Here is a 72,089-nt window from a genome sequence, read left to right as displayed (position 1 = left end):
TGGCAGGGCGACCGGCAGCATTCAACCAGGTAAGGTTGGGCAGGCTCGGTGCTCAAGAGCTCCAGTGCGCCTGCACGGTCCGGTAAATCCAGTGCCACCTCCACGCATCAGCCCTCCGGTGGCAGCCCCCCACACCAGGCTTCTTGTGTGTGTCCAGAGCCCAGTACTTCCTGTTCCTCCTCCCCGCACTCGCCCTGACGTGCGTGTCCTCGGCCCAGTACCACCAGCGCCGGCACCACGCACCAGGCCTACAGCGCGCCTCGTCTGTCCAGAGCTGCTAGAGTCTCCCGCCTGTCCAGAGCTGCTAGAGTCTCCCGCCTGTCCAGAGCTGCTAGAGTCTCCCGCCTGTCCAGAGCTGCTAGAGTCTCCCGCCTGTCCAGTCTGCAAGGAGCCGCCATTCAGCCAGGATCCGCCAGAGCCGCCATTCAGCCAGGATCCGCCAGAGCCGCCATTCAGCCAGGATCCACCAGAGCCGCCATTCAGCCAGAAGCTGCCAGAGCCGTCAACCAGCCTGAGCTACCTCAGTCCGGAGCTGCCCCTCAGTCCAGTGGGGCCATTTAGTAGGGTTGCCAATCCTAGGTCGGCGGCAAGGGCCGTTCCTAGGATGCTACAAAAACGGACTAAGACTATGGTGGAGTGGGGTCCCCTATGGGTTTAGGTGTGCGGCCGGGAGTCCACACCTTTGGGGGGGGGGGGTACTGTCACGCCCTGGCCTTAGTTATCTTTGTTTTCTTTATTATTTTGGTTAGGCCAGGGTGAGACATGGGTGATTTATGTGTTTTGTCATTTCTAGGGTTTTTTATAGATTTATGGGGTTGTGTTTTTTAGGTGTCTAGGTAAGTCTATGGTTGCCTGGATTGGTTCTCAATCAGAGGCAGGTGTCTATCATTGTCTCTGATTGGGAGCCATATTTAGGCAGCCATATTCTTTGGGTATTTTGTGGGTGATTGTTTCCTGTCTTTGTGTTTTATGCACCAGTTAGGACTGTTTCGGTTTTCACGTTTATTGTTTTGTAATGTGTTCATGTTAAGTGTCTCTTATTAAAGATCCATGAACTTCACCACGCTACGTTTTTTTCCGCCTCTCCTTCACATGAAGAAAGCCGAGACATGCAGTGTTGACCCTTCTTTTTCAAGACCTCTGCAATCTGTCCTGGCATGCTGTCAATTAACTTCTAGGACACATCCTGACTGATGGCAGCCCATTTTTACATAATCAATGCTTGGAGCTTGTTAGAATTTGTGGGTTTTTGTTTGTCCACCCGCCTCTTGAGGATTGACCACAAGTTCTCAATGGGATTAAGGTCTGGGGAGTTTCCTGACCATGGACCCAAAATATCAATGTTTTGTTCCCCAAGACACTTGGATATCACTTTTGCCTTATGGCAAGGTGCTCCATCATGCTGGAAAAGGCATTTTTCATCACCAAACTGTTCCTGGATGGTTGGGAGAAGTTGCTCTCGGGGGATGTGTTGTTACCATTCTTTATTCATGGCTGTGTTCTTAGGCAAAATTGTGAGTGAGCCCACTCCCTTGGCTGAGAAGCAACCCAACACATGAATGGTCTCAGGATGCTTTATTGTTGGCATGACACATGACTGATGGTAGCGCTCACCTTGTCTTCTCCGAACAAGCTTTTTTCCGGATGCCCCAAACAATCGGAAAGGGGATTCATCAGAGAAAATGAGTTTACCCCAGTCCTCAGCAGTCCAATCCCTGTACCTTTTGCAGAATATCAGTATGTCCCTGATGTTTTTCCTGGAGAGAAGTGGCTTCTTTGCTTCCCTTCTTGACACTGGGCCATCCTCCAAATGTCTTCGCCTCACTGTGCGTACAGATGCACTCACACCTGCCTGCTGCCATTCCTGAGCAAGCTCTGTACTGGTGGTGCTTCGATCCTGCAGCTGAATCAACTTTAGGAGACGGTCCTGGCGCTTGCTGGACTTTCTTGTGCGCCCTGAATCCTTCTTCACAACAATTTAACCGCTCTCCTTGAAGTTCTTGATGATCCGATAAATGGCTGATTTAGGTGCAATCTTACTGGCAGCAATATCCTTACCTGTGAAGCCGTTTTTGTGCCTTGACCTCGTCAACACTCACACCTGTGTTAACGAGAAAATCACTGACATGATGTCAGCTGGTCCTTTTGTAGCAGGGCTGAAATGCTGTGGAAATGTTTTTGGGGGATTCAGTTCATTTGAATGGCAAAGAGAGACTTTGCAATTAATTGCAGTTCATCTGATTACTCTTCATAACATTCTGGAGTATATGCAAATTGCCATCATACAAACTGAGGGAGCAGACTTTGTGAAAATTAATATTTGTGTCATTCTCAGAACTTTTGGCCACAGCTATACAGTACCAGTCAACAGTTTGGACCTATTCACACCAAGATTTCTTCTTTATTTGGACTATTTTCTAAATTGTAGAATGATAGTGAAGACATCAAAACTATGAAATAACACATCTGGAATCATGTAGTTAGCTAAATATATTTTAGATTCTTCAAAGTAGCCACCCATTGCCTTGATGACAGCGTTGCGCAAAGTGTCAGAGTATCACAGAAGAGATAATCCTTCCTGAAACCTCATCAGGACTCTGACCAGGAGGTTGATATACGTCAAATGTTCCCCCTCCATGGTTAAATTGGTCCCCTTTGACACTCTACTTCCCCCTGTGAACAATGTTCAGTTTCAAAGAGACAAAATTAATTAACACCGCAGCACAAATGGCACCCTATTCCCCACATAATGCATTACTTATGCCTAGGGCACATTAGGGTGCCATTAGGGGTGCATACTGGGACTACCGGTAGAGGAAGTCCTTATTTTAGCCCAAAGCCGCTTCTTATGGGTGGAAGTGCACCTCTCATGATCAGAGGTACTGGAGAAGGTTAAGTGGTTGGTTGGCTCATACGACAACCATTACTGTGGCTTTGGTCAGGATTATGGTCATATAAAAAATCACAATCCAGCCACCAGACAAAGCTTTTTAGACTTTCGGAGTGGATTTGGTGCAGGTTTAATGTCTTAGGCCAAACCATCAACAAAATATTACACTTCTCCACCTGTTTTACCCAGCATACAGCTATTTCTAATGAGGCTGCTTTCCTTTACAATGTGCAGTATGTATGATGATATCAAATGAGGATCTCCTGTCAATCTGTCTTCCTATGATTATTATTATGATAACCTTTTACACAAGCTATTAGCTCATCCACAGCCTAAATTGCTAATTTAATAACGCTTAATAAAGCAATGTGTTCTTGTGTGCTATTGTAAATGAGGAAATAAGACACACAAAAACAGTGAAGCCATCAGGCTAATGTAGGGAATTATCTGTAATGTGTGTTGGTAGACCCCTACTTTTCTTAGATCCGTAATTAAGTCTTTGTTATGTTTTAATTTATTGCTGCAAATTGGGAATGTTAAAGTAATTTCCCCTGTGTTTGGTTTCGATTCCTAACATATTTATTTTTGTTCAAGTCCACCATTTTAAAATAACACCAGTAAGACCATCACCTAAGATGGATGTGCCATCTACAAAGCATATCCAGAGGTTTTATAAACAGATAACAAATCATGAAAAGGTCATTCACAGATCATGAGTTAACTTTTATTTAAGCAATGAATAACATCATATATCTTGCTAAAGAGTGAGAATGATAAATGACTGCTGTCCATGTGAAAATGTCACACATTATATTACTCAGACAGTCCTTTATGGAAAAAAACATACCAAAAAATGATCAAATCTGAGTTATTAACAGTCGTTATTACACCTTTGATAGCAAAGCCAGTAATGCATTGATGAGACCATAGGACAATTATTTCACTTCCTGTGTCCTCCTCTGTGATGCCAGTGGCCCGGTCCTGTGATTATCAAAGGTCGAAGGTCACAATGAAGGCCAGAATGGTCATCAAAGAAAACCCTATATTTTTTTGGTCTAAACATAGCAATAACCCACTCAATGACACCACAAGTTATGTTACCTGGCCATTTTCAATTTCTCTTTCTGTCTATTTTACTAATATAACCATGCAAGGTGTATTAGGTATTAGGTATGAACCAACACAGCCATTAAGCTGATGATAACACAGGCAGTGTGAGCGTAAATAAAACCATAGGCAGTGGCGGTTGGTGCCGTTTAAGATGAGGGAGGACGAACATTTTTCTTTGTGCATGACCTTATTTCTATTACAGCATATTGGATGACTTTCGTTCATATTCCATTCACCCAGTTCAATGTAAGATCGATAAATTTAGGCTACTACATGATACTCGAATTTCCCTATACTCATCATGAGGTTGAGAAGTCGAGAGAATTTTTTGTAATCAAGGTGACAGATAGTAACACATTCAATACCGCCTTGCACACTCTTGCCTGCATCTAGCTGATCTAGGGTGTAATCATTAGTCCAACAGTTGCAAACAAGAGTTTCTATTGGACAAATTCAGGTATGTTTATACCCGTTTTGCTCCGCTTGCTTCTGATTAGAAAAGTTAACAGAATTGGCGGAATAAATACACCCATAATCAAGCTCAAACACAGTTCACTTTCATAGCAGCCACATACTGTACAAACAGCATGGTCACTTTGCTCATTGTAATTCCTTCTCACATCTACACACTCTCCTCCTCGCTCACCTTTTACCTTCGATTGTGGACTTTAGTGCACAACACATCAGCTATCTGTGACCAGGCGATAAAACCTTTCCAAGCCAAACCTTCATATCATAATCGCTAACCGTTACACACAGCCTACATCATTGTCACCATATTATGTAACGTCATCGTCAACACAGCTAATAGAACTAACGCATTTGTAAACCTGCTACAATCATGCAGTACAGTGTACAGTCAACAAGGACTTGAGAGGTTACATCGGCCTCCAATGAATGTATATCTTGGCTTGGAAGAGTTCCAGTGTTGGATAGCCATAGCCAGCTAGCTAACATAGCATCCCTCTCTGTTTGAGCTGGGTGTTTGAGTTGGCTAAACTAGTTAGCTAGCTAGTCAACTAAATAAGTGAAAGTGAAAAAATACTACGATATATACAGTGGCTTGCGAAAGTATTCACCCCCTTGGCATCTTTCCTATTTAGTTGCCTTACAACCTGGAATTAAAATAGATTTTGGGGGGGGGTTGTATCATTTGATTTTCACAACATGCTTTGAAGATGCCACTGGGATTTTTTGCCCATTCTTCAAGGCAAAACTGCTCCAGCTCCTTCAAGTTGGATGGGTTCCACTGGCGTACAGAAATTTCTAAGTCATAATACAGATTCTCAAGTTGATTGAGGTCTGGGCTTTGACTAGTCCATTCCAAGACATTTAAATGTTTCCCTTTAAACCACTCGAGTGTTGCTTTAGCAGTATGCTTAGGGTCATTGTCCTGCTGGAACGTGAACCTCCGTCCCAGTATCAAATCTCTGGAAGACTGAAACAGGTTTCCCTCAAGGATTTCTTTGTATTTAGCGCCATCCATCATTCCTTCAATTTTGACCAGTTTCTCAGTCCCTGCAGATAAAAAACATTCCCACAGCTTGGGATGGTGTTCTCGGGGTGATGAGAGGTCTTGGGTTTGAGCCATACATAGCGTTTTCTTTGATGGTCAAAAAGCTCCATTTTAGTCTCATCTGACCAGAGCACCTTCTTCTATATGTTTGGAGAGTCTCCCACATGCCTTTTGGCGAACTCCAAACATGTTTGCTCATTTTCTTCTTTAAGCAATCGCTTTTTTTCTGGCCACTCTTCCGGTAAGCCCAGCTCTGTGGAGTATACGTGTTATGAATCCCTTTGGCCCGGCAGTCAAGGGGGAATGGTATCGAGACATGTAACATAACTCATGCAAAGTGTAATAGTGACAAAGTAATGATGAGAATGAAATAACCACAGACAACGAATATCTACCGTCAAACACTCAAGGTGTATTTGCAAACACATGGTAAAGGGGGGGGGGGGGGGGCAGGAAAAGGGGCTGAGCTGGACTCAAGGAAAGAAACAACATTTACATTTACATTTAAGTCATTTGGCAGACGCTCTTATCCAGAGCGACTTACAAATTGGTGAATTCACCTTATGACATCCAGTGGAACAGCCACTTTACAATAGTGCATCTAAATAATTTAAGGGGGGGCGGTGAGAAGGATTACTTTATCCTATCCTAGGTATTCCTTAAAGAGGTGGGGTTTCAGGTGTCTCCGGAAGGTGGTGATTGACTCCGCTGTCCTGGCGTCGTGAGGGAGTTTGTTCCACCATTGGGGGGCCAGAGCAGCAGTTTTGACTGGGCTGAGCGGGAACTGTACTTCCTCAGTGGTAGGGAGGCGAGCAGGCCAGAGGTGGATGAACGCAGTGCCCTTGTTTGGGTGTAGGGCCTGGTCAGAGCCTGGAGGTACTGCGGTGCCGTTCCCCTCACAGCTCCGTAGGCAAGCACCATGGTCTTGTAGCGGATGCGAGCTTCAACTGGAAGCCAGTGGAGAGAGCGGAGGAGCGGGGTGACGTGAGAGAACTTGGGAAGGTTGAACACCAGACGGGCTGCGGCGTTCTGGATGAGTTGTAGGGGTTTAATGGCACAGGCAGGGAGCCCAGCCAACAGCGAGTTGCAGTAATCCAGACGGGAGATGACAAGTGCCTGGATTAGGACCTGCGCCGCTTCCTGTGTGAGGCAGGGTCGTACTCTGCGGATGTTGTAGAGCATGAACCTACAGGAACGGGCCACCGCCTTGATGTTAGTTGAGAACGACAGGGTGTTGTCCAGGATCACGCCAAGGTTCTTAGCGCTCTGGGAGGAGGACACAATGGAGTTGTCAACCGTGATGGCGTGATCATGGAACGGGCAGTCCTTCCCCGGGAGGAAGAGCAGCTCCGTCTTGCCGAGGTTCAGCTTGATGTGGTGATCCGTCATCCACACTGATATGTCTGCCAGACATGCAGAGATGCGATTCGCCACCTGGTCATCAGAAGGGGGAAAGGAGAAGATTAATTGTGTGTCGTCTGCATAGCAATGATAGGAGAGACCATGTGAGGTTATGACAGAGCCAAGTGACTTGGTGTATAGTGAGAATAGGAGAGGGCCTAGAACAGAGCCCTGGGGGACACCAGTGGTGAGAGCGCGTGGTGAGGAGACAGATTCTCGCCACGCCACCTGGTAGGAGCGACCTGTCAGGTAGGACGCAATCCAAGCGTGGGCCGCGCCGGAGATGCACAACTCGGACAGGGTGGAGAGGAGGATCTGATGGTTCACAGTATAGAAGGCAGCCAATAGGTCTAGAAGGATGAGAGCAGAGGAGAGAGAGTTAGCTTTAGCAGTGCGGAGCGCCTCCGTGATACAGAGAAGAGCAGTCTCAGTTGAATGACTAGTCTTGAAACCTGACTGATTTGGATCAAGAAGGTCATTCTGAGAGAGATAGCGGGAGAGCTGGCCAAGGACGGCACGTTCAAGAGTTTTGGAGAGAAAAGAAAGAAGGGATACTGGTCTGTAGTTGTTGACATCGGAGGGATCGAGTGTAGTTTTTTTCAGAAGGGGTGCAACTCTCACTCTCTTGAAGACGGAAGGGACGTAGCCAGCGGTCAGGGATGAGTTGATGAGCGAGGTGAGGTAAGGGAGAAGGTCTCCGGAAATGGTCTGGAGAAGAGAGGAGGGGATAGGGTCGAGCGGGCAGGTTGTTGGGCGGCCGGCCGTCACAAGAAGCGAGATTTTATCTGGAGAGAGAGGGGAGAAAGAGGTCAGAGCACAGGGTAGGGCAGTGTGAGCAGAACCAGCGGTGTCGTTTGACTTAGCAAACGAGGATCGGATGTCGTCGACCTTCTTTTCAAAATGGTTGACGAAGTCATCTGCAGAGAGGGAGGAGGGGGGGGAGGAGGATTCAGGAGGGAGGAGAAGGTGGCAAAGAGCTTCCTAGGGTTAGAGGCAGATGCTTGGAATTTAGAGTGGTAGAAAGTGGCTTTAGCAGCAGAGACAGAGGAGGAAAATGTAGAGAGGAGGGAGTGAAAGGATGCCAGGTCCGCAGGGAGGCGAGTTTTCCTCCATTTCCGCTCGGCTGACCGGAGCCCTGTTCTATAAATAAACAAATATCCAAAAACACCCCTAAGCTAGCCTACTATACAGCTAACTAACCAAAAATACAGTGGGTGGTCCTCCCAGGTCTAACTAGTGTTTTTATACAAAGTATTCCTCCGGGTAGTGTATGCCCATGGGCAACTTGTCTTGGTTCCCCCTTTTCCCACCGTCAAACAAACACCATAACAAAACCAATACACAGATGGGGACAAAGTGACATGTAGTTTCAAAAACAAACAAGAGATCTGCAGACAGATGGCATTGACAGAGAGATTGAGCTCCTGAGAAAACAACTGACAGGGTTTTTAAACCAAGGGAAAGGGAATGTGATTGGGTAATGGCAACAGGAGGTGTGTCTTCTGATTGATGACTGCATGGTGACTGATTGGGGAATGATGATTGCCACCTGTGAGGAGGGGAGAAGGAGAGAAAAGAAATACACACACAGGATACACACACAGGATACCTGTATCCGTAACAGTATGGCTTAAAGTGGTCCTATGGACAGATACTCCAATCTCCGCTGTGGAGCTTTTCAATGCCTTCAGAGTTATCTTTGGTCTCTTTGTTGCCTCTCATTAATGCCCTCCTTGCCTGGTCCGTGTGTTTTGGTGGGCGGCCCTCTCTTGGCAGGTTTGTTGTGGTGTCATATTATTTCAATTTTTTAATAATGGATTTAATGGTGCTCTGTGGGATGTTCAACGTTTCTGCTATTTTTATAACCCAACCCTGATCTGTACTTCTCCACAACTTTGTCCCTGACCTGTTTGGAGAGCTCCTTGGTCTTCATGGTGCCGCTTGGTTGGTGGTGCCCCTTGCTTAGTGGTGTTGCAGACTCTGGGGCCTTTCAGAACAGGTGTATATATACTGAGATCATGTGACACTTCGATTGCACACAGGTGGACTTTATTTAACTAATTATGTGACTTTTGAAGGTAATTGGTTGTACCAGATCTTATTTAGGGGCTTCATAGCAAAGGGGGTGAATACATATGCACACACCACTTTTCTGTTTTTAATTTTTTATAATTTTTTGAAACAAGTACTTTTTTTCATTCCGCTTCACCAATTTGGACTATTTTGTGTACGTCCATTACATGAAATACAAATAAAATCTATTTAAATTACAGGTTGTAATGCAACAAAATACAAAAAACGCCAAGGGGGATGAATACTTTTGCAAGGCACTGTAGCTCTCTTCCTTCTCCTTCATTTTGGGGACATTTATTTGTTAAAAACTGTTCTACTATTGTCTTTCTCTCTCTTTGAGTCAATTACTCACCACATTTTATGCACTGCAGTGCTAGCTAGCTGTAGCTTATGCTTTCACTACTTGCTTCATTCTCTGATCCTTTGATTGGGTGGACAAAATATCAGTTCATGCTACAAGAGCTCTGATAGGGTAGAGGACGTCTTCTGGAAGTTCTCATAATTAGTGCGTAAGTCCACGGAAGGGGGTGAGAACCGTGAGCCTCCTAGGTTTTGTATTGAAGTAGATGTACCCAGAGGAGGTGTCATGCTCTGAGATCCTTATTATTCTCTATGTTTGGTTAGGTCAGGGTGTGACTTGGGTGGGAAGTTCTATGTCTTCTCTTTCTTTGTTTTTGGCCGAGTGTGGTTCCCAATCAGAGGCAGCTGTCTATCGTTGTCTCTGATTAGGGATCATACTTAGGCAGCCCTTTTTCCCACCACAGTGTTTTTAAAAATAAAAGAATCATGAACACTTTCCACGCTGTGCTTTGGTCTACTCTTCCTACCACCTACGAGAACCGTTACAGAAGATCCCACCAAAAACGGACCAAGCAGCGTGGCCAGGAAGAGTGGACATGGGAGGACATCCTGAATGGAGAAGGACCCTGGATGCGGGCCGGAGAGTATCGCCATCCAAGGGATCAGATGGAGGCAGCGAGAGCGGAATGGCGACGATACGAGGAGGAAGCCCGAGAGGCAGCAGGTGGGGGCACATTTTGGTGGGGGCACACAGGGAGATTGGTGGAGTCAGTGTTTAGACCTGAGCCAACTCCCTGTGCTTACCGTGGGGAGAGTGTAATTGGTCAGGCACCGTGTTGTGGGGTGATACACACTGTGTCTCCAGTGCACATTCACAGCTCTGTGCCAGCTCCTGGCATTTGCTGTGCTAAAGTGGGCATCCAGCCAGGACGGATTGTGCCGGCTCAGCGGTCTTGGTCTCCAGTGTGTCTCCTTGGTCCAGGATATCCTGCGCCAGCACTACGCACGGTATCCCCAGTTCGCCAGCACAACCCAGTGCGGCCTGTTACAGCTCCCCGCAATTGTCGTGCTACAGGGGGTATTCAGCCAGGACGCGTTCTGCGAGCTCTATGCTCCAGACCTCCAGTGCGCCTCCACAGTCCAGTATATCCTGTGCCGGCTCTACGCACTATGCCTCCAGTGCGCCTTCATAGCCCAGTGGTCCTGTGCCAGCTCTCCACATTCACTGAGCTAAAGTGGGTATCCAGCCAGGACGTGTTGTGGCAGCTCCTCGCACCAGGCTTCTAGTCCGTCTCCTCAGTCCGGTGAGACCTGTTCCGGCTCCACGTACGAAGCCTCCAGTGATGATCCATGGCTCGAAGCCAACGTTTCAGGTAGCCTTCCACAAGCTTCACACAATAAGTTGGGTGAATTTTGGCCCATTCCTCCTCACAGAGCTGGTGTAACCGAGTCAGGGTTGTAGGCCTCCTTGCTCGCACACGCTTTTCAGTGCTGCCCACACATTTTCTATGGGATTGAGGTCAGGGCTTTGTGATGGCAGCTCCAATACCTTGACTTTGTTGTCCTTAAGCCATTTTGCCACAACTTTGGAAGTATGTTTGGGGTCATTGTCCATTTGGAAGACCCATGTGCGACCAAGCTTTAACTTCCTGACTGATATCTTGAAATGTTGCTTCAATATATCCACATCATTTTCCTCCCTCATGAAGCCATCTATTTTGTGAAGTGCACCAGTCCCTCTTGCAGCAAAGCACCCCACAACATGAACATGATGCTGCCACCCACTTGCTTCAAGGTGGGGATGGTATTCTTCAGCTTGCAAGCCTCCCCCTTTTTCCTCCAAACATAACGATGGTCATTATGGCGAAACAGTTCTATTTTTGTTTCATCAGACCAGAGGGCATTTTTCCAAAAAGTACGATCTTTGTTCCCATGTGCAGTTACAAACCGTAGGCTGGCTTTTTCATGGCGGTTTTGGAGCAATGGCTTCTTCCTTGCTGAGCGACCTTTCAGGTTATGTCGATATAGGACTCGTTTTACTATGGATATAGATCATTTGCAAGGTCCTTTGCCGTACTTCTGGGATTGATTTGTACTTTTCGCACAAAAGTAGCTTCTAAAGCCTTGACATAATTTTTTTGAATTTTCCAAACTGTTTAAAGGCAGTGTCAACTAAGTGTATGTAAACTTCTGACCCACAGGAATTGTGATACAGGGAATTTTAAATTAAATAATAAGTCTGTAAACAATTGTTTGTGTCATGCACAAAGTAGATGTCCTAACCGACTTGCCAGAACTGTAGTTTGCTAACAAGAAATTTGTGGAGTGGTTGAAAAATGAGTTTTAATGACTCCAAGTGTATGTAAACTTCAGACTTCAACTGTAATCCCTTCAAATGGCAAGGAGATGAAAGCCACAGTGTTATACGTTGACAGGGCCGCTCTGTGTGTGTGTGTGTGTGTGTGTGTGTGTGTGTGTGTGTGTGTGTGTGTGTGTGTGTGTGTGTGTGTGTGTGTGTGTGTGTGTAGGTGGTCAGGACAGCTCTCTTCTCCACCTTATCGGAGTGAAGCAGCAAAGGCTCAGTTTTGCTAAGCCAGCCGAGAAGAGACGTCACATGAACCTGTATGTGTTTGAAGACAGGTGTAGTGTAGGTGATTACAAACCTGCTTTGTGTAGCCCTGTAAACCAGCTTGAACCAGGTTTTACTGTACCTAGCTAGGTTCTGAAACATGGGTGTTTTACATGAAGCCTCATTCTGGTTGCAAATGTAGCCTCGTACCAATGATTTTCCTGGCATGGTCAGACAGACTTACCCAATGCTAAATACTACAGTTTGTGAGTGGGTTTTATATTAATCTGGAATCAATAAACATTTAGCTGGGAGTTCCTGGGATTCTTGATAACTTTAATCATATCAAACCAGACCCCTGAAACTCCAAATTCATACCACGATCCAGTTCTCGGGTCAGGCACCCCTATACACAGAAATAATCCTTACAGGAGCAGTTAAAATGACAGTCATGTATGCGTAGCAACATATTCCCTCTCCACAGGACTGGATATACACAATAGTATATGCTTCTTTGTCCACCGCTATAGAAATATCACAAAGGCCCAGACTCTCTTTTCTGCTTAAATACCAGACTACTTTTGAAGAGTTTTTTTGTTGTTGTCTTCTCTCACACCATGATCCTTCCTTCCTTCCTTCCTTCCTTCCTTCCTTCCTTCCTTCCTTCCTTCCTTCCTTCCTTCCTTCCAGTTATTGTAACTCTGTCACTTACCCTAAAATCCCCAGCTCACCACAAATGTTGCAAATTGCATAAATCTCTTGCAGGCTACTTGTAAGGTGAAGGCATTGCCTGCTTTTCAGGGAGTACATCTTTTAATCTTTCTTATGGTTCACCAAAAATAAAAATACATATTTTAAATCTTACTAACTGTACATTACTGTATCACAGCTGACCTGGAAGAACCTCAGAATGGCACGCCTGTGCAGGGATGCTGTTTTTAGTCTTCTCTCACACCATGTTCCCTCCCTCCCTCCCTCCCTCCTGGTTTCTTTCACCCTCCCATGTTCATCTTCACAACCTCTCCCCAAGGCTCTGGAGGAAATCAAAGGTGTGAAACCTCATTACAATAATCAGCTCAATTTAGCATGACGGAGACGGTACTCTCAAGGTGGTGCTGTGCTATAGGAGAAAGCAAACATGAGAAAGCGAATGACCATTCACAACCATATGATGGTCCTTGCTGTATGTAGAGATACTGACAACTATAAGGTAAGTGATTTATATGGAAAAGAGATGTGTATGGTGAATTTGGCAAAGAGGAGAGTCTAAGGTAAGTTTTGGAGTTCCTCAAAGGCTCTGTTTTCAGACGACTGTTCTGATGATATACACTGATTATACCAAACATCAGGAACACTTTCCTAATATTGAGTTGCACACCCCTTTTTTCCCTCAGAACAGCCTCAATTCATTAGGGAATGGACTCTACAAGGTTTCGATAGTGTTCCACTGTCAGGGTTTACCAGAATTGGACCCAGAAGCAGACCAGGACAAGGACAGAAACACAGGCAAACATAGACTCAGGAAGCGGGATTCGTGACAGTACCCCCCCCCCTCCGACGAACGCCACCGGGCGGACTACCTGGAGCACCAGGGTGGAGGCGGTAGAAGTCACGAAGCAGGTCGTCATCAAGGATCTGACGCCGAGGAATCCAACTCCTCTCCTCTGGACCATATCCTTCCCAATCCACGAGATATTGGAAACCTCGACCCCGCCGTCTGGAATCCATTATGCGGCGCACCGTGTAGGCAGGACCACCTCCGATCATCCGAGGAGGAGGGGGCAACAGAGGACTGAGGAGAACCGGCTTGAGGCAGGAGACATGAAAGGTGGGGTGTACTCGAAGCGTTGCCGGCAATTTGAGTTGGACCACAACAGGGTTAATGATTCTCTCCACCACAAACGGACCAATGAACCTTGGTGACAGTTTCCTCGACTCAGTCCATAGAGGAAGATCCCGTGTAGCCAACCAAACCTTATCTCCGATGGTATAAGCGGGAGCAGGAATACGGCGACGATTCGCCTGGATCTGATACCGGTCAGAAACTCTAAGGAGGACCTTCCTGGCCCGATGCCAGGTCCAGTGGCAACGACGAATGTGGGCCTGGACAGAAGGAACCGAAAGATCCCTCTCCTGAGAAGGAAACAAGGGAGGTTGGTATCCGTACAGGCATTGGAAGGGGGACATCCCAGTGGCAGATGAAGGAAGGGTATTATGGGCATACTCGACCCAGGGTAATTGAGATGACCAAGAGGTGGGATCAGAGGAGACAAGACAACGCAGCGTGGACTCCATCTTCTGGTTGGCTCTCTCCGCCTGACCATTACATTGTGGGTGAAATCCAGAAGTGAGACTGACTGTAGCTCCAATGGCCAAACAGAAGGATCTCCAGACAGCAGAGGTAAACCGAGCACCACGGTCAGAAACAATGTCACTGGGCAATCCGTGGACCCTGAAAACCTCCCTAACCAGGATCTCGGACGTCTCCGTGGCAGATGGAAGCTTGGAGAGAGGGACAAAATGAGCAAACTTGCTGAATCTGTCCACAATGGTCAGAATGACCGTGTTCCCAACAGAAGGGGGCAATCCCGTGACAAAATCCAGGGCCAGATGCGACCAAGGTCGCCGAGGAATAGGTAGGGGGTGAAGAAGCCCAGAGCTGGGCTGATTGGTACTTTTGTTCTGAGCACAAACAGGACATGCGGCAACAAACCTCCGGGTATCTTCTCCCATGGCAGGCCACCAAAATCGTCTGCGCAGTTGCGCCATAGTCCGAGCAACGCCAGGGTGACAAGCTATCTTGCTGGCGTGGGACCACTGAAGAACAGCAGAACGGACCGACTCAGGCACGAACAACCGACCGGGTGGACCGTTACCGGGGCCGGGCTGCGTCCGAAGGGCCGCCATCACCTCCTCCTCAATCCTCCATGTAACGGCTCCCACGACAAGGTTCTGGGGAAGAATCGTCTCAGTCTTGGCCCCACTCTCATCCGTCTTGGAGAACATCCGGGACAAGGCGTCCGCTTTGCCGTTTTTCGACCCAGGTCGGAACGTCTGGGAAAAATTGAAGCGTCCAAAAAACAAATCCCACCTGGCCTGACGGGAGTTGAGACGTTTAGCCGATTGCACGTAAGCCAGATTCTTGTGGTCAGTCCAGACCACAAACGGTTGCTCCGCTCCCTCCAACCAGTGACGCCACTCCTCCAAGGCAAGCTTCACAGCGAGAAGCTCCCGTTTACCCACATCGTAGTTTCTCTCAGCTGGTGAAAGACGACAAGAGTAGAAGGCGCAGGGATGGAGTTTACCGTCAGTGGAGCTACGCTGGGATAGGATGGCGCCCACCCCCACATCAGACGCGTCCACCTCAACAACAAACTGACGGGAAGTGTCAGGTTGAGAGAGAATCGGCGTGTTGGTGAATCGGCTATTCAAGTTCAGAAATGCTCGGTCTGCCTCAGGAGTCCAACAGAAAATTCTGGTGCAAGACGTCAGAGCAGTTAAAGGGGCGGCCACCCGGCTGTAATCACGGATAAACCTCCGATAGAAGTTCACAAATCCCAGGAATCTCTGGAGCTGCAATCTCGTACCGGGCCGGGCCCAATCCCGAACCGCCCGAGCCTTGTCTTGGTCCATCTTGATCTCACCCCTGGAGATGATGTACCCGAGGAAGGATGTAGTGTGGGCGTGAAAATCACACTTCTCTGCCTTCACAGACAGACGGTTCTCCAATAACCGCTGCAGGACCTGCTTAACATGCTGGATGTGGCTGGAAAGCTCCTTGGAGAAAATCAGGATGTCATCCAGGTAAACGAACACAAACAGACCGATCATATCCCTCAGCACGTCATTCACCAAACTTTGGAACACTGCTGGAGCTTTGGAAAGTCCAAACGGCATCACCTGGTACTCGAAATGTCCCATAGGTGTATTGAATCCAGTCAACCACTCATCCCCCTCTTTGATCCGAACCAGATGATACGCATTGCGTAGATCAAGCTTCGTAAACACAGTAGCACCCTGTAAAGAATCGAAAGCGGAGCTCATCAAGGGCAAGGGGTACTTGTTCTTGACCGTAATATCATTCAACCCCCGATAATCAATACACGGTCGAAGAGAGCCATCCTTCTTACTCACAAAAAAAAATCCAGCTCCCAGGGGTGATGACGAGGGATGAATGAGACCTGCAGCAAGAGACTCCTTTATGTAGGTCTGCGGGGCTTCCCGCTCAGGTCGAGAAATACTGTATAACCGTCCCTTGGGAAAGGCAGCTCCAGGGAACAGCTTAATTGTACAATCATAAGGCCGGTGGGGAGGAAGTGACTGAGCTTTCTGCTTACTGAACACCTCACCCAACTCGTGATATGTTTCAGGAACCAGGGACAAATCAGGAGGAGCAGACTCACTGACCCGACTGGGGACAGCATGAGAACAGGCAGTCCTGAGGCAGTTAGCATGGCACTCAATGCTCCAACTAGTTACCTTACCAGTCACCCAATAGAACGAAGGATTGTGTTCTCTTAGCCAGGGGTATCCAAGAACCAGAGGAACATGGGGGGAAGGCAAAATGAAAAAAGAAATAACCTCTGAATGATTCCCCGGCAACAACATCTTAAACGGTTCAGTCCTCATAGTGATCCGTGCCAGACTACTGCCGTTCAGAGTGGTTGCTTCAATGGCTTCCGGTAATTGCTCCTTGGAAAGCCCCAGCTGTTCCACTAAGTCGGCATCAATGAAGCTGTCATCGGCACCTGAATCGATGAAAGCGTTAATCGCTAAACTCTGATTCTTATTTATGAGGGTAGCAGGAAAATGAGGTCTGACAGGGATCTTGAGAGGTTGAAACAAACCTCCCAAACTTAACGAGACGAGCAGTTTAATGGGCGCTGAGGACAAACGGAGATGTAATGTCCCGAGCTACCACAGTAGAGGCAGCTGTTGGTCTCACGTCTACGTTGGCGCTCGTCCTTAGTTAACCCGTGCCGCCCCACTTGCATAGGTTCAGGATCTGGCGGCAGGACTCCTCCACTAATCCCGTGTGAGGGAAAATGATCAACCCGTTCTGGTCCACTTCCTGACCCGAATGGTAACCGAGTCTCAGATTGATTAGATGGACCCCACTGCTTCTCCCTCCTTCTCTCTCGGACTCTATTATCTACCCGAATAGCTAAGGTGACCAAACTATCTAGGTCACTAGGCTCTGGATAGGAGATCAGCTCGTCCTTGAGTTGCTCCGACAACCCCTGGTAAAAAAACGCTTGTAGTGATTCCTCATTCCAACCACTCTCCACAGCCAATGTCCTGAATTCTATCACAAAGTCTGCCACACTGCGAGCTCCTTGGCGAAGAGAGAACAAACGTTTAGCTGCGTCCTTACCTCGGACTGGATGGTCAAAAAGCTTTCTCATCTCTGCCGTGAAACCCTGGTATGACGTCATGCATGTGTTCCGTCGTTCCCAAACAGCTGAAGCCCATTCCAGAGCTCTACCACACAGCAGCTCAATAACAAAAGCTATCCTAGCCTTATCTGTGGCGTAAGAGTAGGGCTGTAGATCAAAAACTAACCCACACTGTAAAAGAAATGAACGGCATCCTCCCAGATCTCCCTCGTACTTCTCCGGTGTCGGAACCTTGGGCTCACGGAAGGAACCTGCTCCTGAATCGGCAGGTGATATGGGTGAAACAGGTGGTGGATGATCCGCCGGCAACCGGAGCTGATCCTGGATACTCGTTAATCTATCCGATAAGTTCCGGATTGAACCCGCTATCTCGTGTAGTGCCGTGTTGTGTTGTCCCAACATCTTCTCCTGCTGGGTAATTGTATGGCAAACGGAGTCCAGGTCCGCTGGGTTCATCACTGGCCGGATCGTTCTGTCAGGGTTTACCAGAATTGGACCCAGAAGCAGACCAGGAAAAGGTGAGTATAAAGATGGTGAGTATTTATTTATCAATGAGAACGTGGAGGTAGATAGTTCCGGGTGGAGGGGCGGGCAGCGGAGGTGGGTTGATGGGAGTGGATAGGCAGATCCAATGGATAACAACACACTGGCGACGAGCAGACAGGGATGGGGTATGGGTTCCGGGTGAGTGGCTGTAGACAAAACAAACGGCGGTAAGTTAAAGGCAAGCAAGACGTACAAAACAATAAAACAAAACAAACTCTATAAACTGGAGGCTGGTTCGTGGGCACAACATACTGTTCATGGCTAACGATCCGGCAGGGAATGGATGTCAGGTCAGAGCTTTTGAAGGGGAGAGGTGATGATCAGGACAGGTGTGCAGATTACTGATGGGATACAGGTGCGGGTGAACATCGATCTCCCAACAAGCTAATTCGCCCGGCAACCAGACAGGGTGCGTTCCAGGACACCGGAAACACACTCCAGGACAGAAACACAGGCAAACACAGACTCAGGAAGCGGGATTCGTGACATCCACAGGGTTGCTGGCCCATGTTGACTCCAATGCTTCCCACATGTGTGTCCTTTGGGTAGTGGACCATCCTTGATACATACTGTTAAGCAGTGAAAAACCCAGCAGCGTTGTAGTTCTTGACACAAATCGATGTGCCTGGCACCTGCTACCATACCCCATTCAAAGGCACTTTGACATCAATAAGGGATCATAGCTTTCACCTGGATTCACCTGGTCAGTCTATGTCATGGAAAGAGCAGGTGCTCTCAATGTTTTGTATTCTCAGTGTATGGTGCTACCTCTCTCTCACTGACTTCTAGGATCTTGTATCCTTCGGGAAACTCGTCAGCTGATCTATTATGGGGTATTTAGACTTGATCTTCTGGAACATATTCTGAGTTGAGTTTTTTAGTGCTAATGAATGCCTCAAAGCACCATCTATTAAGTTTTATTTGGTTTCACATTTTCAAACCAAACACCATTCCGTCAAACACTATTACTTCCCTGTGAAGTAATTTATATCAGATAATGCTATTTTAAAGCATGGAACAGGTGGTGGCAAAGTCAGTAGAAGCCTCAGTCTCAGTCTTTCTCTCCCTGAATAAAATTAACAAGGTTCAGCTTCTTACAAAGTTATAGTGATGTGGAAAATGCCAATTCCTCTCCTATTTGAAAGCAACAGAAGCATTTCCCATTACTGGCTCTGACAATGTTTCTGACAGCTGAACGCTGTCCTCCTCAACATGTGGACCAGACTCAGATATTCTTCTTTGTAGTTTTTGTGGTCTCGTTTCAGTGTGTTGATCATTAGTTTCTCGACAGACTTTAGGGTCTCCTCTCATCCAGAGAAGCTGGAATATGTAAATGCAGCCAGCTAGCTAGGGCCATGGTCTGTCTGTTTGCTTTTATGTGTGATTTGGGCTTGTTAGCAGAGTAGAGCTTACACATCACAAAATAAAACTTTGGCAGGCAGTTGGCAAAGAGGTCTCTCTGACAATACAAGGGCTTTTTGCTTAGGAACGGAATTCTCATTCTGATTATTTTCCCTATACTGGGTTTATTGTGTTGAGTTGTATCTTCTTTGCTGTCTCTTGTTTGGAAGGGAAGCCACGGTTAGTTATTTCTCAATGACAAGTAGATGTCAGCCTCATTAGGAAGGTAAATGTAAAACATTTGGGAGTTTGTCATGTATAACACTACGTCAGGGTGACATGAGAGCAGACAACAAGGGTACAACAATGTTAGATGTGAAGACATTAAATAAATTAAATTAGCTGTCTACCTCCATATGCAGGCTTTACATGTGTGACACTGTCAATAGTGATATTAGCATACTGCCTATTGACATGTTGGCAATGTCATCTATTTGTTTTTTTCTCATCATTTGATGTCTCTAATCTAATCCATTTGTATGTTTTTCAAGGATGTATAGACAGCAAAGAAAATACAACTCAACACAATGAACACAGTATTGTGTAGATATTGCGACTGTATCAACTAATGGGGATCCAAACAATTGACAAATATTACTGTAGTAGCACGTAGCAGACTAACATCCAGAAACGTGTATCCTATAGGAGCATACTCCTCTCCCCTGGCCTGCAACTCTCCCTGGGTTGTTGATGTACATGAGAATTCTCTTCTTTGTTAGGTTAGGATAAGGGTTAAGGTTAGTAGATAGTTAGTTGAAATGTTATTGATTGTCTGTAGATAGTCTGTTGAGCATCTACAGATGAACTATCCAAATAAAGTGTTACCAACTTACTTAGTAAAATAAAGCATAGAAGAACCTTGTGTTCAGTTTGTGTGAACCAACCGATTGCACTCCTCATTACCATACTTACATGACTTCCTCTCATAGGGCCAAATGAGACATGTGTTGCCTATGTTTCCTATAAAAAGGATCATGGTAAGCTGTGTTTATCCATGTTTCAGCATGGAGCTTATGCCCTGATGCTATCTATCCTCTCCCATGTAGGATAGAGGCCAGAGGAGGGAGCATAGGCTAGGCTGCATGAAGATAGTCAGAGAGAGAGAGAGAGAGAGAGAGAGAGAGAGACTAAACCAATGTCCTGTTTGCTCATACAAGGGATAAAGACAAACGGAAGAAAATAAGACTTAAAATCACATGCAATGCTTGCTTACTCTTTGTGGAGGGATAGCATGGCAAAAAAACGTCTTTATATATGCTAAGTTGTCTTAAACATGTGTAGCTATTGGTGCCAGGGAATCACAACTAATTTGGTGTTGGATATGAGGAGGGCCTTAGCAATGCAAAGAAAATAGTTACTTTTTCACTTGGATGGCCTATAACCCTAACTTTCCAGGATCCATGCCCATCGATGGCTTACAGGCCCTCTCTCCCTACCCACTGCACCCCCTCCCCTATATTGCAAAGCGTCTAAAAAGGTATTTAATTCAGATGAAGAATGGTTATATGCGATTGTTCTTTAAAGAAGATCTGAATATGCTAATGGTTTTCCCAGGCCACCTCTGGGTCTTTAATCATACTGAAGAATGTGGAATACCCCCGGGCATCTAGGAACTATGTCTTTACTGCAACACCTCCGGGTATCTAGAATTCCTGTCTTTCCTGGAACACCCCCAGGTATCTAGGATTCATGTCTTTCCTGCAACACCCTCAGGTATCTAGGATTCATGTCTTTCCTGCAACACCCTCAGGTATCTAGGATTCATTGTCTTTCCTGCAACAACCTCAGGTATCTAGGATTCATTGTCTTTCCTGGAACACCCTCAGGTATCTAGGATACATGTCTTTCCTGGAACACCACTGGGCATCTAGGATCCATGTCTTTCCTGGAGCTTTTCATGTGAACGCTGCCTGGGTCTCGTGACTCCCATAGTTAAGTTAGTCCATGGAAGGTATTGGAGCACAGAGTACAGGATCAGACACATCTCAGCTTACTGTAACTACAATGGTTAAATGTCACTATTATGACATACAGTATTCCAATGAGAACTTGTTGACAGGATAACTATGTTGTGGTTGTGACTGTATGCTATTTGAAGTCCATGGAAGTAGTGGAGTATAACTGTATGTTACTGTTGTCACTGAATGCTCCTCAGTCATGTGCCAGCCTACTGTCGCCTGGAAGATGGCACATAAAAGAAGCCTCAGCCTTGGGGGGATCAACGTCTTAACAGTGTATGAAGCACCAAAACTCCCACTGATGAAAATCAATAATGACAACAGGATTGTTTTATGTCCGACTCAAGGGAAACTTCAAAGCCAGCGAGGATGCTGGAACCAGGTATACAGAAGCCAACAAGCTGCTGCAGTGACAGAGACAAATGTATTCACATATAGACAAAGTGGTGTCACATGTGATGGGAACAAAACAGAGCGCATATTTCTTCCAGAAAAAACTATGTCTATGTGGAAAAACACCTGCAGGCCCCAAAACAATGCTTGTTCTCTCTCGATTAAGACTCTCATTTTGAAAAACTTGATTGGTTTTCTCGTGCAGCTTTTCAAGTTGACATTTCTGAGAGATCGAGGAGGATCTTGCTTTGTAATTATGGAGGATGACAAACGAACACACAGACACACACAAGGACATGTGTTGGAATTAACAGTGTACTGTAGGCCTATCACTCCCAGTGCCCAGTCCTCGGGCAGCAGCTTATTCAAATGAAGCTTCTCAGAAGGCATAGTGGGGTTTGATTCCCATACAGCCCTTTCTCCTGGTATAATAAGCAGGGCTATGTCTATCTCGTCAACAGGACTACTGGCAGGCTCCATAGCTTCCTTAGTCATGGTCTATCTGTAGCATTTCCGTACATTAAAACACTCTGTAGGATGGACACACAGACCACACACATCATAGCTACCAAAGTACCAGTTCGCTCCTGGGCAAAGAAACCCACTTTCTTTCTCTCTCTTTTCTTTATCTTGAGCTGTGAGCTTTCTTTCTTTAGGCTCCCTAATGAGCTATGGCCTCTATGGCTAAAGATGACAAGCAGTGAATCTCATGGTGTTACGTCCGTCGTTAGAAGGAGACCAAGGTGCAGCGTGGTAGATGTAGATTTTTTCTTTATTTTTCAAATGACACCAAAAAACAACAAAACACGAAATGAACATAAAGCTCTGTAGCGCTAAACAGCAACGATACAAAGACAAAATCCCACAACACAAAGGTGGAAAACAGGCTGCCTAAGTATGATTCCCAATCAGAGACAACGATAGACAGCTGCCTCTGATTGGGAAACATACCCGGCCAACAAAGAAATAGAAAACTTGAATGCCCACCCAAATCACACCCTGACCAAACCAAATAGAGAAATAAAAAGGCTCTCTAAGGTCAGGGCGTGACAAATGGCTTGTATTATAATACACACAAGCACTTGCACACACACACACACCATGTTCATGCATGCATTACACCGATATACACGCCCACACTAACGCCCACCACATAAATCCATATTCAGAAGAGGATACATGTTTCCTGATTTGATTTGACAATTTAAAATACATAAACATGTCACACCCAGCAACAGATATTGTACATGTTCACTCGGAAGGCAACTGCTCAAACCATCACTACACTGGCAATAGTGACATTGGTTTGTGACAAAGGAGGGTATACAGTAGAATAATTATAGACTAAGACAGTTTTGCGAGGGCAGGTACACACATGACATGAAGGACATGCATGCTCTGAATAACATTATTTCACTGACTGCCAAAATTCTGTACTTCGTTAACTTAAATCTCAAAGTCAGTTTAAATAACATAGGAATGTAGCATACATTTACAACTTGCAATACACTTGAAACTAAATAAATGAAAGGGTCCATGTGAAAGAATGAATGAATGAGCAATCGCCTCTCAGTTCTCTTTGAATTTTTTTACCTTGATTTAACTAGGCAAGGCAGTTAAGAACACATTCTTATTTTCAATGACGGCCTAGGAACGGTGGGTTAACTGCCTTGTTCTGGGGCATAACCACAGATTTGTACCTTGTCAGCTCGGGGACTCGTACTTGCAACCTTTCGGTTATTAGCCTTTCGGTTACTAGGCTACGCTGCCGCCCCAATGAGGGAATATAAAGCTTATGGAAATCATGTCCATATAAACATACTACACACACACACACACACACACACACACACACACACACACACACACACACACACACACTGTAGTTAGCATTCAGATGTTTTGGAACTACTATGTGAGTGGAGGATATTGACTGAGCTCTGCTATGAGATGCTGTAAAGGGTTTCAGAAGAGTCTGAGTCATTACAGTCATTACTGCACTTAGATCAACTGTGAATGAATGGCGATTCTCTTTATGACTCAGACATAAACAGTCCTCTACAGGAGAGCCCATTCCCAGGGCCTAGATCTGATTATAGAGACAATCCAACTGCTGTTCACTGCTATGAGAATACATACTGAATCACATGTCCGTATTGTTGCATTTGATATCACCAACACTGACACCTTGTGGTCGTTTCATACCATAACTAATACTGTTTAATTGAGTGCTATATTCATTGAGAATATGTAATATGCAAATGACAGGGTGTGTCTCTCGAGGCAAATTATAATGTGTGATAATACAAAAGAAAAATACTGTGTAACTAACCCAATACATTTGTCAACGTCACGTCATGTGTAACCTTTAACAAGTCATTCCTCAATTACATCATTGGGCAGCCCTGTCATTGTTCGTTTTCTCACAGTAATAGACTCAGACTTCTCTATAATTGGTCAGAGTATTTGTTCATTTCCATGCCACAATAATAACACACACGCAGGTGGAGCAAAGTCAGTCATTCAGCCGATCATCTCTTTCATATCAGATATGTGAAGCGACATTCTCATTCCCTCATCCCATTTCATCTCAACACAGAGGTTGTCATGTGGTTAGTTGGTGTATTCAGGGTTTCAAGGCTGTTTAGGGTTCAATGTTACAGTCCAACTTTCCTCCTCTGTGTTGGTTATGATTTTAACAAAAGCCTGAGGGACTGTGGCATCATCCCAAGGCTGCCACCAATGTAGATAATGTGTGGGACTTAGAAGGAAGTAGGCAAGATGCTTGATCCAGTGACACTATGGTGATAGGGAAGGCATGCTATCTCGTGTGCCATAGATGTCAAGATCTCTGATGATGACGAAGATCCTGATGTGTTTATCGCAATGTCCTTTCAATAAAGATGGGCCAGTTTGCCTCCTGATTATGGTTAAACTTTCATACTGTAACCGCTAGGGGGCACCATAGGTCATATGATCAATCCATGAACGAATCATTCCATAATTTTGAAAAAATGGTCACAGTTCCAGTCTGCTTAAGGATTGGCTCTCCCATAGGCACCAATGCATTAGCAACTGGGTCTGGTCTGCTTAGTTCATTGACTGTATATGAACCAGAAAAAAGGAGCGAGTGAGATGTCTCGCTTCCTTATCTGTCTCTGAAAGTTCTCAATGTTGCTGCCCAAGCTTTTGGTCAGTGCAGATGGGATATGTGTACTATCCTTTCAGAGCTTTCGTATACCCACCTTACCAATGTTCTTGCAGTAAAATGTTTGGACGGGAGAAGTCGAGATGTGGGACATGTGAGAAAGATGACTGTGAAGGAGATGTCGAATGTTTAGTAGAAAGAGTGGCCAAGGAGCAAAGTGCTGTAACTGTGGTGGAGAACCTGAACCGAAATCCTTTGAATGCCCGATTAAGGTGAAAGAGACTGAGGCTGCCAAAATCAGGGAGGTTGAGAGAGTCTGCTATGTGGAGGCTGTCAAAAGGGTCAAAAGGTCAAGAATCTCTGAATGACCGGTGGTAGTGAATACCGGTAGGCCTACATACCAGTAGTACCCAGAATTTCTTCACATGAAGAAAGTGGACTTTGTGTCATTTATAACAATGGTGGTAAACAGCAGTGAACAAGCTGAAAATAAGTCAAGAAAGATCGACACCATTGTTTATGCAGCTGAACTCTTTCTGGGATTCAAATATTTTATATCTAATGAGCTACTGTACATGTATTAGCAGGGTACTTTACTTTTCAAATCACTGAAGGAGTGGTGGTGAAGGTAGGCAACAACACCTCCACTACGCAGATCCTCAACACAGGGTCCTCGCAAGGGTGTGTGCTCAGCTCCCTCCTGTACTCCCCGTTCACCCATGACGGCGTGGCCACGCACGCCTCCAACTCCATCATCAAGTTCGCAGATGACACAACAGTGGAAGGCCTGATTGCCAACAATGACGAGACAGCCAACAGGGAGGAGGTGAGAGCCCTGGCAAAGGGGTGCCAGGAAAATAACCTCTCCCTCAATGTCAACAAAATGAAGGAGCTGATCGTGGACTTCAGGAGACAGCAGAGGGAGTATGCCCCCATCCACATCGAGGGGGCTGCAGTGGAGAAGGTGAAAAGCTTCAAGTTCCTTGGCGTACACATCTCTGACAATCTGAAATGGTCCACCCACGCAGACAGCATGGTGAAGAACATCTAACAGAGCCTCTTCTACCTCAGGAGGCTGAAGAAATTTGGCTTGGCACCTAAGACCCTCACAAACTTTTACAGATGCACCATTGAGAGCATCCTGTCAGACTGTATCACTACCTGGTATGGCAACTGCACCATCCGCAACCACAGGGCTTTCCAGAGGGTGGTGCATTCTGCCCAATGCATCACCGGGGGCACACTGCCTGCCCTCCAGGATTTCTACAGCCCCCGGTGTCAAAGGAAGGACAAGAAGATCATCAAGGTCCTCAGCCAACCAAGCCACAACCGGTTCACACCGCTATCATCCAGAAGGCGAGGTCAGTACAAGTGCTTCAAAGCTGGGACCGAGAGACTGAAACAGCTTCTATCTCAAGGTCATCAGACTGTTAAATAGCCATCACTTGCTGGCCTCCACCCAGCACACTGCTCTGAACTTAGTCACTGTCACTAGCCGGATACCACCCGGTTACTATTGCTGTACATACAGTTGAAGTCAGAAGTTTACATACACCTTAGCCAAAAACCAGTCTGCTGTTTCCACATGCTTCAAGAGGGCCACCATTGTTCCTGTTCCCAAGAAAGCTAAGGTAACTGAGCTGAATGACTACCGCCCCGTAGCACTCACTTCCGTCATCATGAAGTGCTTTGAGAGACTAGTCAAGGACCATATCACCTCCACCCTACCTGACACCCTAGACCCACTCCAATTTGCTTACCGCCCAAATAGGTCCACAGACGATGCAATCTCAACCACACTGCACACTGCCCTAACCCATCTGGACAAGAGGAATACCTATGTGAGAATGCTGCTCATCGACTACAGCTCGGCATTCAACACCATAGTACCCTCCAAGCTTGTCATCAAGCTCGAGACCCTGGGTCTCGACCCCGCCCTGTGCAACTGGGTACTGGACTTCCTGACGGGCCGCCCCCAGGTGGTGAGGGTAGGTAACAACATCTCCTCCCCGCTGATCCTCAACACTGGGGCCCCACAAGGGTGTGTTCTGAGCCCTCTCCTGTACTCCCTGTTCACCCACGACTGCGTGGCCACGCACGCCTCCAACTCAATCATCAAGTTTGCGGACGACACAACAGTGGTAGGCTTGATTACCAACAACGACGAGACGGCCTACAGGGAGGAGGTGAGGGCCCTCGGAGTGTGGTGTCAGGAAAATAACCTCACACTCAACGTCAACAAAACTAAGGAGATGATTGTGGACTTCAGGAAACAGCAGAGGGAACACCCCCCTATCCACATCGATGGGACAGTAGTGGAGAGAGTAGCAAGTTTTAAGTTCCTCGGCATACACATCACAGACAAACTGAATTGGTCCACTCACACAGTCAGCATCGTGAAGAAGGCGCAGCAGCACCTCTTCAACCTCAGGAGGCTGAAGATATTCGGCTTGTCACCAAAAGCACTCACAAACTTCTACAGATGCACAATCGAGAGCATCCTGGCGGGCTGTATCACCGCCTGGTACGGCAACTGCTCCGCCCTCAACCGTAAGGCTCTCCAGAGGGTAGTGAGGTCTGCACAACGCATCACCGGGGGAAAACTACCTGCCCTCCAGGACACCTACACCACCCGATGTTACAGGAAGGCCATAAAGATGATCAAGGACATCAACCACCCGAGCCACTGCCTGTTCACCCCGCTATCATCCAGAAGGCGAGGTCAGTACAGGTGCATCAAAGCTGGGACCGAGAGACTGAAAAACAGCTTCTATCTCAAGGCCATCAGACTGTTAAACAGCCACCACTAACATTGAGTGGCTGCTGCCAACACACTGACACTGACTCAACTCCAGCCACTTTAATAATGGGAATTGATGGGAAATGATGTAAATATATCACTAGCCACTTTAAACAATGCTACCTTATATAATGTTACTTACCCTACATTATTCATCTCATATGCATATGTATATACTGTACTCTATATCATCGACTGCATCCTTATGTAATACATGTATCACTAGCCACTTTAACTATGCCACTTTGTTTACATACTCATCTCATATGTATATACTGTACTCGATACCATCTACTGTATCTTGCCTATGCTGCTCTGTACCATCACTCATTCATATATCCTTATGTACATATTCTTTATACCCTTACACTGTGTATAAGACAGTAGTTTAGGAATTGTTAGTTAGATTACTTGTTGGTTATTACTGCATTGTCGGAACTAGAAGCACAAGCATTTCGCTACACTCGCATTAACATCTGCTAACCATGTGTATGTGACAAATAAAATTTGATTTGAATACATTTAAACTCAGTTTCACAATTCCTAACATTTAATCCTAGTAAAAATTCCCTGTCATTGGTCAGTTAGGATCACCCCTTTATTTTAAGAATGTGAAATGTCAGAATAATAGTACAGAGAAAAAAGGCTCATTTATCATTAGGAACCCCTTTTGCAATTATGTTAGCACAGCTGAAAACGGTTGTGCTGATTAAACAAGTAACAAAACTTGCCTTCTTAAGACTAGTTGAGTTTCTGGAAAGTACATTTCTAAGTGACCCCTAACTTTTGAACTGTAGTGTATGTATGTATGTATGTATGTATGTATGTATGTATATATATATATATATATATATATATATATATATATATATATACATATATATATATACACACACACACACACTTCGGACTTATTGCTCGATATTACTGCACTGTTGGAGCTAGGAACACAAGCAACAAAACCTGATAAATATGTGTATGCAACCAATAACATTTGATTTGAGTGGGAATATCTTTTATTTTGTAGTTTGTGTGGATTAATGTAATTTTTCCCTTCCCTGTATGGAATTTAGTTGCATTTTGTGATTTATTTTCACCCTTGTCCAGTTGGTGGCGACAAGACACTTGCGTGTCGTTCACCATAAAAACTCAGCGAAAACGAAGTATTTTGGGGACTAGAGTCCTCTATCTATTTCTATGTATCCACCACATGCAGCAGACAGTGGACATTTTTGACATTACGCGAAATAAGTTGGGTACGACCTTTACAGTTTTGTGGTCTCCGGTGAGTACGTGAAAGGGAATGTCGAACGGTGCAAGATCGGTTAGTGAGGTGCATCGGAACGGCAATATTATGGGTGAGTTCTCTTACTCTGTCCGTTTTAATTCATTCGGGAACTTTTGCTATTGTTTATTTGCGTCCTCTGAGTTGTTACTAAATAACTTTGTCAGAATTGGCTAACTCGTTACCTAGCTAGAAAAACGATAGTTGGCTCATTGAAATACATTCACACACCGCTGGAGAATGGCCGCGAGTTACGTTACTTTGGCATTTCCTTTGTTGTTTTTTTTCGACTGAGTGGCTTTGTTACCTGGCACACAGGCGGCTAGTACAGTACCAGCTAACATTAGCTACCTATCGTTAACATGTTGAGATGCAGTCAGAGCAGTTCATTACTGGCTAAATAATATGCTGTGTGAAGAATGTCAAATGAGTTTAGTTACTTCGTCAGATGCTAGTTGTGATAAGTTGGCAACCCCCCCCCCCCATAAATAGTTACGTTACGTACTAGCGCAGAGAACAATTACGTTATAAAAACCTTTTACTACTAGCTAGGTAGGTTGTAATGGAATAGTTGACGTCGCTTTCTAAGCTGTGAATGGCTGCTATTCCAGAAAGTCGACGAAGCTTGCTTAGTTTCAGATGTCAGAAACTGGCAGTGTTGATCACATAACTAGTCATTAGTTAATTAAAGTGGATTGAATCAATGCGGGGTAAACCTGGAGCAAAGTTGTTATGAACCAAAACTTCCTCAAGAACACCTAGCAAGATACGTCATCATTCGTTTGTCTGTCAAAATGTCAATCAAAAACCCATCTATGTTTTACTTGGATTGCAATATCTCCTTTAGAAAACGAAGTCCTGCATTGGTTCACATGAGACTGGATTAATACTGTGGTAATAATGTTGTAAATGCATGGTGGATGCTCTTACTGAGTGACTCTGCCTGTCAGTTATTCCTCTGTGACCTGTAGCTGTAGAATCTGTCATGAAATGGTTTGCTGTGAGTATAGAGACCGGCATTGATCCTCACCCTAGCCATTCAAACCCAACAGTCTACCTACTGACAGACCATGTGAATGTTCTCTCTAGTCCCTATGGAATGCATGCAATGTTATTACTTTCGTTTGAGTAAATAAATTGTTTTCCACCTTCTCTCTCAATTGTCTTAGTACCAATAATGACAGCAATTGTTCAAACTTTTTGTGGGGCCTGGGAATGCCAGGATGTCTGATGACACAGCTGACTAAGACAGCCCATAGCCTGGGCAGAGTTTGTTTAGGTGCCCATAAAAGTCCCATTTTGGATGATTCCCCATCTTGGTGTAGTTTATTTGTTCACTCTCCTTCAATGACTTAAAAGCATTGGATTGGTGTGTGAAATACGGTAGACACTCATTTGGAGAGAATTGGAATTTGGTCTCAGATGAACTGGGTATGTAGTGAAGGGAGAGTTGATCAGCTTTCCATGTAGACCACTGATTGTTCTTCACCTCACTCTCAGGACTGTTTTACTCAGACTTAACATTATTCCTAAATTACAGTTTAGTAATAATAATTGACTGATTATAACACTAAAGGATGTGTGGCAGACACAGACAGACTCTGGAGAGGTTTACAAAACTATTAATCTGATAAAGAACGATCTGGGAAAATGAAGAAAGGTCGTGGGAGGGGTCAGACTTTCTGAAGTAGAGCAACATTCTCTGCCGTGTATCCTCCTCTAGTATTTGCAAGACGACATCATTGTACTGTGCTCGGCCTTGCTCTGGGGTTAGCTGAACACTCCTCTTTCTAACCTCAGGCTCTCTGAGGCAGACTAGCCTCAATCCCACCACTTCTCTTCCGGCAGTTTACCAAACACCAGCAAAGAAGAATAACTCATCTACTCTGCTTGAAGGGAGCATGTAGCAATGAGAGCGGACACCTACTGTATCGATGCATTGAGAAGCAGTGGCCAAGAGTGGTGGTAGGGCCTAAAGGAGGAAGCAAAGCTGCTTTCCTGGCGGTATGTAGTGGAATTTGTTAAAGCCACTGTGTAAAGGTTGAGGTGAACATCCAAGACACAGATGTCCACCACGCTGGGCCCTCTCTCCAACCTTGACAATGGTATTAGAAATATGTCATGGGTGTTGCCTTGAAAAATACCTGACTGACTTAAGTAAATTTCAACAAGCTGCTTATGCCTGCTATGAGTCAGGAAGTTGCAGTAGATGTAGCATATGTTTCATAAGCTGATGTTAACTTTTATGACCGTACCCTTGGACTAGTGGAAAAGTAGGGAAGGCTCTGAAGTGCACATCAAACGTTTCTCTCCTCAGTGGGAGCTAGCTAAGAGATGAGCGTAATGATCATGATGCTGCTGTCTCAGCTATGTGCTGTGGTTGCCATGAAGTGTCTGATCAGCGACAGGCACCACTGACAGTCGTACTGTGTACGTGACAGACGCTTCTGCTCCAGAGCAGACTGACAGACATAACATCAGGAGGAAGTGGCTTGGGCGGTGATGCATGCTACATCTGTCTACTTCTACACACCCCCCCCACCCCCCCCACACACACACACCTGGCATTTGAACATTGAAACCCTCAAAGACAATGAGCTTGAGTGAAGGCTTGGTGGGGCAGATCCTCTGTGGAAGTGGTTCGTTAATAGTTTTTCAGCTCATTGGCTATCTGTCTGAAGCTGCTGGAAGGAACAGCCTCTTGCTATGAGTTGTGCTTTATCGCCAACAATTTCTCCTCCGCTTAATAATCACTATTTTTGCCCAAACTTTCAGGGTCTGGGATAGCCTGAGTGAATGCTTAAATTCTTGCCACCCTATTGGTGGCTTTACGATTTTGGGGAGACAACATTATAGGAATCTGCTGTTTGTCAGTGTGAGGACTGACTCTAGCTACTGACTCAGGATTATCTGCCGTTCTTCAGTCTCTCCAACACTGAAAGCTGTGGGAAGAGGCCCGCGGGGCTGTCAGCCAATGAGATTACATGACTGGGTTTGTAGCCAATAGGATTTTATTTTCACATCAGTCTCTGAAATGATGTATCAACACCTCTAAACTCCTGGATTAACCAATGACAGCTCTCCTATACAGATCTAAAAAGCTGTAGGAAGTTTGAGTTAATTGTAACTCCTCAAACTGAAGCTCAAGTGGGTTGTAGGATTGAGGATTAGGCCATTTGAATGCTAAATAGGTTGATGCTGAATTATAAGTATACATTTGCTGTCTTATTGCTTTAGCCTAACTTGTTTGTCATTACAGTTGGCAAGTACATGATTTTTCTTCTCTGAACTGAGAACATTGTTTGGCTGCTGACTCCACACTCCTCCTCAGTAATGGCTGCTATCCTATTTAGGGAAAGACTCATGTGAGCTCTCATGTCACTTTACTGGCAGCCAGAGAGCTGTAAAAGAAGCTGAGGCTACAACCCCGTTCCAGACTAGACTGCTCGTAAATCTTGATTCATCTGTGTTGTTCACCCTCCGAGAGCTATATACATACATACACACACACAAAAGGATATCTGAGACGTTTATGCATGGGTTTGACGACAAATAACCTAGCCCTATAAAACAGGTGAAATCCCTTCAAGTAGAATGAAGAAACTGAGTGAGAAAATACTTTTTCATACCTTCGGCGGATCGAATTGAATTTTTGGTGAAAGATGCAGGAACTAGCATTAACCAAGCAAACAAAGTATGCATACCACTGCCAATCATCTTATCTGATTGAGTGCTATAGGAAAAATTTAATAGCAAGACCTATCAGTACACTGTAAAGGCTAGAAGTTACACAAGTAAGTTAAACTGTACCTCAGAAGCTATGCCTTTCTGACTACAAAATGAGTAGGCATATTTCTTGGTCATGATGGCACTTGCACATTGAAACGGCGTCAAAGAGTTAGTCCTTCTGGGCTTTTATCTGCAGGCAGACATGAATGTGTTATTCTGACACATGATGAATGGTGGACTCATTTGTCTGTGTCAGCTGATTTACTGTATTTCTCATTTCTTTCCTTTATGGTGTGGTGCTCGTCCTGTTTACCGCGGACTGTGAATCATTCTGCATCTCCCCTCTTCCACCACCACCTCACTATCAACCATCCTGATCTATACTCTCCAACTAAGCTGTAAGTATTATTGAGATTGATGGCCTAGCGTTAGTCCACTGTACCATACCTTTAGGCTATAATATTTACTTATTTGATGATGTTAGGAGATGAGAATGTTAGATTGGGCATATGAATTCAATCGATTATCTGATGAATGATTGGGTCCATGTTGTAGGGCTGGGCGGTATACCGTATTTGACTATATACCGGTATTGATACACAGACAGGTTTGGGTTTATAATTTACCTTCTATAACGGTATTTGAATGTTTGGTTTGTTAAATATGATACGCCGTGTGTAACATCCATTTTTATAGGTTACTCAGCTACTTGAGTCATCTCAATTCAAGGGGCTTTATTGCTATGGGAAACATGTTAACATTGCCAAAGCAAGTGAGGTAGATAATATACAAAAGTGAAATAAACAATAAGAATGAACAGTAAACATTCCACTCACAGAAGTTCCAAAATAATAAAGATATTACAAATGTCATATGTGTATATATTTGAAGTTTTGTAACGATGTACAAATGGTTAAAGTACAAAAGGGAAAATATATAAGCATAAAGATGGGTTGTGTTTGTTTTTCACTGGTTGACCTTTTCTTGTGGCAACAGGTCACATCTTGCTGCTGTGATGGCACACTGTGGTATTTCACCCAGTAGATATGGGAGTTGATCAAAATCGGGTTTGTTGTCTAATTCTTTGTGGATCTGTGTAATCTGAAGGGAATATGTGTCTCCAATCTGGTCATACATTTGGCAGGAGGTTAGGAAGTGCAGCTCAGTTTCCACCTCATTTTGTGGGCAGTGTGTACATAGCCTGTCTTCTCTCGAGAGCCAGGTCTGCCTACGGCGGCCTTTTTCAATAGCAGGGTTATGCTCACCTTGTCTGTACATAGTCGAAGCTTTTTTCATCTCTCTCCGTCTCTCTCCATGCTACTTTCCACACAGATCTAGCCCTGCCCCCTGTCACCCCAGGAGCGCATGTTCGTCAACCACGATACACTTACGTTCAATCTGCATGGTCAATACAACAATGTTGATCACAACGATGCTGTTTTCACTTTACTTAATATAAATCCATTAGCGTTCTATAATTACACTATTAGTTTGTTTCTTACATCTGCAAACAGCTAGTTTGTTTTAGCAAGTTGGGCCTAAATCTTGTTAGTTGCTAATCGCTAGCTAGCTGGCTAGCTATAATAAACGTACTGAGTCATAGCATACGGAACTAGCTATACAGCTTGGTAATACCAGTGATTTGTGTAGACCTAAATCAGCATGTTTGTGCAACAGTATCTTCTAAATCAAAGAGGAATACGCAAAGCATGAGTATGTTAGCTAGCGAGATGAAGTAGCTAAGAGCGAACATTCAATGTAGTCAAAGAATATAGATCCCCTAGGAAACACAACACTTTGTTTCCTATCGTGTCACAATACCATCCCCCAGGCATTTTAATTCGTTGTCATGTTAAACAACACTGTATTCAAAGTGCCCACTATTATATTCTAACTATAGAATTATAATAATCATTCAATTTCCATTATTCCAACAGTTCACCCAAGTGTGTTGCTCGAAATTGCAAGTCAAATCGCAATTGCTACATTTGGTTAAAAATAAGGCTTAGATTGTTTGCCCGTAACGTGCAGCCCTACCTGGCAGTGTGGAAATTATCTCAAATGAGTTTAGGAAATGGATAAATGCTAAACATTATTTTTGGTTGAATGGAACAGCATAAAACAATCAGTATGGAGAAATACCCATTAAAATCAGTTACAATGTACACTACTGGTAAAAAGTTTTAGAACACCTACACATTTTTGTACTATTTTCTACATTGTAGAATAATAGTGAAGACCTCAAAACTATGAAATAACACATGGAATCATGTAGTAATAACCATGCTACAAATCAAAATATATTTGAGATTCTTCAAATAGCCACCCTTTGCCAGCTTTGCACACTCTTGGTATTCTCTCAACCAGCTTCACCTAGAATGCTTTTCCAACAGTCTTGAAGGAGTTCCCACATACGCTGAGCACTTGTTGGCAGCTTTTCCTTCACTCTGCAGTCTGACTCATCCCAAACCATCTCAATTTGGTTGAGGTCAGGTGATTGTGGAGGCCAGGTCATCTGAGCAGTCCATCACTCTCCTTCTTGGTCTAATAGCCCTTACACAGCCTGGAGGTGTGTTGGGTCATTGTCCTGTTGAAAAACAAATTATTGTCCCACTATGTCCAAACCAGATGGGATGGTGTATCGCTACAGAATGCTGTGGTTAAGTGTGCCTTGAATTCTATACGAATCACAGACCGTGTCACCAGCAAGCACCATCACACCACTTCCTCCATGCTTTACGGTGGGAAATACACATGTAGAGATCATCTGTTCACCCACATCTCACAAAAACACAGCAGTTGGAACCAAAAATGTCCAATTTCAATTCCAGACCAAAGGACAGATTTCCACCGGTCTAATGTCCATTGCTCGTGTTTCTTGGCGCAAACAAGTCTCTTATTGGTGTCCTGTAGTTGTGGGGTTTTTGCAGCAATTTGACCATGAAGGCCTGATTCATGCAGTCTCCTTTGAGCAGTTGATGTTGAGATGTGTCTTTTACTTGAACTCTGAAGCATTTATTTGGGCTTAAATTTCCGAGGTATGTAACTCTAAGGAACATATCTTCTGCAGCAGAGGTAACTCTGGGTCTTCCTTTCCTGTGGCGGTCTTCATGAGAGCCAGTTTCATCATAGTGCTTGATGATTTTTTTTTTTGCGTCTACACTTGGAAGAAACTTTCAAGGTTGTTGAAATGTTCCGGATTGACTGACCTTCATGTATTAAAGTAATGATTGACTGTCATTTTTCTTTTCTTATTTGAGCTGTTCTTGCCATAACATGGACTTGGTCTTTTCCCAAATAGGGCCATCTTCCGTATACCACCCCTGCCTTGTCACAACACAACTGATGGCTCAAATGCATTAAGAAAAGCAATTCCACAAAGTAACTTTCAACAAGGCACACCTGTTAATTGAAATGCATTCCAGGTGATTACCTCATGAAACTGTTTGAGAGAATGCCATGAGTGCGCTAAGCTGTCATCAAGGCAAAGGGTGGCTACTTTTAAGAATCTCAAATGTAAAATATATTTTGATTTGTTTAACACCTTTTTTTGGTTACTACATAATTCCATATGTTATTTCATAGTTTTGATGTCTTCACTATTATTCTCCAATGTAGAAAATAGTAAAATAAAGAAAAACCCTTGCATGATTAGGTGTTCTAAAACTTTAGACAGGTAGTGTATGTGTTGCCACCATAGGGTCACCCACTACTAAAGCAAATTTACAACTTTTATTATTAAAAAACATAAGTCACACTGTAATTTTAAATACTATGATATTATATTTTGTCCATATCGCTCAGCCCTAACATGTTGCTATTTTTTGATATCCTGTACCTGTCAATTCATTAACTTTGAAACAGTTTTTTTATAGGCCAGTGATATCACAGCTACTGTGGCGAAGTCAACAGTATATCCAGTCTTTAGTTTAGCGTTGTTACCTGCCCGGACAGTTGGGAAGAGCATTCATGTTTGGTTTTTGTTTACAGCAAGAGAAGCTCCTGGAAGGTTATGTGGGCTTTGCCAATCTCCCAAACCAAGTGTACAGAAAGTCCGTCAAGAGAGGCTTCGAGTTCACTCTCATGGTCGTGGGTGAGTAGAGATATTTGGACCTCATTTTTATGTCCTTTTTTCTAAATGAGACCCCACAGAACAGAAAAGATGACCTGTTATTTATCTGGGAAAACATTTGGAGGATTTACTGCTGTGTAAAAAGCTGTTTGCATATTACTTTATGAATCAGCGAAGAATGCATGAAAATTGCCGTTAGAGGCTCCATGCGTCCCAAATAGCACCCTTTTCCCTCTGTATTGCACTACTTTGTGTAGTATGTGGGGAATAGGGTGCCATTTTGGATGCATCCCTGTTTGAATGATGTGAACACATCTGTGTAAGAAATGTATGTGGATATGTAATATAGCCTACATATGGCTGTCTGCCATAGACGTTCATGCTTCCAGTCCAGCAGTATTACATTTCAGTCAGGAACTTTATCGTGCTACAGTGCTGGCAGTTGGCTGTTAAAATGCATTAGCGATGCTTTCTCTTGAGTTAGGATAACTTGCCTTGCACGTAAAGCGGGACTCAAAGAAACTATATTTTAAACAAATGTGCTTCAGCAATGGAGGCTAGTCAGGGTTTATTTCCTCCATGGTGTGTGTTTGTGTGAGTGTGGTGTGCCTTTTGGATTGTGGGTGGGAGGTTTCCTGTAATTCCATTCATGCAGCCAGAGTTGGAGCCTGAACAGCTGAAGGGAGAGTGGGATGGAGGGAAAGAGAGAGACGGAGGATGCAGGCACCATTACATCCCTGCCATTCTCCACTCCACTGTTCTCTCTGTTCCATAATTCTTGGCCAGAGTACAGTGCAAACTGGCTCTAACCAGAATAGAAAGAGGAGTGGGAGGCCCTGGTGCACAACTGAGCAAGAGGACAAGTACATTAGAGTGTCTAGTTTGAGAAACAGGTGCCTCACAAGTCCTCAACTGGCAATTTCATTGAATAGTACCCGCACAACACCAGTCTCAACGTCAACAGTGAAGAGGCGGCTCAGAGAACCAGTTTGCGCTGTTCTGTGAAGGAAGTAGTACACGACGTTGTACCAGATATTCAGTTTCTTGGCAATTTCTCGCATGGAATTGCCTTCATTTCTCAGAACAAGAATAGACTGACGGGTTTCAGAAGAAGGTTCTTTGTTTCTGGCCATTTTGAGCCTGTAATCGAATCCGCAGATGCTCCAGATACAAGGTGAACTGAGTCAGGTTTGTAGGCCTCCTTGCTCGCACACACTTTTTCAGGTCTGCCCACAAATCCTCTATTGGATTGAGGTTAGGGCATTGTGATGGCCACCCCAATACTTTGACTTTGTTGTCCTTAAGCCATTTTGCCACAACTTTGGAAGTATGCTTGGGGCATTGTCCATTTAGTAGACCCATTTGCGACCAAGCTTTAACTTCCTGACTGATGTCTTGAAATGTTGCTTCAATATATCCACATAATTTCCCCCGCTCATGATGCCATCTATTTTGGGAAGTGCACCAGTCACTCCTGCAGCAAAGCACCTCCACAACATGATGCTGCCACCCCCGTGCTTCACGTTTGGGATAGTGTTCTTCGGCTTGCAAGCCTCCTCCTTTTTCCTCCAAAGAACATTTCTCCAAAGAGTACAAGCTTTGTCCCCATGTGCAGTTGCAAACCGCAGTTGTTAGATTGGCTTTTTTATGGAGGTTTTGCAGCAGTGGCTTCTTCCTTGCTGAGCAGCCTTTCAGGTTATGTCGATATAGGACTCGTTTTAATGTGGATATAGATACTTTTGTACCTGTTTCATCCAGCATCTTTACAAGGTCCTTTGCTGTTATTCTGGGATTGATTTGCACTTTTCGCACCAAAGTACGTTCATCTTTAGGAGACAGAACGCGTCTCCTTCCTGAGCGGTATGACGGCTGCGTTGTCCCATGGTGTTTATACTTGCGTACTATTGTTTGTGAACGTGGTACCTTCAGGCATTTTGGAAATTGCTCCCAAGGATTAACCAGACTTGTGGAGGTCTACATTTTTTTGTCTGAGGTCTTGGCTGATTTTTGTTTTGATTTTCCCATGATGTCAAGCAAAGAGGCATTGAGTTTGAAGGTAAGCCTTGAAATACATCCACAGGTTCACCTCCAATTGACTCATGATGTCAATTAGCCTGTCAGAAACTTCTAAAGACATGACATAATTTTCTGGAATTTTCCAAGCTGTTTAAAGGCATTGTCACCTTAGTGTATGTAAACATCTGACCCACTGGAATTGTGATAAAGTGAAATAATCAGTATAAACAACTGTTGGAAAAATTACTTGTCATGTAAAGTAGATGTCCTAAACAACTAGCCAAAACTATAGTTTGTTAACAAGAAATTTGTGGAGTGGTTGAAAAATGAGTTTTAATGACTCCAAGCTAACTTCCGACTTTGAATGTAACTAAGATGTTTCGTGCAGAATTTCTCAAGTGAAAAAAAAATGTTGAACGACGACAAACATTTCATTGAAGAATCCCGTCCGTAGTTCCCACTCCATGGAGTAGCTCTGTTGACCAATCACAACGAATGTTCGTAGACTGGGCGTAAAGCAAATTTTTGTATACCATCCACTATGGCAGGTAGATTAAAAATAAAGAATCTACCAGCCCAAATATTTTTGTGTTCCGTAAATACACAAAGAAAGACAAACTGAGCATGCTTAAGATTTTTTCTAAAACAACACGTGGTATATTGCTCAATTTAATATTCTGTGACCCTGAGTATTTAAAAATAAATACCAGAAACAAAAAGTTTAGTTGCCCTAGGGTTGTACATTTTGGGGAATATTGAGAGCGGACACATTATGTGGAAATTAACGGGAATACAGTGGCAAAAAAAAAGTTTGAACCCTTTGGAATTACCTCTCTTTCTGCATAAATTGGTCATAATCTGATCTTCATCTTGGTCATAACCATCAGTCTGATTTAATCTAACACACAAACAATTATACGTTTTATGTCTTTATTGAACACACTGAACCCTTGAAACTCTGGGGGCGCAATTTCATTTTTGGATGAAAAACGTTCCCGTTTTAAACAAGCTATTTTGTCACAAAAAGATGCTCGACTATGCATATAATTGATAGCTTTGGAAAGAAAACACTCCAGAACTGCAAAGATATTGTCTGTGGGTGCCCTAGAACGGGAGCTACAGGCAAAACCAAGATGAAACGGCAACCAGGAAATGAGCAGGATTTTTGAGGCTCTGTTTTCCATTGTCTCCTTATATGGCTGTGAATGCGAGAGGAATGAGCCTGCCCTTTCTGTCGTTTCCCCAAGGTGTCTGCAGCATTGTGACGTATTTGTAGGCATATCATTGGAAGATTGACCATAAGAGACTACATTTTCCTGGTGTCCGCCCGGTGTCCTCCGTCGAAATTGGTGCGTCATTTTCAGCTGCTGGTATTTTTCCATGCGATTCTGAGGGGAAAGCAGGCTTCCACGAACTGCATATCAATGAAGAGATATGTGAAAAAACACCTTGAGGATTGATTCTAAACAACGTTTGCCATGTTTTGGTCGATATTATGGAGTTAATTCGGAAAAAGTTTGACGTTTTGGTGACTGAATTTTCGGTTCGTTTCGGTAGCCAAATGTGATGTACACAACGGAGCGATTTCTCCTACACAAAGATTATTTCAGGAAAAACTGAACATTTGCTATATAACTGAGAGTCTCCTCATTGACAACATCCGAAGCTCTTCAAAGGTAAATGATTTTATTTATTTGGTTATCTGGTTTTTGTGAAAATGTTGCGTGCTAAATGCTACGCAAAATGCTAAGCTAGCTTGCAATACTCTTACACAAATGCTTGATTTGCCATGGTTCAAAAGCATATTTTGAAAATCTGAGATGACAGTGTTGTTAAGAAAAGGCTAAGCCTGAGAGCAGGCATATTATTTTCATTTCATTTGCGATTTTCAGAATTCATTAACGTTGCGTTATGCTAATGAGCCTGAGGCTGTATTCACGATCCCGGATACGGGATGGGGAGTATCAAGAGGTTTTAAGAACCGGTTGACCCTCCTTTGGCAGCAAAAACCTCAATCAAATGTTTTCTATAGTTGCGGATCAGACCTGCACAATGGTCAGAAGGAATTTTGTACCATTCCTTTTTACAAAATTATTTCAGTTTAGAAATATTCTTGGGATGTCTGGTGTGAACCAATTTCGAGGTCTTATCACAGCATCTCAATGGGGTTGAGGTCAGGACTCTGACTGGGCCACCCCAGAAGGCATATTTTCTTCTTTTGAAGCCATTCTGTTGATTTACTTCTGTGTTTTGGGTCGTTGTCCTGTTGCGTCAATTGGTGGACAGATAGCCTAACATTTTCCTGCAAAATGTCTTGATAAACTTGGGAATTCATTTTTCTGTCAAAAGCAGCCCAAACCATGATGCTACCTCTACCATACTTTACAATTGTGATTAGGTTTGGATGTTGTTGTGTTGTTCCTATTTTTCTCCACACATAGTGTTGTGTGTTCCAAACAACTCTACTTTAGTTTAATCTGTCCACAGAATATTTTGCCAGTAGCGCTGTGGAACATCCAGGTGCTCTTTTGCGAACTGCAGACGTGCAGCAATGTTGTTGTTTTTTGGACAGCAGTGGCTACTTCTGTGGTGTCCTCCCAGGAACATCATTCTTGTTTAGTGTTTTAGGTATCATAGACTCATCAACAGAGATGTTAGTATGTTCTAGAGATTTCTGTAAGTCTTTAGCTGACGCTCTAGGATTCTTCTTAACCTCATTGAGCCTTCCTGCACTGTGCTCTTGCAGTCAACTTTGCTGAACTTTCTCAATAATAGACCATTTGTCTTACAGTGGACTGATGAACATCAAGGCTTTTAGAGATACTTTTTTAACCCTTTCCAGCTTTATCTTTAGTTCGAGGCATGGTTTACATCAGGTAATGCTTCATGTGAATAGCAAAATCAGTGTTTTTTTTTATATTGCAGGGCAGCTCCAACCAACGTCTCCAATGTCGTCTCATTGATTGGACTCCAGGGTAGGAGACTCCTGACCCCAATTAGCTGTTGGAGAAGTCATTAGCCTAGGGGTTCACATACTTTTTCCAACCTACACTGTGAATGTTTTTAAAATATGTATTCAATATAGACAAATACCATTATTTGTGTGTTTTTTTTAGTTTAAGCATACTGTTTGTGTATTGTTGTGACTTAGATTAAGATCAGATTACATTTCTTGACCAATTTATGCAGAAATCCAGGTAATTCCAAACATACTTTTTCTTGCAACTGTATATGGGAATTAATGGAAAAATATGCAAATTAATATTAATACCATTTAAATGTAGATTTTTACATTGGAAATATTATATTTGCCATATCATATGGAGACAGAAACATAAACCCTGTACCTTAATAATAATAATAATAATAATAATAATATGATTAAATCCTTCCAATAGAAATATATATATTTTTATTTAGTTACGAGTAATTAAATGAGATGACTCTTCTTCACATGGGATGATCTTCACTGTCACTTTCCAACCTTGTTGAGGGTGGCTTGTTGTCAGGCTCAAAAAGCCAAACATTTGCCCTGATAGCCACCAATTTTTCAACCTTTGTGTTGGTCAGCCTGTTGCGTGCTGAGGTGGCTGATGTTGGTGGGATTTGGAGGATGGTGGAGGCAACAGGGGAAAGAGTCTCAGTTCCACAAAGTCCCTTCCACCAGGTGGCTGATGAGATATGTTGGCAAGACTGCCATATTGCAGCTCCATCCCAAAGCCCTTGCTTGGAAGTGTACCAAGAACCTTGCCCTCATCCAGGCCAAGGTGGCGAGATACGGGAGTGATGAAGCATAGGCCTTGTTGATCTCTGCACCAGACAGGATGCTCTTGCCAGCATACTTGGGGTCCAACATGTACTCTGCACACTTCACACTTTTTGATGCATTTCAGAACTGCTGTTTCCTCTGCTTGGAGCAACTGAAGTGGGCAGGGCAGTACGGATTTCTTCTCTTATATCTGAAAGCAGAGTCTGAACATCAGACAGGATGGCATTGTCTCCCTCAATCTGTGCATAGGTTTAGGTTTCAGGCTGCTTACCACTCTCTCCCAAAATAAATAATCCAGGAGGATCCTCTTGATGCGGCTGTCCATATCGACAGACTGTGATAAGGCCATTTCTTTGAGAGACACCTTCCCCTCCAGGAGACTATCAAACATGATGACAACACCACCCCAACGGGTTTTGCTGGGCAGCTTCAATGTGGTGCTCTTATTCTTCTCACTTTGCTTGGTGAGGTAGATTGCTGCTACAACTTGATGACCCTTCAATGTATTTAAGGATAGCCAGGGGCACTCTCGAGCACTTCGACATAAGTTACAAACAAAGCATTTGTGTTTAGTGAGTCCACCAGATTGGAGGCAATAAGGATGACCGGGGATGTTCTTTTGATAAGTGCATGAATTTGCCCATTATCCTGTCCTGCTAGCTATTCAAAATGTAACTTACTTTTGGGTGTCAGGGAAAATGTATGGAGTAAAATGTACATCATTTTCTTTAGGAATATATTTAAATAAAAGTAGTCAAAAATATTAAAAGGAAAGTACAGATACCCCCAAAAAATACTTAAGTAGTTTTACTAAAGTACTTTTCAGCACTGTCCTCCAGACAGGCAGTGTTGCTGTGCAAGGTGGGATAGCAATAACTTTAGGATTCAAATTTATTTGTGCATTACCTGATATTAAACAAAATGGCAGAAATACTTTGAAAACAACTATAAATTATAGCTCTCACTTGTGCCCATACTTGACCATTTTTAGTAAATTCTCACACCAGGAGAGTTACCACTCGCCAACGTGGCTGGTGAATTCAACATTCTTACCCGCCGATGCCAAAACCTACCCACGTTTGGCATATGGCGAGTGTTTTATTTTAGGCCCTGGGCGTACTTTCGCTGCCAAACTTCGACAGCCCAAAAATGAAAATGCAACCCTGCCAAACACCTAAATTAACAAAAACGTCTCAACTTTGTCTTAATATATGCTCAAACTGTTTCAACTTGGAAGCAAAGCGTTCGAAAGGCGAAAAGCTCTCTGTCAGAACTGATTGTCGGCAGCCAAGTTAGTGACAGTGGGCTGCAGCAGTCGGACGTTTGCGTCCATCTATAAAAGTAAATATTTGCCAATGATTTACCACGTTTGCCCAGGATTGACCTTGATCTTGGCTAGAATGGCTACCGCAGCAAACCCTAGTTCAGCTCATTGTGCCTCGGTTAACACATACTTTTTAATGCATTTCGGTTTTTATCTTCTCTGGAAACTATGTCCCTCACATAAGCGCGTAGGATTTCAGAGTTTTGACTCGCTCTCTGACTTTCTAAAGGAAATTGATGCGTTCGCCACAAGATATTTAAAGATTGTCACGTGGTAGCCAGACGTGTTTTTATAGACATTTTTTATGTATTCCGTATTTGAAGGGGAAATAACCCCTTTTTCAATACACACACACACACACACTTTACCTGCACGTTAAATACAGTATAAGCAGAATGATAACCTCAGCCAGTTGCTACTGTCCCCCTCCTAACAGAACAGAACCACTCTTCATTTCACCAGTCGGTGTACTATTTCCTGCCCCGTGTCACTGCAGTAGAAGGCAGCACCGTCAAATGAACTGTCTCTCCTCTCAAATACAAACTTTTTCCTGCTTCCCCCTTCTAGCCCCAGCTAGCCCCTCATCTCCTTGCATGCAGAGCAGTGTAAAGCTCCTCTGAATAAGCCCCCATGGTTTACACAGCTGCTGAAAATTTCCTTTAAAGGAAGTGTGCTGCTGGCTGGGCTGGTCACTGACCGAGTAGGGCCACTGGCAGGGATGAGCCAGGCAGGACTGCACCGAGAGAGGGCCATGGTCATGCTCTGGTCTGGTGGAACTTATGAATTCTACTTTCTAGGACGGGTCACATAAACCAGCTTCGCTTCCGTTTCTAGCTGTATGACCCTGAGACTGACCCTTCACCCACTACTGTTAACGGAAGTTTGGTCTGGCTCCATATTCCCAGTAGCATCCATACCAGTGCTGATGATGCCATCCCAGTGTAGGGAGATCCCTTCCCAGGCCCCAGCTACAGGCCTGTACTACCAGTGTAGGGAGATCCCTTCCCAGGCCCCAGCTACAGGCCTGTACTCCCCGTTTAGGGAGGTCCCTTCCCAGGCCCCAGCTACAGGCCTGTACTACCAGTGTAGGGAGATCCCTTCCCAGGCCCCAGCTACAGGCCTGTACTACCAGCTTAGGGAGATCCCTTCCCAGGCCCCAGCTACAGGCCTGTACTACCAGCTTAGGGAGATCCCTTCCCAGGCCCCAGCTACAAGCCTGTACTACCAGTGTAGGGAGATCCCTTCCCAGGCCCCAGCTACAGGCCTGTACTCCCCGTTTAGGGAGATCCCTTCCCAGGCCCCAGCTACAGGCCTGTACTACCAGTGTAGGGAGATCCCTTCCCAGGCCCCAGCTACAGGCCTGTACTACCAGCTTAGGGAGATCCCTTCCCAGGCCCCAGCTACAGGCCTGTACTACCAGCTTAGGGAGATCCCTTCCCAGGCCCCAGCTACAGGCCTGTACTACCAGCTTAGGGAGATCCCTTCCCAGGCCCCAGCTACAGGCCTGTACTACCAGCTTAGGGAGATCCCTTCCCAGGCCCCAGCTATAGCCCAGTATAGGGATATCCCCTATTATCATTTCCATGACTTAAGGATTTAAGAGGCCTCTCTCTCTGCTAACATTCTGCAACTCCAGCTCTGAATAACCTACATCAGCTCTTATATCCCTCCCTCACCCTTTTCCCCGTCCTTTCTTCATCTCTCCCTCTCCTGCAAAGAAGCAAACCCGGCTCTGTAGTCTGACTAGCCAACTTGTTTGCTGGCATCCTGCCATCCTTCTTTCTCCTCCCGCCATCCCTCGCATTCCCTTCCTGCCCTCTATTCCTCACTCCATACTCCCAGGAAGAGAGATGTGTAATGTTGTGACCAGAGCTAAGCCTCCTCTGCTCATCATTGCTGCTGCTTCGGACTCTGTATCTGGACCAGCTTTACATACATTGAGTGCTGAATCCCAACTCACTGTATCCGCTTGAGCCTGCCATTCTGTCAGTTTATAGTTTCCCTAATGCAAGCTGCCATTTTTTTTAAGACAGGCGTATTTCAGTTTGCTGTTTTCACAAGACCACAACCCGCCCCTTCACCACCCAGCTCTCAGCGAGAGGAGTAGGTCCTAAATCCTGTCTTGCATCCTGAAGAAATACCCACATGGATGATCATATCCACCTCATTCCTCATAACAGCCTGGCCGCTAAAACATTTCCATTGTGAGGTCAGTGTGGCTCTAGCCCTGGCTGGAAACATTTACCGTGTGTTGAGAACCTCTTTCTAAAAGGTTTGAGGGAGAAAGAGGGCTCTCCTTTTGTGTGGTGCACACAAAGCGTTTAGTAGCTGGTTAATTGGCAGTAGTGAGTGGTCGATCGATGCTGGGCTGAACAGCACGGTCGATGCGCACACACACAGCAGTGAGCTGCGGTTCTCTGTGCCAGCCCAGCATGTGTCTCCAGCCACGCCCCGTTCCATCACACTGTTCCCTTTGTTCAGCCTCTCTCATTGGCCCCCCGTCCCTATGCCAACCGTTGCTATGTATACTTTTGATGGTGTTGCGTTACCTAGAGCCACCTGGGATTGTTTTCTGAAAATCTGAATCTTTCCATGAGAGATTATTGAGCTGTTATTTTATCCAAGACAAATTTCCTAAATTAGTTTGTGGTGAGACGGTCGCTGTAAAGGTATGATGACTATGCCAGCCTTTCAAGCTTTCCTTATCATAGTCCCTGATTTAGATTCCTGAAATGCAGACAGGAAAATAATTTGACTTGGGAAGAAAGATATTCAGCCCCACTCGTCCTCGCCTGTCTCTCTCCTCTCTATCTCGTGTTAAAGCTTGTCACTTCACTCGAGGCAGCTCAGATGGATTGATTTCCTGTTTGAAAAAGCTTGAATGTGAAACATTTTAAAGAATTCTAAACATTGTGCAGGGCTTAGGACTACATCTGGAGATGCCATGTTGTGACTGTCTAGTGTGAAAACAAAGATTAGAAAGTCCAGTACAGTGTGAAATACACCTTTTGAAATGAATCTCTCCCTTTCTCTCCCTCGCTCTCCCCCCCACCTCTTTCTCTAGGTGAATCTGGTTTGGGGAAGTCTACACTGATCAACTCCCTCTTCCTGACAGACTTGTATTCACCTGAATACCCTGGACCCTCCCACAGAATCAAGAAGACAGTACAGGTAAAGACTACGATACCCTATTGAATTGGTTTATTTGAATGGGAACAGATAGAAACACAATGAATAAAGGATCATCTGATGTGCTTGTTGCACCATAGCTGGAGCTCATTGTTATCACCCTACTTCTTCTTTCTCTCTTGGAATACACTATCATACTTCTGTCCCTTTTGTAACCTTAAACAAATGAGTAGGCTCACCCCTTCCCCTCCCTTTTAACAGGAAATCGCCTTTTTATTTTCCCAAAGGAGTGAAATATTTCAGTTCACTCGCCACATTAAACAAGCTGTTTCCCCATTCTGTTGCTTTAGGTGCAGGGTGATAGCTAGGTAATGTGTCTCCATCCTGTCTGACTACCCATAAGTTCCTCTGTTGGCCACAGAACTGCCCTCCTAGTCTGGTATATTATCTGATGTTGAGGCGCTCTGCCAAGTCAGCCTTTTTTAACAATGCTGGAGCCTAAAGAAATTCATACCAGTCGGATTGGCCATAATCTGTCTGACGCAGAGCTGGGTCATGTTCAGCCATGACATAGAAGAAAATGGTCCGAAACAAGGATCTACTATCTGAAAGCTCCTTATTTTTCCGTTGTATAACATTTTGCTACTGTGTGCCCTAATGAACACGGCCCTGTAATAGATGTTTCTCTGGGCTCTACTTGAATCATTTAACCCTGACATTGGGCTGGTTAACTGCTGGTGCCCCAGGCTGTGGTATCACAGGTGTGCCACAGCCAGCTCCCACCCAGTCCTTTTGTGTTGTTTTGGGTCATTGATGTCACAGCCCTGGCCCTCCCTCTATTACATCCCGGCTCTCTGACATGCTGCTGGTGAGGCTTCAGGCCACTCTTAAGAGTAGATGCACTGACAGGATAACCTGTTACCACCGCTGCCCTGTCGTCTGTCTATGAATAGCAAGACACCTGCAACCAGTTTATCCACTTAGGCTAGGAGGAATGTCTAGCACTGCTGAAACCATACAGAATATCAGGTGTGGGCGACTGACTCATCGACTGGGAAAAGCAACTGTGTGCAAAACAAATAGCAACAGGACGTTTTTGGCTGGAATAGAGAACTAGTACTTGACTGGAGTCATGCTCCTCTCTGTGGGTGTACTGACTACTGAGCCAGAAGTTAATGTTCCGGTCAGGGGAAGTGCACTAACTGGGCCCCGCTGCCTGATGGCCGCTGCTGTTACACTGTAGCCAGAGGCACACCACACACACACACACACACACACACACACACACACACACACACACACAGAGCTGTAAAGGTGCAGAGCCAGGGGTTGACGTATTTGTTTTCTAGTCTGCAAGGAGGAAATTAGTCCACGCTGATGATGGATGAGCCCCAGTCAATCTGGGAAATCGTTTGACAACCAAGGGGTTCACAACCAGAACACCACACGACCTGTGATTTATGACACACACTCAGTGTCATTCTCATAAAGAGAAGCAGTGGAGGGGTTGAGAGAGATTATAACAGAACATCTGCTATGAGGGAGTTTCCTATACTTGTGCTGTATGGCCCAAACCAGTGTGTTTCTACTGGTGTGGTGGTAGTGGTATTGACAGTAGATATTCCCTCTACTACTTTGTCTAACCTCTATATTCTCTTTACAGGGTTAATATTCTGCCATAGCAGCTTAAACCAGATACTACAGAGGGTTGATCTAGTTGTAGCTATGGGGGTGAACTGTAACACCAACCAGAGCCGTGCTGTGTGACTGAGCCATCTGCTCTGCTCCCACCGCTATGAATCTCCAACCAGGAGAGAGACACTACCACCTCCTCTCACTACCACCTCCTCTCACTACCACCTCTCATCCAGGGCTCTCTTGAAAAAGAGACTTCAATCTCAGTGTGACTTCGCTGGTAAAATAAAGGATAAATCCAATCCCTTCTCCTTTTAGCTAATCCTTGGTTCCCTTAGTGTTTCCCTCTGTGAATCCCTCAGTCCTTAAGAGCCCTTAGTCAGGCTTAGTGTTGACCAAGCCTTAAAGTCTTGACTCACAGAACCATGGCATTTCACCAGGCACGGAGTCACCAGGCACGGAGATCAGCTCTCCAACCAGCTTCTCCCACGCTTGCTTGGCCGTCTCCACTCGCTGACACTGATTTCCAAGAGGAAGTTGTGCTGTACATGTAGGCTGAGGTGTCACATTGATTTGTTTTTGAAAAAGAGAGGGACTAAAGCAGGGGTGGGGAAACTACGCCCTGGGGGCCAGATTCAGCCCGCGAGCCCGTTCAATCCAGACCAATCTAGCTAAGGAATCATGTGTTGGGCTTCTGAGTGCCTTTTAGAATGGGTGAGCATATGAGTCTGTCTGTCTGTGTGTGTGTGAGTGATTTATTTGAGAGGCGTATGAGCATAGATTAGTTTTTGTGTGTGTGTGTGTGTGTGTACTGTACATGGGCCAGGTGTGTGAGAACTCTGTCACTCAGAGGATTAAGTTGTGATGTACTGGCTCCCTGGCCGGAGATGGCAGCAGTATAGCAGAGAGAGACTGAGCCTGCCAACACCTCATGCCTTGGAACATCTCTGCACCGCAGTATTTATGCCCTAGTTCAGCTCCATCAGTGATAATGTTAGCACTGGAGAGACTACAGTGGGCTGGGTAACCGCCCTCTAACGGCCCTGTTAGATGAGGTGGCCTCCTCAACCATGTTGAAAAATACTTTTCTTCTCACGTCCAGTTTTATCACTGACATTGTCATGTTTCTGGATATGGAATATTCAAACATCTGTGAAACAAGTGTCTCTAAAACATCCGTTTTGCAACATGTCTACACCACTGCAGACATCTATTTGTAAAGGCCTGTTTTGCTGAGAGAGCTGCCTGTTATCTGTTTGCTGATCTGAGCCCAGGTTTCAAAGAGACAAATGTTAATAAGAGGATTCCCAATAATGTCCCGTCCTGTTGGTTTATTCTGTTTGGCTTGCAGCTGCTGAATGAGGTACCCAACTCTGGCCACACACACACTGGCTGAAGAGCTCTGTCTGTCGTTGGATCTCATTTAATGTGTCAAGTATGGCCTCCAGGCCAATTCCTAGTGTTGAAAGCCCAAAACAGCCTGCAGTGCGTGTTCGTTTGTGTGTGTGCCAAAGGATTGGCCATGCACACACAGCGCAGAGGGGTGCTCCAAACAGACTGTTTCCTGTGGTGATTGAACGGGTGATAAAACCATGGGTCTCTTATCAGAGCTGGACTACATGCCTCTGAGACACACACACACACACACACACACACACACACAGTTCCAAATATTATGATGCCACACCTACCCGATGACAGATCACCATTAGTCACACGTTCTACCTGGCTGGAACGTTTCTCAATAGGAGAATGATTAGTCATTGATGACAGTTTGTAATGTTGTGTACAGGCCAGAGTGGCGTAGCCAGGGGGCCAGTCTCTATCATGCCAGCAATTCCATAAGGCATTGGCAGGCGAGCAGAAACAGACAGGCACCCAAGCTAAGGTAGGTGAGGATCATGTGTTAATAGTGCTGTAATGATGTCATTGGGCTGGTCCTGGCGTGCCTGTGGAGGCTGTGAGGGGTAAGGCGTGCCAGGATAATGTACTCCTACCAGTCTATTGCTTCAGAGCTGTGGAATCCTTAGTGTACTGGTGAGTCAGTTTTAGTTTTAGTATTGGTAGTATTTTACTAGGATTCCCATTAGCTGCTGCTTACGCAGCCGTGACTCTCCCTGCAGTCCACATAAAACATGACGTAATACAGAACATTATGGACCGTAACTCAAGGACCGAGCTACATTGATTTAAAATATGAATTGACACTTTCATACACGTAAGACTTAACAGTCCATTCTTAATAACATTACACACAGGCCAGCACGTACACACTCTTTAGTTAATCTAACATGTTAGAAATACCACCCAGTGGGTCTCTTGTGGTATAATGGTAACCTTGGTGGAGCTGTTCGTTTAAAAAAGGAACATAGTCACACAGGATTGGCGCCGTTTACCCAGGGAATGGCGTCCCATACATATGTTGCCTCAGCAACCGTGGCAGCCTTGACTTTTCGTTATATTTTACTCGCCTCCAGATATAGTGGGTTGCAGTTTCTTCCAGCTAAAGCCTCCTCTAGCTAGCGTCAGGTGGAGCTGCATAGAAAATGAAGAGACACACCGGGGCGGGGCCATTAATAAAGAACCGGGTACATCAGTTTCTTCCAGCTAAAGCCTCCTCTAGCTAGTGTCATGTGGTAAGAAAGACTGAGACCTAAATCTAATATCTCTGTTCTTTTCTCTCCACTGTTTCTCTTAGAGCCTGTCTGAGTTCAGTGCCATGGAAACATCTTATCTTTAACCCAAACACCAGATGTTCTCGGAATGGAGAGGAGTAGATTTATTTATTTGATTATTATTTGGTCAGTAAGGAGAGATTTTGTTAAAGCTAATTTTGCTGATTGCTTGAGTGATTTTGAGATGGCAGGAAGTTACACACAATCATGGCTCGATATAATACTATGCCTTGCATGGACCTCGTTTTTGATTTTGGGACTGTGAAAGAGACTTGATGGACGTCTCTTAGGGTACAACTGACTTGATGGACTCTTAGGGTCTCTTAGGGTACGACTCTCTGTCCGAACTGTGTGTTAGCTGATTGAATAGACAGTTTTGGAATTTTTAACACATGAATATTTCTTACAAAATAAGAAGTGACACAGCCAACCTCTTCTCTATTCCTGGGTTGACTTCCCAGAGTTCTTTGTCTTTGTTTGAAAAGTCCCAAGTCCTTACTAAGGGCTCTGGATCTGAAGGTTTAGGGAGGAAGAGGGAGGATCTGATCTCTGAGCATCACTACCACTACATGCTAGCATGCCAGTTGAAGAAGAGGAAGTAGTCATAGCAGTAACAGGAAGTAGTACTGAAGGTGCTAGACTTATGGTTTACCGTCTCATGAAGACGACATCATTTGATCAATGGTTAGCCATCTACTTTGACCTGCTTCCTAGAAACATCCTCCATGGAGGATTAACCACATTGTATTGTACCTCCCTTTTTGAAGTTGCATGAAAGTGATCCTGTTTCTGTGATTCACTGCCAATAGAAACATCGCCTCTGCCTCATCCCCCCTCAGCCTGTGTGTGTGGTATTCTATGCAGCTAACTTACACCCACAGAAGCTTGGGTATTTTAAGGGGCTTCTCTTGTTTCATCTCTCATGTGAGTCCTCTCAACACTACAGTCTAAATCTCCACTAAGCCCAGCACCCACCAATTTGTTTACCTGTGCATTACACATCCTTAAGTACTTAAAGTTTAAACGAGATTAGAGCGTGTGAGTGTCTGTGTTTTCTCTGCGTCGTTTGGCTTCACATTATTCCAGAGGTTTCCTGATAAACTTGGCTGGGTCAGTATCCCAGAAGGGAAGAGTTGCTGGTGGGAACTCTACGCTTGTTTATCCTAGAGGGGAAGAAAGGAAGAATGAATAACGCCTTCTTTTTTCCATTTTTCTTCTCTCCAGGAACCACAAACTGAGCTTTCACATAATTGTGGTGTCTTTTGTTTCCCAGTCGAGCCAGAGTGATGTGATGAAACCCAATGGAATGCATTGGTTGGGTAATGAACAACACACCCTCTGGGATCCATCCAGATCTGTTTGGAGGCCTGAAGACCTTGGGGTGATGAGGGCTATGCTATATTGTTTGTGTTGAAGGGACTGGGCTAGTCTGGTCCCAGATGTGTTCGTGCTGTTCAGCCTTTAGTGCTCATTGCCACTGACCGTCATAGGAATTGGAATCTGGACCAGGCTAGGGCAAGCGTCTGTGTGGGTAATTAGCAGATGTAGAGGGTACGGGAGGAGGAGACTAGGCAGATGAGGCTAGCGCTTAGCATGCTAATGTCTGTCTGTGCCAGCCTTATGTCATATGACACAGCTGAGCCAACCAACCGTAGCAGAGAGGAGTGTGGCGGAAGCGGTCAGTGTTGGGTTCCTCTTCCATGTCTGTCTGTGAGATCATTGTGGTCAGTCGCTTAGATGCATGACTCACTGTTAAGGAGAGAGGGAGGTGGGGAGCGAGAGAGCAGGGGATAAGAGGGAAAGGGAGAGAGGGGGTAGGGAGAAGGAAGAGAGGAGGGAGGGATTAAAAGTCTGTTTGCAGATTCTTTACTTGCTGTTTACTCAGCACTGATCCTTCTCCTAACATTACACTGTTTAGTACCATCTCTAACTCATTCCAGACAGGGAGTGGTCCATGTCGGTTGTTTTATCCATTCAGCATCTCACACTAGCATCATTCATGACACTATAAAGGGTGCAGTTGGTTGAACAGCATGAATTAAACTTATTTTTTTTATGCCACTGTCAGTCTGCTATGGTGGTGCCTAAGAAGATATTTGTAACCTGTTTTAGTTACAACAAGACAGACTAGAGAGGCGTGAGTGAGCGAGCGAGAGAGAATAGGGAAGGAGAAAGTCCTACTCTGGTGATTAGAGGACTTGGTTGAGGTTTATGTATCTCCGCCAGTAGCCAGCAGCAGCTGGGGTTAGAAGTCAGAGGTCAAGAAAAGAGATGGGAGGATCTCAATGTGCCGTCTCGATTCCTGTGACAGAAGGTCACGGAGCTCAGGGACCGCAGCGCGCACACACACACACGCACACAGTGTGAACTGGAATGAACAGCTGTGTTTTAGCAGGGTTTAATGGATGAGGAGGTCAACGTCTCACACACCGTAAAGAATCCTCTGGCCCACCAGCTCCAGGTGTCAGTGTCTGGCTAGGGTGGGGTCGACAGATGTGTCATCACGCTGCCCCATAAAAAAGCTGTGTGCATTCCAGCGCTAATGACTGAGTGACTCTTGTCAACCGACTCCTCTGTAGATTTATTGCTTGGACATTTACATGTTCAAACCATTAAAAAAAAAAATATATATATTTTGTTTTTTTTACCTCATCCCATCGTTTTCCCTGCAGTTGGTAGTTTGCCTGTTCTTTGGCTGGAACATACACACAGTGGTTCACACATGCAACATATCAGGCCTCTACACTGACCTTTTTTACAAGGAGCACATGTGCACCTAAGTTGACAAATGTAGGTGCATGCAAATAAACAAACTTGAGATACTAACCCTCACATTTTTCTAGACACACTGGTGCTCCTAAATTCACATTCCAAGTCCTACGGTCAAATATTTAGGCGCATATGCAAAAGAAAAATGATCGTACTGCATATAATCAGTGTTTTCAAAACATACTTAAGAAGAATAATGTGTCCCTGAACAAAGGGGGGGGTCAAAATCAAAAGTAACAGTCAGTATCTGGTGTGGCCACCAGCTGCATTAAGTACAGCAGTGCATCTCCTCATGGACTGCACCAGATTTGCCAGTTCTTGCTGTGAGATGTTACCCCACTCTTCCACCAATGCACCTGAAAATTCCTGGACATTTCTGGGGGGAAATGGCCCTAGTCCTCACCCTCCGATCCAACCGGTCCCAGACGTGCTCAATGGGATTGAGATCCGAGCTCTTCGCTGGCCATGAAAGAACACGGATATTCCTGTCTTGCAGGAAATCACGCACAGAACGAGCAGTATGGCTGGTGGCATTGTCATGTCAGGATGAGCCTGCAGGAAGGGTACCACATGAGGGATGTCTTCCCTGTAATGCACAGCATTGAAATTGCCTACAATAACAACAAGCTCAGTCCGATGATGCTGCGACACACCGCCCCAGACGATGACGGACCCTCCACCTCCAAATCGATCCCACTCCAGAGTACAGGCTTCGGTGCTAAGCTCATTCCTTCGACGATAAACACAAATCCGACCATCACCCCTGGTGAGACAAAATCGTGACTCGTCAGTGAAGATCACTTTTTGCCAGTCCTGTCTGGTCCAGCGACGGTGGGTTTGTGCCCATAGGCCTACAAGCCCTCAGTTCAGCCTATTGCGGACAGTCTGAGCATTGATGGGGGGATTGTGCATTCCTGGTGTAACTCAGGCAGTTGTTGTTGCCATCCTGTACCTTTCCCGCAGGTGTGATGTTCGGATGTACCGATCCTGTGCAGGTGTTGTTACATGTGGTCTGCCACTGCGAGGAAGATCAGCTGTCTCTCTGTAGCGCTGTCTTAGGTGTCTCACAGTATGGACATTGCAATCCATTGCCCTGGCCACATCTACAGTCCTCATGCCTAAGGCACGTCTGTAAGCTGTTAGTGTCTTAATGACCGTTCAACAGGTGCATGTTCATTAATTGTTTATGGTTCATTGAACAAGCATGGAAAACACTGTTTAAACCCTTTACAATGAAGATCTGTGAAGTTATTTGGATTTTTACGAATTAACTTTGAAAGATAGGGTCCTGAAAAAGGGATGTTTCTTTTTTTTGCTGAGTTTAGTAGATCATCTGCATACATTGACACTTTGTGCTCTTCACCAGCTCGGTGGATTCCAGTGAATGATGGTGATAGTTTTAAGGCCAAGGAAAGCGGTTCTATTGCAAGAGCAAAAAGGGGCAGGGACATAGGGTACCCTTGACAGGTCCCTCTGGAGAGGGGGAAGTATTTTGAAGGTTGAGAGTTGGTGTGTACGCTAGCCGTAGGAGCAGAATAGAGAAGACGAATCCATGAAATGAAATTGGACCCAAAATGAAATCTTCCCAAAATCTTAAATAATCCCACTCTACATCAAGAGAAACAACAATTTGGGGGTGATAATGTTCAAAAGTTGTCGTACATTGGAAAATAGTTGTCGCTCTTTGATGAAACCCATTTGATCATCAGATATGACATCCTGAAGGCAGGGTTCCAACCGGCATGCTAGAACCTAATTACTTAACATCAGCGTTCAAAATTGAAATGGGCAGATATCCACCGCATTCCGCTGGATCTTTATCTTTCTTAAGTATAAGTGAGATAGAGGCTTGGGTTAGCGTCGGGGGGGGAGAGGGTCCTGTGATAACAAGTCGGTGAACATATCTAACAGTAATGGGGCGAGTTGATCTGAGAATGTTTTGTAAAAATCTACCGGGGAAGCCGTCAGGGCCAGGGGCCTTGCCATCAGGGCCTGGGGCCTTGCCATCAGGGCCTGGGGGGGCCTTGCCACTTTGCATTAACTTTAGACCCTTTGTTATCTCATCCAGAACTTTACTCATGTCCATATCAATGGATGGGATATCCCAAGTTATCTAAAAAGTTGTCCATAGTCGTATTATCTGATGGGTTGGATATCCTAGCTCAGAATCCTCTGGCAGTCCAATCACGTGGATATTCTGGCGTTTTGAATGTAAAATCAAATCTCAACTTTGGCCAGTGTGAGATGCCACAGACACCGGATGGTTTCCACGGTTGCCTGAATTGGATCCAGTGCAGCCGCCAGGGAGTTATTCAGCAATTCGGTGAGTTCTGCTGCCAAACTTTCACGCAATTTCGTTAGCCATATCACCCGGAGTGGCTATTGAAGCCTTCAATGATGGTGGAGTGGTAGCCATTTTAGCTGAAGCGTGTGAATGGTTTGTTCATGCCAACTTAGGTACGCTCTATTACTGGGTAATTAAAATAACTTTTGAAGTCATGAGATGTATGAATTCAGGCGAAATTGAGGATTATTTATAAAAGTTGTCGGAGAAGAGACATTGTGCGACTTATTTCTACATTGCTCAACCGGAAGCCTGAATTGATCATATTTTAATAAGGTGCATGCATAGGGATGTCCACGTCACCCAGAGATATGCCCATGCTATAGAGATACACCTAGCAGACTGAAACTTCACTGTTGTAGGCATAATACAGCTAGTGCTATCTAGACTTGTGCTGGCAAACATTAGCTACCTAAAGGTGAAGTAAACTCAACTGAGGAGTAACAGACTTTAAACCTGAAAACGTGCAGGATACCTCTCCGGTTTCCCTGACTTCCGCTTTTTTTAATATATAGACTATGTTATGCTCCTCACAGGCCGCTGTACGTTTATTTGTTTGTTTGTAAGTGAGATGAAACTGACCAAACTCAAAGGTATTATTGTAGGTCAGAATTGCAACACAATATTTGTTAAAAATGTTATTCCATATTTTTAAAATGGTGTTTATGTTCACAGATGAAATTCCACTTTTCCGTTGCTCTTTGTTAGCCAGCCAGGGGGTGGCCAGCACACAGTGGGGCTGTGTGGGGGAGAAGAAGCCTTTAGCTGGGGCCCAGCGGGTAGGTTGGAGGTAGAGCAGCCGTAACCCAGCCTCAGGCCTAAACCACAGGCATTCTACGTGCTTTCTAAGTGGAAGGTGACGGTTAAGTTTAGCTGCTGAGGTTAAACTCAAATGTGCTGCTCTTTGAGAAACTATGGGCTGCTGGCTGGGCTGGCCTTCTCAAAATGGTCCGACAGCAATGAAGTATGTCATTAAGTAAACAAAAGGATGGTGAAGGCTGTTTAAATCACCAAGTACATCCCTGTGTGTGTGTGTGTGTGTGTGTGTGTGTGTGTGTGTGTGTGTGTGTCAACAAATGAGTAGTAAAATAGTAGTGTTTTATGTTGGTCCGTGTACAACTGCTGAAGCAGAGCTTGCTTACTGTACACAGAGCTGCTTTAACACACACACAATGCCTTCCATTGTGATCTGAGCAGAACACTGCAGGCCTTCATATGTTCCTCCTGATTAAATCATTGAAGTGCAGCTCATCTGCTAATCACAAGGTTTGGTCTGGACCGCCTGCTGGTTAATGCTCTCTGGTCAGCTAAGAGGCCACTCTGCAATCTGCTATGTACACCCTGTATTGGACACTTCAGGTAGACAGCCAGATATTACTAGAGCTCTCTCTGGGTCTAAGGTCAAATATCGTCTAAGACCCTGTTGATGCATTCATCCTCAGTCTGCCTGGATGTCAACCCTCAACTAGTGTATCTCTATCTGTGATTTATATTTGGCAAAACCACATTTCTTTTCACCTGGGCTTTTGTAGTTTGATGGTTAGCTATCTTTTCCAAACAGATACTTTCTAGATAAAGATGAAAGGAAAGGACTATGTTAGACCCCCTAACCAAGCCCCTGAATCTGAGCCCATCCCCTCAACAGAGGAGTGCTCTGAGGTGACGAGACTGCAAACTGTCATGATTAGCATAAATTAGCGCAGGTTATACACACACTATGGTGCAACGCACTGGAGGATTATTTTTTCAATGCGTCTGTTTGAACATGTCCCTATTCAAATTAACTGTAAATGGAGAGAAATTGATGTCATGGTGTTTTTTTTTATAGTTCACTGTGATTCTGTGCTGAATTTCTACATGTCTTTGTTATAATTATTTAGTGTTCTCTACAATCTCAGGTGGAGCAGTCTAAGGTGCTGGTAAAGGAAGGAGGAGTTCAGCTGCTTCTCACCATCGTTGACACGCCTGGGTTCGGGGACGCTGTCGACAACAGTAACTGGTACGTCTGACTAGGTGGCTGGCTGACCGACTGATGTGCTTGTTGGCCAACTGACTGGCCAACTGAATGGCCAACTGACTGGCTAGCCTAGCCTGCCCAATATCTCTATCTGAATGTGTATATTCTACATTAAATATAGAGTAATTGAGTAATGTCTGTGCTCTGCTCTCCTATAAAGCTGGCAGCCAGTCATCGATCATATCGACAGTAAGTTTGAGGATTACCTCAACTCAGAGTCCCGGGTCAACAGACGGCAGATGCCTGACAACAGAGTGCACTGCTGCCTCTACTTCATTGCCCCCTCTGGACACGGGTAGGTACTGCAGCTGGAATGGCGCCATTCTTGACACTGTATAATAGTTCAAATTTAGTCCCTGCCACTTCTCAAACTGTGAATTATTATTCTCCACGGGGGAAGAAAATTGTTTTCCTCCACTCATTTGAGATTGAACATGTTCTTGATGCTCTTGACTGTTCCCTATCAGGGCAGACTAGACGGGGTATTGGTCACGGGAAGAAATCAGTAGTACAACTAACGTGTAGCCTAAGACTGTTTACATAATGCTAGCAGGTCATCCACCCTCCTGCCCCAGGTGAGGAGTACAGCTGTCAGTTTTAATTTAGGCCTAGCTGCCCCTCCATACTACTGGGGCTGCTGGGACGCACACTGGGACAACATTTAGGTATCTCTCTTCTCCTGGGTTCACTTTGTTGGAGGCTGTTTCTCATCTCTGTATTTCCTGTCTGTCCTCTGCTCTGCTCCACACAGCTGGCCCTGCTGTTGCATCTCTGTGGGCTGCGCTGTGCTCCCATAAACAAAGGGTGATTTGACAGGCCTGTGCTCTCTCCATTTGGATGCCGGTGTTCCTCACTGTCTTGGCCCAAAGTGTCCCTGTATCTCTGACCAAGTCCTTGTTCTGGTCTCTATTGTGCCTGGCTGGCTGGTAGCAGTCTGTGCTCATCCAAGAGGACTAGCACCGTATGGCTCCATTGACAGTTAACGTGTGTGTGTGTGTGTGGGCGGGCCGTGCGTGTGGGCGGGCCGTGCGTGTGGGCGGGCCGTGCGTGTGGGCGGGCCGTGTGTGTGTGTGTGTGTGTGTGCGTGTGTAGGCAGGTAGGCCATGTGTGTGTGTGTGTGTGTAGGCAGGCAGAGTGTGTGTGTGTGTGTGTGTGTGTAGGCAGGCAGGCCGTGTGTGTGTGCGGCTGTGTGTGTGTGCGGCTGTGTGTGTGTGCGGCTGTGTGTGTGGGGGGGCAGGCTGTGTGTGTGTGTGTGTGGGGGCAGGCTGTGTGTGTGTGTGTGTGGGGGCAGACCGTGTGTGTGTGTGTGGGGGCAAGCCGTGGTGGGAGTGTGGGGGTAGGTCACGGGTGTGGGGGCAGACCATGTGTGTGGGGGCAGGCCGTGGGGGGGTGGGAGTGTGTGTGTGTGTGTGTAGGCCTAGTGTGTTTGTGTGTGTTTGCGAAAACTGATCTTTCAAAATGGAGACTGAAACACAATCATTTTTCAAAGTGTGATGATTCATGCTGCTCTCTTGATCTAACTTTCTGAACATACAGTTGAATCCAGCCACAGCCAAGGCAGAGCATAGACTTGTACATGTTGTCTGTGTGCCAGGATTCAACATTGTTTAGATATCTCAGGATCTACTTTTACAGACTGGAATCTGTAACTCTGTATGAAATACCAACTTGATGGCTGTTTAAATGAAATTGTTTTCAGGCAGAACAGAAGAGTGCTGTGTTGCTCAGTAGATTTACAGTGTATTGTGGGCCAGATGCTGCCATGGAGAGGGAGATTCATTCTGAACAGGAAATTGTTTTGTTTTTAGTCCCAAGGTCAGCCAAGCTGTGAATCTGAGTTTTTCTACCCCCCTTCCCTCTCTCCTCTCTCTCTCCATCCCTCTCTCCATCCCTCCAGTGTAGCGCCAACAAGCTTCACCTTGACCATGTTAAATGAAAGGAACTTGTTGAAACTCAAACCTCTCTCTCTCCAGGTTGAAGCCTCTTGATATAGAGTTCATGAAGCGGTTACATGAAAAAGTGAACATCATCCCTCTCATCGCCAAAGCGGACACAATGACTCCTGAGGAGTGCCAACAGTTCAAGAAGCAGGTGTGTGTGTGTGTGGGCACTGTGTACACCATGTCCTGTGTGTATGTCTTTCTCTGAATGCAGATGTAGACTGTGATATTAGTAGTGTATGCAAGCTTTTCCTGTGGGAGAGAACACATGCAATAAATGAGTGATGCACAGTTGTTGCATGTGACTAAACGAGTGTGTGTACGTGCTGTGCACAGTTCCCTCATCCTGAGTATTGACTGCCCCCTCAGCCTGAGTGAGTATTGATGTTTGTGCCTCGTTGGCCTAGATGGATACATAACCAGAGGGAAGCACGACTCACATTAACTCTACCACTCTCCCCCCTTTCTCTCACCTCTCTCTCACACACATTTCTCTCTCTCTCTCTCCCCCTCTCTCACACATTTCTCTCTCTCTCCCCCTCTCTCTCACCTTTCTCTCTCACTCTCTTTATAGATCATGAGAGAAATCACAGAGCACAAAATCCAGATCTACGAGTTCCCAGAGACCAACGATGAGGAGGAGAACAAGATGGTCAAGAAGATCAAGGTTTGGATCACACACACACACACACAGCTTGTATTCTCCACACCAAAGTTGGAATTGAATAGGAGAAAAAAACTTGACAAACATGGAACACAACACTGTCTTTATCCTGATCATGTAATGTAGTGTTTACATTCCTGCTGAAGGCATAACATAAACCTAACACTAAAATCCATTACTAGTGTTTTGGCTGGACTGGCCCCATCAGCCCCAGGATTGATAAGAGAGAAACCACTGAGTGGTTAGTTGGTTACCACTGCCACTGAGTGGGTAGTTGGCTGCCACTGCCACTGAGTGGTTAGTTGGCTGCCACTGCCACTGAGTGGTTAGTTGGCTGCCACTGCCACTGAGTGGTTAGTTGGCTGCCACTGAGTGGTTAGTTGGCTGCCACTGAGTGGTTAGTTGGCTGCCACTGAGTGGTTAGTTGGCTGCCACTGAGTGGTTAGTTGGCTGCCACTGAGTGGTTAGTTGGCTGCCACTGAGTGGTTAGTTGGCTGCCACTGCCACTGAGTGGTTAGTTGGCTGCCACTGCCACTGAGTGGTTAGTTGGCTGCCACTGCCACTGAGTGGTTAGTTGGCTGCCACTGCCACTGAGTGGTTAGTTGGCTGCCACTGCCACTGAGTGGTTAGTTGGCTGCCACTGCCACTGAGTGGTTAGTTGGCTGCCACTGAGTGGTTAGTTGGCTGCCACTGAGTGGTTAGTTGGCTGCCACTGAGTGGTTAGTTGGCTGCCACTGAGTGGGTAGTTGGCTGCCACTGAGTGGGTAGTTGGCTGCCACTGAGTGGGTAGTTGGCTGCCACTGAGTGGGTAGTTGGCTGCCACTGAGTGGGTAGTTGGCTGCCACTGAGTGGGTAGTTGGCTGCCACTGAGTGGGTAGTTGGCTGCCACTGCCACTGAGTGGGTAGTTGGCTGCCACTGCCACTGAGTGGGTAGTTGGCTGCCACTGCCACTGAGTGGGTAGTTGGCTGCCACTGCCACTGAGTGGTTAGTTGGCTGCCACTGAGTGGTTAGTTGGCTGCCACTGCCACTGAGTGGTTAGTTGGCTGCCACTGCCACTGAGTGGTTAGTTGGCTGCCACTGCCACTGAGTGGGTAGTTGGCTGCCACTGCCACTGAGTGGTTAGTTGGCTGCCACTGAGTGGTTAGTTGGCTGCCACTGAGTGGTTAGTTGGCTGCCACTGAGTGGTTAGTTGGCTGCCACTGCCACTGAGTGGTTAGTTGGCTGCCACTGCCACTGAGTGGTTAGTTGGCTGCCACTGCCACTGAGTGTTTAGTTGGCTGCCACTGAGTGTTTAGTTGGCTGCCACTGAGTGTTTAGTTGGCTGCCACTGAGTGGGTAGTTGGCTGCCACTGAGTGGGTAGTTGGCTGCCACTGAGTGGGTAGTTGGCTGCCACTGAGTGGGTAGTTGGCTGCCACTGAGTGGGTAGTTGGCTGCCACTGAGTGGGTAGTTGGCTACCACTGCCACTGAGTGGGTAGTTGGCTGCCACTGAGTGGGTAGTTGGCTGCTACTGAGTAGGTAGTTGGCTGCCACTGCCACTGTGTGGGTAGTATTGATTAGGTCACATGTGCTCTGCTGGTCCAGCACACTATGCACTTGTCACACACACACAGGAGCGAACAATCAAACACACACTCACTAAAGGTACACACGGAGACACACACACAAACCACTGTTCTCAACTGTCACTGCCATTAGAGTTGCTGTGTTCCCAATGCACTACTTTATCTCCAGTCAATTTTCCATCCAATTTTAAAAAAGGAGTCTTGGTAAACATACTTCACCGCAGCAGAATGTGTGTGCATAGCCTTGTCTAACAGGTTATTTGAATGAGTTGTGTGTCTGCTGTGTAATGTTTATCTCCCTCCCCTGCAGGATCGCTTGCCCCTGGCTGTTGTTGGTAGCAACACCATCATCGTGGTCAACGAGAAGCGGGTGAGAGGGAGGCAGTACCCCTGGGGCGTGGCGGAAGGTGAGAAGCCATGTGTCAGAGGTCACAGTCAAGACACTGGCCTGGATACACACACAACAGCCTCTGGGTGTTATTTGATATTATAAGGTTTCCCCACACGTCGATTGGTTTAACTTTGAAAGGTTTTCGTGTGGAAGTAATACAATCTCTCACCCTACTATGGGGGTCAATATATTATCCGGGCAACTGTGTGTTGGGGAAGTGCGTCTGCAGGTCATGTTTGACTTAGAATGACCACTATGCTTTTCCCTTAGGCCCTCTCTGTATCTTAGGCCCTCTCTGTATCTTAGGCCCTCTCTGTATCTTAGGCCCTCTCTGTATCTTAGGCCCTCTCTGTATCTTAGGCCCTCTCTGTATCTTAGGCCCTCTCTGTATCTTAGGCCCTCTCTGTATCTTAATTAAAATGCATTTCTAGTCCCATCTAGTTGGGACTTGCCTGGTTAAATCAAATAAATCTACATTTCTAGTTTTAGCTCAAAAAGAGTATTAAAATGTAACATTATTCAACACTATTCCTATACTAAACATTATACAACTAGAACCTGGGGAGGTTCAGTAGCCTCCTGCCCAGCAGTTGACCTTTAGTTATGTTGTGTTATAAACATTCACTTGCTATGTTATCTCTGGCCCTGAGTGATGTGTGTGTTCCTGTCTGACCAGTTACGTCAGTCCAGTATATACTCCGCTTTATCTACTGGTGACTTAATGACCATGGAATGTTCTTAACAAATAGAGTAGTACTTAGGTCATTTTGCATACGACAAACATGACATTTGTTAATGTCTTAACAAAGGAAAAGCTTTGAGATGAAATGACCATTGCTATGTATCAACTCGGCATATAACAGGCCCTTTTAGATGGAGTGTGTTTTGAGGAGAGTCCTGTATGTAACAGACAGACGTATTCTATTCAACGGGATATGTGTTCAGTTCTCTTTGATGCCAGACAGACCGACAGGATATGTGTTCAGTTCTCTTTGATGCCAGACAGACCGACACGATATGTGTTCAGTTCTCTTTGATGCCAGACAGACCGACAGGATATGTGTTCAGTTCTCTTTGATGCTAGACAGACAGACCGACAGGATATGTGTTCAGTTCTCTTTGATGCTAGACAGACAGACCGACAGGATATGTGTTCAGTTCCCTTTGATGCTAGACAGACAGACCGACAGGATATGTGTTCAGTTCTCTTTGATGCTAGACAGACAGACCGACAGGATATGTGTTCAGTTCCCTTTGATGCTAGACAGACAGACCGACAGGATATGTGTTCAGTTCTCTTTGATGCTAGACAGACAGACCGACAGGATATGTGTTCAGTTCTCTTTGATGCCAGACAGACCGACAGGATATGTGTTCAGTTCTCTTTGATGCTAGACAGACAGACCGACAGGATATGTGTTCAGTTCTCTTTGATGCTAGACAGACAGACCGACAGGATATGTGTTCAGTTCCCTTTGATGCTAGACAGACAGACCGACAGGATATGTGTTCAGTTCTCTTTGATGCTAGACAGACAGACCGACAGGATATGTGTTCAGTTCCCTTTGATGCTAGACAGACAGACCGACAGGATATGTGTTCAGTTCTCATTGATGCTAGACAGACAGGCCGACAGGATATGTGTTCAGTTCTCATTGATGCTAGACAGACAGACCGACAGGATATGTGTTCAGTTCTCATTGATGCTAGACAGACAGACCGACAGGATATGTGTTCAGTTCCCTTTGATGCTAGACAGACAGACCGACAGGATATGTGTTCAGTTCCCTTTGATGCTAGACAGACAGACCGACAGGATATGTGTTCAGTTCCCTTTGATGCTAGACAGACAGACCGACAGGAAGCTGCTTTAGCACCACTCCCTCTAAATGATTCTCGACTCTACAGCACTTGTCTTAGTAGAGTGGACCTGTATGAAGTTTAGCTAGCTATTTTGAACTTTAACCTCGTGACCCCAGAGCTCAGGTCATGTGTACGCACACGAGAATACACTCCAACCCCAGAAGTGAATTAATGTCCGCTCTCTGCTCCCCACTGTTTGTACCGCTGCAAGAGTAGATGGGAAAGTCAGCTCTACTGTAAACTCTACCATTCAGATACAGCTCTGTATCTCTGTCTATGACCACATTACAAGTCAACATCTTTGGTCTGTAGTGTATGTGATTTTGGTATAAGATAGTAAAGTTGTGTTCTTTCGACTGGATGAACTGTGCGGTTACTACGACTACAGTACCTCTGTGGCGGTTGCATGAAACCCGCCCATTGGGAGTGAGTTTTGGATTACCAAAAAAATGTTTCCGGCACCGTGTAAGTGTATAAATATAGAGAGGGAGAGGGGAAGGCCACACTTCAGCCATGTGATCCACTCCCTACACACAGCAGTCAGGCAGAAACCTCAGGGGAATTAGTGTATGTGGGAGTATACATGGTGTCTGGCACCACACTGTGACTGCTGACAGTATTACACCCAGACTCTCCTTCCTGTCTACTCCACGCAATCTCTTGGGGAAGATCTTAATTGCATACTCCTCGCTTCCTATCTCCTCGTCCCCTTCTCAAAACTTATTGGATGAGAAAGCCAGAGGCCCCTTCCCTGTGACCTTCTCCGATGGGTTACGAGGAGCGTGGACGTGAGGTCTTCCCTTCAGCAGTGACTAGCTCTCGATCTCCCTCCTGTGACTGTCACACCCCCTTGTGGTAACTGACAACTCTCTCTGTCTGTCTCTGCCTGTGTGTCTGTCTCTCTCTAGTGGAGAATGGAGAGCACTGTGACTTCACCATCCTGAGGAACATGCTCATCAGGTACTGTTCCAGCACACACAAACACATTCCTCTGCACGATGGTCATGCACCACTGAGTGTCCTGTTTTACACTCTACATGAGCATCGGCAGAGACATTATGGTGCCAGTTCTCAGTGCCATATCGTTCCTCACTGCTCTCTTTGACTGTTTAAATGTTTTTTAGTGTCAGTTTTTTTTACTGTAAAGTTTATTGCTGTGGTTAATTTTAGTTTAAATAAAGTTTTATTTTAGTTGTTCTGTCTTCTTGTTCCAGAATCTACATGCAGTTTAAATGAAGTTTTAATTTGATTTGACCCAGAACCCACATGCAGGACCTGAAGGATGTGACTAACAACGTCCACTATGAGAACTACCGCAGCAGGAAGCTAGCAGCCGTCACATACAACGGAGTGGACAACAACAAGAACAAGGGACCAATGACCAAGTTAGTACTAACCAACAGTCAACCAAAGGTGTTTGTAAGTGGTTATGTTTTTAATTTCTCTCCATTGCTGTTCTGGATCAGTGTGGATGAAAGGAATGAGACAAGGCCCTGCACTACTGCAATCCTCCAGAATCTGGGCTGGATCTAACAGTCTAATAAGCCTTAACTACTGCTAATTCACAGCCAAGCACAGAGAACTTCACTAAAATAATGACCCGTAGTGTCACAGTAACCACCAGCATTCTTCTCATTAGCTAATAGCTCTCTAACGCATGGTCATCATATCAGCATGGTCATCATATCAGCATGGTCATCATATCAGCATGGTCATCATATCAGCATGGTCATCATATCAGCATGGTCATCATATCAGCATGGTCATCATATCAGCATGGTCATCATATCAGCATGGTCATCATATCAGCATGGTCATCATATCAGCATGCTAAGTGTGTGTGTTTCTCTTTTTTTAGATTTGACACAAGTGAAGGCATGTAAGTGTCATTTCAGTTCTTCAAGTTGGCTCCGTTTTCACTTCCTCTCTGTTTTTCCGTCTGCCTCGTACATTCCCTGTGTTTGTATAGAGATGCTGTTCTTTATTATAGGTTGGAGGCCCCTACCAGGTCACAATATACATGAAATCATTCTACAGCATTAGCAAACTGCCCAGAAGTCTTCATTGAATACTAGTTGGTAGAATAGTCTTCCTGAAAAGTCCGTTTTGTCCTATGATTAGGCTCTTGCTTTTTTTGTGAGCTTCACTTAGCAACTGTACCAATAGAGCTTTTGGCGGCTTGGCGTTCACTAACTCAGCGACGCAGTGGCTTTGCTTTACTAACAGAAATGAATATTATCCTCTTATTGAATTGCTCTGTCTTCCACATCCAAGGCCTTCCTCTCCCCTCCTCCTCCTCCAGGCATAAGTGTATGCAGGAGAGATTGTGACAGGAATTTCCACCCTGGCCCAAAGTCTGAGTTTGACTACTCTGGGCTAGAGCTGGGGTGTAAGGCCTCCAGACTGGTGGATGATGTGTGTGTGCCTCAACCCTGCAGGAGTCCCCTGGCCCAGATGGAGGAGGAGAGGAGGGAGCACGTGACCAAGATGGAGAAGATGGAGATGGAAATGGAGCAGGTGTTTGAGATGAAGGTCAAGGAGAAGATCCAGAAGCTCAAAGACTCTGAGCTAGAGGTACAGGAACCTAACAGAACACCTTCACACCACTAAAACTCACTCACTCAACCCTTGTTTATTTATTAACGGAGCAAATCTCACTTAAAAAAGACACCAGTTTGAATGGTTACATTTGTATGTTTTAATTAATGTATTCATAAAAAATAGATGCATCAAACACACTCACACAGACACACACACACTAGACTCCAGCCATGCAAAGGGTGCAAACTGTCCTGTCTGCAGCTCCAGCGGCGCCACGAGCAGATGAAGAAGAACCTGGAGGCCCAGCACAAGGAGCTGGAGGAGAAGAGACGCCAGCTGGAGGATGAGAAGCACAACTGGGAGGCACAGCAGAGGGTGCTGGAGCAACAGAAACTAGACGCATCCAGGTACAGCACGCTGCTACAACTCACATGAAGGAGACGGCCAACACGTACATTCCTATAGAACGATATTGCATGGAGTCAACCGTGAACAATTATTCAACCTGTTTTTTTCCAGTGTCATATAATGCAGTATGTGTTTTTCTACACAAATCAAATCTAACTTTATTTGTCACATGCGCCTAATACAACAAGTGTAGACCTTACTGTGAAATGCTTACTTTACAAACCCTTAACCAACAATGCAGTTCAAGAAGAGTTTACCAAATATTTACCAAATAAATTACAGTAAAAAGTAACACAATATTTTAACAATAACGAGGCTGTATACAGGGGGTACAGGTTAGAGGTAATTCGTACATGTAGGTGGGGGGAAAGCAACTATGCATAGTAGATAATAAACAGCGAGTAGCAGCAGTGTAAAAACAAATAGGTGGGGGGGGGTCAATGTAAATAGTCCGGTGGCCATGTGATTAATTGTTCATCAGTCTTCTGGCTTGAGGATAGAAGCTGTAGGATAGGAGCCTTTTGGTCCCAGACTTGGTACTCTGGTACCGCTTGTCGTGTGGTAGCAGAGAGAACAGTCTGACTAGGGCTTTCCTCCTCACCTCATCCTGTACTATCATAGAATATGATGGAAGGTTATTATTTTGGGAGAAACAAATGCGTGTCTCAAGGGTACACAGCGCCAGGGTACATAAACAAATGCGTGTCTCAAGGGTACACAGCGCAAGGGTACATAAACAAATGCGTGTCTCAAGGGTACACAGCGCAAGGGTACATAAACAAATGCGTGTCTCAAGGGTACACAGCGCAAGGGTACATAAACAAATGCGTGTCTCAAGGGTACACAGCGCAAGGGTACATAAACAAATGCGTGTCTCAAGGGTACACAGCGCAAGGGTACATAAACAAATGCGTGTCTCAAGGGTACACAGCGCAAGGATACATAAACAAATGCGTGTCTCAAGGGTACACAGCGCAAGGGTACATAAACAAATGCGTGTCTCAAGGGTACACAGCGCAAGGTTACATAAACAAATGCGTGTCTCAAGGGTACACAGCGCAAGGGTACATAAACAAATGCGTGTCTCAAGGGTACACAGCGCAAGGGTACATAAACAAATGTGTATCGAGGGTACACAGCGCAAGGGTACATAAACAAATGCGTGTCTCGAGGGTACACAGCGCAAGGGTACATAAACAAATGCGTGTCTCAAGGGTACACAGCGCAAGGATACATAAACAAATGTGTGTCTCAAGGGAACACAGCGCAAGGGTACATAAACAAATGTGTGTCTCAAGGGAACACAGCGCAAGGGTACATAAACAAATGTGTGTCTCGAGGGAACACCGCGCAAGGGTACATAAACAAATGTGTGTCTCGAGGGAACACCGCGCAAGGGTACATAAACAAATGTGTCTCGAGGGTACACAGCGCAGCATATACTGCATACACAGCTCATTATAAAGAGCTCTGCCTCATAGTCAATTTAGTAATCTGTCTCTTCCCTCTCCATCTCTTTTCTCCTCTCTCTCACGCCCCTACAGAACCCTGGAAAAGAACAAAAAGAAGAAGATATTTTAAAAGTATTTCGGCAAGACCACCGTGTGACAATGTACTAGTTGCCAATTTCCCAACCTGGACTGTCAGTTTGTCTGTCGACCAACAACCTGTTACTGTGTGTATGCATGGAGGAGCAGTGTGGCATGTCTGGGGGGGGGTTCTACCTGGGGTTCTACATTAGACCCACTGTCACAGACATGCTCAGTCTTGGAACGTGTCTCCTTTCTGTTTTCTCGCTCTCCTCCCCAAAGACCTTTCTTATTCTCTCTGAAATGGGCATGTTAGACTGTTGTACAATCATGTTTTTTGGTTCGCAGTTCTCAAGCACACGCAGTCCCACACGCACACAACAAAACACACAGGTATGAGCTATTTCATGATTTCAGAGACGATTTCCCTTTCTTTTTGAAACCCAGAATGCCACAAGACTTGCTTTCTTATCCTCTTTGTAGTTAGATGACCTTGGAGACTGCACAACTTTGTTGTAGTGTTCTATTTAACGCCAAATGACCAAACTGCGGAGTAGGAAGCTACACACCTCGGGCGTTTTTTTTTCTTTTTATAACAATTTTTGTTATTAGTTATCGTTGTTATTTTTTGGCCCTCATCCAAAAATGTTATCCTCTTCCAATTCTTGTCATTTAAATCATCTAGCCATGGACCGCTGTGTATAACTTCAGTCATATTAGAACGTTTCATTGCTGGTTATTTTTTCCTTTTTTTCCTCTCTCTCTATTATATTGGCCCTGCTACAGTAATCGTTACATTTTTCATTTTGTGTTTGTAGGCATTTCTCCATTCTGGTCTTTGAGGTTTACTGTGCATACTGAATTTCACTCCAGCTGCTACACAGTAAGCCCCCTTGACCAGGGCTGGGAAACCCTGTTTTAGAAGACGGTGGGGGAGGAAAGTTTGGTTGTTAACTCAACCCGTTAACATAACCCTGATGTAGTTTACTTACAATGACCAATGACTGTAAACAGGTCTGTATTGACTGTAATAAACAACAATGGGGTTCCCTTCCCTTACATCACATTTAACTCTGTTCATGTAATGCATCTCTTAATTTTTATTTTTTTTATTTTTTTGTAGTCATAATAAACTTGTGATGATACAACCCCAGTTGGTTTTATTGAAATAAGCGGAATCAAAAAAGCTTTTTGTTGAGATGGAAGTGAATTAGTGTGGTATGATGCTGGTTCGCTTGCCTTTGATTCCAGTTACAAGCTAAAAGCTGTCGTCGGCGTTATGTCCCCCACACCAAGATGCACGCTATATTTCACCAGCAGGGGGCAGTGAATAACTACTGACTCCACCATATCCCATACAACAGGGATCATCAACTACATTCAGCCACAGGCCCAATTGTTTTAGTTTTTTCTTGAGCAGGTATTCGGGGGTCCGGAACATAATTACAAATAATTTGCAGTCTACAAATTGACCACAAGAAGCCCAAAGAGATATTTGACATTATTTCAAACCTTTCTTACATTTTGTATACTATCATGTATCTATTATGTGTGGGAATAATTGGAACAGAATTCCACAATTTTAAATCACTTGGAGCTGATTTCCTGGTGTTTTTAGTCTTAGGTTCCAACAATGATATGTATATATTTTTTAATAATAAAATATAACGTCTCAGAACTTGGGGTGGCCAAATAAAATGACTGGGCTGTCAGTTGGGGAACCCTGCAATGCAGTCATAGGTCATATCTCAGGAGTTTACAGGCTGATTGATCAGTCTTATCACACACACTCTCTGTGCCCCTTGAACATTCTGCTCTTTAGACCTGATCATCTTGTCATGGTGTATTCCAGACCTGAATCCTCCTGAATAGACAGATGGACGAGAGAGTTCATTGAGGGAGATGGCAGATTACCTTTGACTTTTACCCACTTCAGGTGAAAGAGACTGAAGGTAAAAGTAGGTAGGTTCTCACCTGATGTAAGTGGCAAGCAAGAATTCCTTAGTGGAGGAAATATAGTGCTTAAATAGCACATACTAATAGGCCTACAAGATAAAAATCTGTTGTGACTTGGACTAATTCTCGGGCATCTGAATAAACTTCGGAACCATTCTGTTGGGATGGATGATTTTGAGACAAAATAATGAATCATTGATAAGGTTTGACCTAAAATGGAGCAAGAGACAATGGTGATCTAGGAATTAGCTGATCGTAATAGTTCATCAGTAAAAGCCTGTCAATTGATATTGGGTCAACTGCAGACCGACACCCTTTGACACAGAAAGCTGTGTTGGCGTTGGTCCTTGGTGTCTGTCTGTCCACATCATCCTAGCCAAGTCAAACTGGACAATGGTCAAGGTTCATTTCCTCGCTCTGTGCTCAGCACCCCTGGAGCCATGCGGTCCAGACTGAACATCCCTATTAACCAGGTTTTAGTAATGGCCATTGCACTAAGGGTACCGCCCAATTACTCCACTCAAAGTCATTGGATATAAGTTCAGTTGTGCCATAGTGCATTTTAATCACATACTGTATTGACCTGCTATGAAGAAACTGACAGATATTCCTCAAACTTTCTATCATCTCTATTTATTGTCACCTTGAGGTCCATTTAGTATAAGGCTCCCTAACTATTTACAGTGCCCCCATTCAGCTCTATGCCTCAGTGGAGTGGTTACTAATGCTAAACCACTCTCATCAGCAGTCTCTTGCTGCCTGGTCCATGGGAAACTGGATCCAATCTTTCTTACATAACACTACGACGCTTCAATTTATTTTCGCTGTCCACACCGCTCAGTGCTTTTCTCTAGTCTATCACCCCTGAGACCTCCTTCCTGCCAAATACTGTTCCATAGCTGGTGAAACACAGGAGGCTCTTGCTAAATGCAGTCCTCTGACTTGGCTTGCAGTGTTTGTTCTGCTA

At 45.0% G+C, this 72,089-nt stretch overlaps 1 protein-coding gene across 4 annotated transcripts; it reads left to right on the top strand.

Moving 5' to 3' along the window:
• Positions 1-28,651: 28,651 nt before the first annotated feature.
• On the top strand, positions 28,652-70,315 carry LOC135552030 (septin-7). 4 transcript variants are annotated; one of them, XM_064983391.1, is made up of 14 exons: positions 28,652-28,859; positions 29,169-29,170; positions 36,506-36,608; positions 46,761-46,867; positions 58,147-58,247; positions 58,426-58,560; positions 60,239-60,356; positions 60,780-60,872; positions 62,745-62,841; positions 65,597-65,648; positions 65,948-66,073; positions 67,127-67,262; positions 67,491-67,636; positions 69,182-70,315. In XM_064983391.1, exons 1-14 carry the CDS (start codon positions 28,805-28,807, stop codon positions 69,216-69,218), a joined length of 1,308 nt encoding a protein of 435 aa, XP_064839463.1. In that variant the 5' UTR covers positions 28,652-28,804; the 3' UTR covers positions 69,219-70,315. The 4 variants fall into 4 exon arrangements, with proteins under 4 accessions (XP_064839463.1, XP_064839460.1, XP_064839461.1 ...); XM_064983388.1 differs by lacking the exons at positions 28,652-28,859; positions 29,169-29,170 and adding exons at positions 33,547-33,582; positions 66,547-66,567; XM_064983389.1 differs by lacking the exons at positions 28,652-28,859; positions 29,169-29,170 and adding an exon at positions 33,547-33,582.
• The last annotated feature ends 1,774 nt before the right edge of the window (positions 70,316-72,089 follow it).

The sequence above is a fragment of the Oncorhynchus masou genome, chromosome 13 (genome assembly GCF_036934945.1).
Source record: "Oncorhynchus masou masou isolate Uvic2021 chromosome 13, UVic_Omas_1.1, whole genome shotgun sequence".
NCBI lineage: Eukaryota > Metazoa > Chordata > Actinopteri > Salmoniformes > Salmonidae > Oncorhynchus > Oncorhynchus masou.
Note: the sequence above shows the minus strand (reverse complement) of the source record. Positions and strands in the feature narration are given on the sequence as shown.

What these genes read in the sequence shown, in the direction of transcription:
- LOC135552030 (XM_064983391.1), top strand. Translation starts at nt 28,805, where the DNA reads ATGTCGAACGGTGCAAGATCGGTTAGTGAGGTGCATCGGAACGGCAAT. An exon ending in GCTGTCGACAACAGTAACTG is followed by an intron (nt 58,248 to 58,425) that starts GTACGTCTGACT and finishes TCTCCTATAAAG; the next exon opens with CTGGCAGCCAGTCATCGATC. An exon ending in CCCCTGGGGCGTGGCGGAAG is followed by an intron (nt 62,842 to 65,596) that starts GTGAGAAGCCAT and finishes GTCTCTCTCTAG; the next exon opens with TGGAGAATGGAGAGCACTGT.